This window comes from Bubalus bubalis, chromosome 2 (assembly GCF_019923935.1).
Source record: "Bubalus bubalis isolate 160015118507 breed Murrah chromosome 2, NDDB_SH_1, whole genome shotgun sequence".
Classification (NCBI taxonomy): domain Eukaryota; kingdom Metazoa; phylum Chordata; class Mammalia; order Artiodactyla; family Bovidae; genus Bubalus; species Bubalus bubalis.
Window position 1 is genome coordinate 157,840,688 of NC_059158.1, and position 72,089 is coordinate 157,912,776.

Here is a 72,089-nt window from a genome sequence, read left to right on the forward strand (position 1 = left end):
TCAATTTCCTTAAGGAGAGAATTATAGTGAAAATGAAGTGAGCTTAAAGGCTCTTATCTTTGCAATCATTCATCTCCACCTCTATGTATTTCCCTCTCTGGTTTTCATTAGCATGCTGACAACTGGAGCTCCAGGCATTTTCATCCACACTCCAACTACTGCCCTGATTTCAGTTCCAAGTTATGAAACCTAACCTGAACCTTAGAAGGGAAGTTACAAGCTATAACTTTAAATTTCAGTTTACAGAGTTCCCCAGGATGATTCCAGGAATTGAGCTGGGAGAGGTCCTGGGAATCAGAAACCAACTACTGCCTCCTTCTTCCCCTAAAAGGACCTGAGGACATTAGAAACAAAACTCATAAAATACCATTTTCACAACATCTCAACTAAGAAGAATTGCAAGAGAGCATCTCATCCATCCCCCTCCCAGTAACTGCTCCTAACTAATCCCAGACAAAAGGAGGTGTCTCTTATTCTTCAAAATCACTTGAAGGACATTTCACAATGCCCCCTGGTCACCTGTTTCAAAATATAAGAACTGGGTGCCAGGAAAATCTTCCTCATACTCAAACACTCATTTTTTTTTCTTCAATTCAGAACATTTGGATAATTAAAGTATAAAATTTCAGAACTGGAAGGTACTTTAAATACCATCGAGTCTAGAGGTTACAACTGGTGACCCGGGGATTGAGACATATTTTACTAGGGTCACAGAAAGTTGAATTTTTGAATTAGTTGACCATGCTTAGATATTGAGATATTCCTTTTTTTTAAACCCATAGAGCTATATCTCTGGAAAAAAGATCAGAAGGTCTGGAAGCACCATGATCCTCATTCCCATGGCAATACCCAGAATTGTGCACTCCTCTTTACACTGCAGTAGTAGCAAGAAAATTAATTCTAGTACATCAGAAATCCAACCAGGCCTGCTTGTCTCATTTTCTCTAAAATACTAGCCCCTATAGACATTTCAGTTTGTGATCCCTGCTTTTTGCTGACAAGAAAACTGAGAGTCAGAAACATGTGTCAACTGAGTTCATCAGCTGAGTTCTTCATGTAACAAGGACTAGAACCCAGGACTCATCCCTCTTGGTCCAATGCTCCTCTCCTGTAGGTCACTTCTTTCAGGATGTTGCCATGTTGATCTGAAGCAGTGGAATAAAAATAATTACAGAAAATGAGGAATGGACGTAATAAAAGACAAAAACTACAATTTTCATTTTTCTTGTCACTATAATCCTTGGATCACCTCAGGAGTATGCTGATAGAGATATGCCCTATGACCACTAAGGCAGATACCTGGCTGACACCCAGGGAATAGCAGAGGAATGATTCAATGGGAAAACTCAGAAGACCCAGGCTCATTTTTATGTTGAAGTGCGTGTGTGTGTGTGTGTGTGTGTGTGTGTGTGTCTAAGGGATGGTTCTCAGTGCTTTTAATGCAGGAGAAAAAAAAAAGAAAGAAAAGTAAAAGAATGGTGGTATGCACATTTCCAGCTCAAACATAGTCTGGAAAAGACAAAGAGGGGACTTACAGAGATTATAATATTGGGGAGAGGGTTGTCTATCAAGAATATAAAAAACAATGATTCCAATCTAAGTGTATGTTTATAAGAGGCTGTTAAACTTGGAGGTCAATTCAGCAAATGTAGAAGCTGAATAGTATATTGCTCAAGAGATTTCCTGAACTAGTTTTTCTGGTACTAGGTAGATACAACATAAAACAGTCTTTTAAGCCTTTGAAGAGGGAGTGATCACTGGGAAGAGTAAGAATTTTGTGTTAACACTCTCCTGCAACATGAAAGCAGAGAAGGCAATGGCACCCCACTCCAGTACTCTTGCCTGGAAAATCCCATGGACAGAAGAGCCTGGTAGGCTGCAGTCCATGGGGTCGCTAAGAGTCATACACAACTGAGCAACTTCCCTTTCACTTTTCACTTTCATGCATTGGAGAAGGAAATGGCAACCCACTCCAGTGTTCTTGCCTGGAGAATCCCAGGGACAGGGGAGCCTGGTGGGCTGCCATCTATGGGGTCGAACAGAGTTGGACATGACTGAAGCGACAGCAGCAGCAGCAGCAGCAACATGAAAGAAAAAACTAGGTTAAACATTAAGGCAACATAGAGAGCCCCAAAGTACCTGTTCATTACAGTCAGTTCAGGCTCTGAATAGGTTAGTTATCACCTAGTCAAAACAGCTGAAGAATTAAGTGCATCATAACAGTCACCAGCTGGTTTAGTCAAGTATCAATTTGTCCTTTGAAACAGTTTCTGGCTGTGAATGTGGCTCAACATGGAGAAACATGGCCAAAAGAGGCTTTCAGATTTTCTTGTCATAGCCCTTCAATCATAACCAAGAAGGACTGGAGCCCTTTATCCCAAGAGCAAAGACATATTTGAGTTTAGTTTAAGTTTGAAGACATCTTAATCCCCCTATTTCCACTGAAACATTCATCATTGGCATGCATGTAGACAATAGCTTTTGCTAGTTGGGGAAAGACTAGCCAAAAGCTCTCTCTCAAGGTGAACTGATTTTTAATAAGCTTGATGTTCTTTGTGGGTTATAAAACTGATTAACATCCATTGTCTTCCAGAGCTCACCAACTAAAAAGACTGTATTTACCAGTTGACCAGGTCCCCTCCCTCCCTTAACTTCTTTCTTAAGAAAATAGGAAATAAAAGAGCATTCTGGAATGCCAATTCATTGCCTGGTGGTCTTAATAAAATCATACACAGTTGACTTGTCCTGTCTTTTGGTATCAGTTGAATGCTACACATGCGTCTTGAATGGAAAATGTCTTTCCTCTGATGGTGAAGATTTCTCTAATGAAACAAGAGGAAAGTCATATTAAGAAATGCAATATAAAATCAGTGGATAAAAGGTGCTGAGATAATTTGTTATTAATATACAAAAAAAACTTTGAATCCATACAGCTCCCCTTAAACAAAATTGCTATTAATGTTGATTAAATATATAGAGAAGAAAAACAAAAATTAAAGCCTTTTACAAGAAGGTACAGCATATTTAATATCAGTAATAGGAAAGAATTTTTTGAATCCATGATATACATAAAAAATACTTTTAAGCAACTACTTTAAAGAGGCTTGGTAAATTTACCTATATTAAAATTAATATAAAACATATATTTTAAAAACACTAAAAGGTGAAAGAGTAGCAATAGACTGGAAGAAAATGTTTGCAAACATATAACTAGCAAAATATTAACATCCACATCATATAAAAAACTCCATAAATCAATAGGCAAAAGAAAAACAACCATCAAAAGGTCTAAAATCCATGCTATTAGACTCTCTAAAGGAAAGGAGATAGCGATCAGGGCAAAAGAAACATTTGAAGAAATAATGGCCAAAATATTCCCAAACTTGGTGAAAGAAAAAGAAACCAGCTCAGCAAATACCAATCATAAATTTGGCAAATTCAAATAAAGTTCTACCTACACACATTGTAATCAAACTGCTGAAAACTATGAATAAAGAACAAATCTTGAAAGTAGTTACAGATAAATGACACATCACATCCAGGAGAATAATGATTCAAATGACAAGGGATTTCTTATAAAGAACCATGGATGTGAGAACACAGTAGAATAACATCCTTTAAAGTGCTGAAAGGGGTTTAAAAAAAAAAAGCTACCAATCCAGAATTTTATATACAACCGAATATTCTTTAGAAGTGAAGGTAAAATAAATACATTTCCAAGTAAAGAAAATCTAAAAGAATCACTGCTAACAGTCCTGCACAACAAAAAATACTGAAGGAAGTTCCTCAGGCTGCAAGAACACGGTACTAGAGTAAAACTGCATCTTCAGGAAAGGACAGAGCATCACAAATGGTAAACGTAACTATCTGGTGTATAATTCATGGTTCAACCTGAAAAGTTTATAGACAGAGAGATAGGGATGGACATGAACATGGAGATAGAGATAGACAAGGAGAGAAAGAGAGAGGGGAGGGAGGAAAGAGAGAAAGCGTTATTGGAAAGGACTGGTTTATACAATTACAGGATCTGGCAAGGGCAGATGATCAAGAAGGAAAGATAGTGAGTAAGTTAGAACCTTGCAGATTTGGAGTCTCTACATTCAGGGAAAGCCTAAGCCCTGTTTTAAAGGTCTAACCCAGGATAATATTCCTTTTGATTAAAGTCAACTGGTAATAACTGAGGACTTTAGTTACATCTACAAATTTTCTTCATAGCAGTGGCTATATCCATATTTGACTAAATAGCTGGAACTGTAGTTCAGCCTACCCAAGTTGACACACCAAAAAGCCACCACATCTGGATAAATCAGTTCAGTTCAGTCGCTCAGTCATGTCCAACTCTTTGCGACCCCGTGGACTGCAGCACGATGCCAGGCTTCCCTGTGCATCACAAACTCCTGGAGCTTGCTCAAACTCATGTCCATCAAGTCAGTAATGCCATCCAACCATCACATTTTCTATCATCCCCTTCTCCTCCCACCTTCAATCTTTCCCAGCATCGGGGTCTTTTCCAATTAGTCAGTTCTTCCCATCAGGTGGCCAAAGTATTAGAGTTTCAGCTTCAGAATCAGTCCTTCTAGTGAATATTCAGGACTGATTTCCTTGAGGATTGACTGGTTTGATCTCCTAGATGTCCAAGAGACTCTCAAAGTCTTCTTCAATACCATAGTTCAAAAGCATCAATTCTTCGGCTCTCAGCTTTCTTCACAGTCCAACTCTCACATCCATATATGACCACTGGAAAAACCATAGCTTTGACTAGACGGACCATTGTCAGCAAAGTAATGTCTCTGCTTTTTAATATGCTGCCTAGGTTGGTCATAGCTTTTCTTCCAAGGAGCAAGTGTCTTTTAATTTCATGGCTGCAGTCACCATCTGCAGTGATTTTGGAGCCCCCCAAAATAAAGTCTCTCACTCTTTCCATTGTTTCCCCATCTATTTGCCATGAAGTGATGGAACCAGATGCCATGATCTGAATGGTGAGTTTTAAGCCAATTTTTTCACTCTCCTCCTTCACTTTCATCAAGAGGCTCTTTAGTTCTTCTTTGCTTTCTTCCGTAAGGGTGGTGTCATCTGTGTATCTGAGGTGAGCCACCAATATGTACTCTGTATCTTCAAGAATAAAGAATAAATAAAATTAATTTCTTTTCTCTTAAGCTCTTTAAAATATATATAATTGCTTAAACTACAAATTTTTATATTTGTGGAATTTTCAGTGTTTGTAAACATGTAACAACTTTTTCACAAAGCATAGAGGGCATGCAATAAAGGGAACCATAAGATTGTTCCTTTATCCTTACGGACACAGAGTACGTATTGGTGGCTACCAAACATAGAGGATGGTGTGGGAAAAAATGAGTAAAGGAAATAAAAAAGTACAAATTTTCAGTTATAAAATAAATAAGTCATGGATACATACATAAAGGAAAAACAAAGCAGGAAAGGATAACAGAACAGCAAAAAACAAACAGCAGTATAATGAAATAGTAGACCTAAATTCAACTGTATCACTAATTACATTGTGTGAACGGTCTAAGCATTAAAAGGGGGAGTGCCAGAATAGATTTTTAAAAAGATTCACATGTGCTGCCCCCAAGAGATGCACCTTAAATATAATGATACGTGTAGTCTGAAAGTAAATGGATGGAAAAGCTATAACCTGCAGAGTAAGCATAAGAAGATGGGAGTGACTATATTAGACTCAATTTAAAAAGTAGAGCTCAGGACAAAGAGTATGCTGCTGCTGCTGCTGCTAAGTGGCTTCAGTCGTGTCCAACTCTGTGTGACCCCATAGACGACAGCCCATCAGGCTCCCCAATCCCTGGGATTCTCCAGGCAAGAACACTGGAGTGGGTTGCCATTTCCTTCTCCAATGCATGAAAGTGAAAAGTGAAAGTGAAATCACTCAGTCGTGTCCGACTCTTTGCGACCCCATGGACTATAGCCCACCAGGCTCCTCCGTCCATGGGATTTTCCAGGCAAGAGTACTGGAGTCAGGTGCCATCGCCTTCTCTGGACAAAGAGTATAGACGGGGTAATTTTTAGAAGGCACAATTCACCAGGAGGACAATAATTACAAATGTGTTTGCACCTAATAAGAGAAGCACATAAATCAATACTTGACAGAAATAAAGAGGAGAAAAAAGGACAATTTCACAATCAGAGTAGGTTTTAACGCCTTTCTGTCATCCATGAAAGAACAGCCAGAATATCTAAACATTACTACTAACCTTCCTGATTTAATAGATATTTTCTGAATTCTATCCAAATACACATTCTTTTTAAGCACACATAGAACATTCACCAGGACAGACTACATCCTGTGCTATAAAACAAATGTCAATAAGTTCAGAGAACTGAAATCATGTAGAGTGTGACCTATGATCACAGGAGAATTCATATAATGTCTGTAGAAAAATCCAATTATTCAGAAATTAAATGACATACTCTAAATAATTTATGGGTCAAAGACAAAAATCATAAAGGAAATTAGAAAATATTTTGAACTAAATGAAAAAGAAAATACAGTATGAAAATTTGTAAGATAGGACTAAAGTGGGGCTTAGAGGGAAACATAGCTTTAAATGCAAAAGAATAAAGGTATAAAAACAATAGCCTAATTTACTTTAATAAGTTCTAAAAAGAAGAGTGAAGTAAGCCCATAGTTAGTAGAAAGAATGAAATAAATATGATAATAGAAATCAGTGAAATTGAAAATAGTTTATAGAGAAATCAACAAAGCTGAAAGCTGGTTCTTTAGGGAAAAAAATTACAAACTCCTAAACTCATCCCAAAAAATGGGAAGGGGAGGGAGTAGGGGAGAGAAGGAGAGAGAAGGAGAACACAATGTCCCCAATGTTGGGAATAGAAAATGATTTATCGCCACAAATCCTACAGACTTTGAAAGGATAAGTGAATTTTGGAACACTTTTGTATCATTATAGTTTACAACTTAGGCGAAATAAATTATTTCTTGAAAAATAGAACATTAAAGTTGGTACAGAAACAGAAATGACGAATTGCCATATTTGAAATAAATTGATGAATTATCAAAAACACTCCAGAAGAAAAGCAATCAAGTGGCAAAACACAGGAACAGACAATTCACAAAAGACAAAAATCTAAACTGTTCCTAATCCTATGAAAAGATGCTTGATCATAGGAAAATGTGAGTTAAAAGCACATGAGGAAACATTCCAAATTTATCAAATAGGCAAAAGTTAAAATCCTAATGACAACAAATACTGGTGAGAATACAAGAAAAACAAGAAATTTTGATAAACTTCTGATGGATACGCAAATTGGTACAAACACTTAGAGGCAATTTGACAGCATCTAGTAAAGCTGACAAAGCATATATCCAATAATTTGGCAACTCCACTCATAGGCATACCTTTAGGGAAATGCACATGTGTTCACAGGAAATGTGTATAAGGATGTTCATGCAAGTTTCATTTGTAACAGAAAACACTGGAAAAGCAAGCCAAATGTCCATCAATAAGAGAATAGATACAAAATACACTTTGATATAGTGATGTATGGAAATCTAAACAGCAGTTAATATGTAAGAACTAGAGATATATGTTTGATGCAAATACGTATCAAAAGTTACAGAAACCAAGCAGCAGAAGGATACACAAATGAGGCCTTTTATTCAACATGTAATATATGAAAACAATGCTACATAACTTGAAGGATACAAAGTGGATATAAAAAGGCAGAGACGGGAATGATAAAGACCAAAATCTAATTATCGTCTCAACTGAGAAAGGAGGATGGGATCAGAGATTCAAGCATATTTGTAACGCTTCCTTTTTAGGCTGATTGGTGCATATAAGGGTATTCACTCTAGTAGGAATTGCACCTTTTTGTATGTCTGAAATATAGGGTAATTTTAAAAATCAGAAAGGAACTGGAGCCCCAAATATGGCTGCTTGGCAAAAGATGGAGGTTTCAGTTGTAATGAGGGAACAGACGCCCTTGCTGAATGCCCTCAACTGTTTTGACTTCTGGAGGGGCGGGTCGTGATTACAGCTGTGATTTGGTGACTCACCATAATTATGTTTTGTTGAAATTGAATTTATTGAAGCATGAATCATTCTGTCCAAGTCCTACCTAATTGCTCCAACACTGTGGATGGGAAGGATGGCGGAGGAGTTTTCCGTGGAGGTCACCGCAGACGACTGTGCGCGCCTGTGCGTGTGCATACGGGGGCATGCCTGCACACACGCGTGCCATGCTTGCCCTGCACAGAGCCAGCTGCGTGGCTTCCTTCTCTGTGATGATGGGATGTTGGCAGGGAATGTTTGCAGGTTTAACTGTGGTTTATTCTGCCTTCCACCCCCTACTCAAATTTATGAGCAATTCACTACTTGGCTATTTGGTGCCCTGGGACACAGGGTTCTCTGAGCCTCGGACTGGCTTCCCTCTGGGTATTGTCTGGTTCCTCAAAGCTGCTGAGTGGCAGATTTTATCCATGTTCTCCCAGCTCAGACCCCTCACTGCTCAGTGGTATCTGAGGGACGCCCTGGGAGCTGTGCAATGGCTGCAGAGCTGTAATTTAAATCCACATGAGTGCTCTGAGGGGGTGAACAGCAAGCCCAGAGTGTGACAGAACCCCCAGAGCCTCTCTCTCTGCAGCACACTTACAGGGGACACTGGGGGATGGGGACTACTTGGGCTCTTACACACTGTGAGTCACCCACAGGCTCATGCCAGTGAAGAGCTGAGAGCCTGTCTCCTGACTCCTCCAACTGTGAAGTCGGGAGACCTCAAGTCATCTGGTGGTTGTTCATCTTTGTGTCATGCCCATGGAACAAATGAAATGGGATTTGCCTATAGCAGACTGAGTGTAGGCTAGACATGAGAGAGGACGATCTGATGAGCAGTTTTTCTGATTGCAGAGGCGATTGTGCATAACACGGACAGTCATGAGAGCAAACACTTGCAGACCACTCAGTAGGAACCAGGCACTGTCCTAACCACATTTTGACTCATTTATTTTTGACAACTCTGTGGCGTGGATGTCTTTACCAGCACCACTTTGCCAAGGAGGAAACTGAGGCATGGGAAAGTAAACTAACCTGCTCACATTCACTTAGTAGTAAATGAAGGAGCCCAGACTAACTTAAACTGTCTAGTCCCAGACTTCCTTCTCGTACCCACTCCTCTGCATGCCTTGAATGTAGTAGGCATTATGCTGGGTGCTTCACAAAGTCACCAGACTTACTCCTCAAAACAATTCCCATTTGACCAGTTTGAGGAAACTAAGGCTGAAAGACACAAATTTGCAAAGATTATACAAATTATAAGTTATATAATTAAGATCTGGAGCTTTTGGTTCCAATGACCTGCCCAGTGCTGAAGCAGAAGAGAAATGCACAAGACAAGATGCTCATGAGCAACAGTTCATGGGCCAGAAAGCTGGATTCTATCCACCTGCCCATTTGTAGGTGCTGCAGGCATGCTTCTGGGCTCCCTCCTCCTCCTGTGATTCAGTCTTGGATGTGATCATGGAAGTCTCTTTCCAATTACTGCATCTTCTCCTGCAACCATCTCCTCTGTGCCATTATTAAACACAGTAATAAAACTACTAGCATTTTAAAAATCCATTGGCTTATTTTTTTAATCTTTAGCTTCTACTTACTAGAATCACTTATTAAAGAGTAAGCACTCCAGGGAGAAAGTAATGTTTAAAACTCATGTTGACAAACTTTTGAGTGAATTGACTAAGTGGTCACTGGCAATCAGGAACCCTGGATTTAAGCTCACAGTGAGCATTTGGAGACTCAAAGAGGCAGTAATGTTAATTAATAGAGAAATGGAGAAATGTGAATCAAAACTACAATGAGTTCTCACTTTGCACTAGTCAGAATGGCCATCATCAAAAGATCTACAAATAATAAATGCTAGAGAGGGTATGCAGAATACATCATAAGAAACGCTGGGCTGGAAGAAGCACAAGCTGGAATTAAGATTGCCGGGAGAAATATCAATAACCTCAGATATGCAGATGACACCACCCTTATGGCAGAAAGTGAAGAGGAACTACAAAGTCTCTTGATGAAAGTGAAAGAGGAGAGTGAAAAGGTTGGCTTAAAGCTCAACATTCAGAAAACGAAGATAATGGAATCTGGTCCCATCACTTCATGGGAAATAGATGGGGAAACAATGGAAACAGTGTCAGACTTTATTTTTCTGGGCTCCAAAATCACTGCAGATGGTGACTGCAGCCATGAAATTAAAAGACGCTTACTCCTTGGAAGGAAAGTTATGACCAACCTAGATAGCATATTGAAAAGCAGAGACATTACTTTGTCAACAAAGGTCCATCTAGTCAAGGCTATGGTTTTTCCAGTGGTCATGTATGGATGTGAGAGTTGGACTGTGAAGAAAGCTGAGCACTGAAGAATTGATGCTTTTGAACTGTGGTGTTGGAGAAGACTCTTGAGAGTCCCTTGGACTGCAAGGAGATCCAACCAGTCCATTCTAAAGGAGATCAGCCCTGGGTGTTCTTTGGAAGGAATGATGCTAGAGCTGAAACTCCAGTACTTTGGCCACCTCATGTGAAGAATTGACTCATTGGAAAAGACTCTGATGCTGGGAGGATTGGGGGCAGGAGGAGAAGGGGACGACAGAGGATGAGATGGCTGGATGGCATCACCAACTCAATGGACATGCATTTGAGTGAACTCCGGGAGTTGGTGATGGACAGGGAGGCCTGGCATGCTGCAATTCACGGGGTCGCAAAGAGTGGGACATGACTGAGCGACTGAACTGAACTGAACTGAACTGAGAGAGGGTATGGAGAAAAGAGAACCCTCTTATATTGTTGGTAGGAATTTAAATTAGTATTGCTTCTATGGGGAGCAGTATGGAGGTTCCTTAAAAACCTAAAAATAGAGTTAAGATGTGATCCAGAAATCCCTTTCTTCAACATACATCTGGAAAAGATGAAAATTCTATTTGGGAGAAAATAATAGCAAATGAAGCAACTGACAAACAACTAATCTCAAAAATATACAAGCAACTCCTACAGCTCAATTCCAGAAATATAAATGACCCAATCAAAAAATGGGCCAAAGAACTAAATAGACATTTCTCCAAAGAAGACATCCAGATGGCTAACAAACACATGAAAAGATGCTCAACATCACTCATTATCAGAGAAATGCAAATCAAAACCACTATGAGGTACCATTTCACACCAGTCAGAATGGCTGCAATCCAAAAGTCTACAAGCAATAAATGCTGGAGAGGGTGTGGAGAAAAAGGAACCCTCTTACACTGTTGGTGGGAATGCAAACTAGTATAGCCACTATGGAGAACAGTGTGGAGATTCCTTAAAAAACTGGAAATAGAACTGCCTTATGACCCAGAAATCCCACTGCTGGGCATACACACTGAGGAAACCAGAAGGGAAAGAGACACGTGTACCCCAATGTTCATCGCAGCACTGTTTATAATAGCCAGGACATGGAAGCAACCTAGATGTCCATCAGCAGATGAATGGATAAGAAAGCTATGGTACATATACACAATGGAGTATTACTCAGCCATTAAAAAGAATACATTTGAATCAGTTCTAACGAGGTGGATGAAACTGGAGCCTATTATACAGAGTGAAGTAAGCCAGAAAGAAAAACACCTATATAGTATACTAACGCATATATATGGAATTTAGAAAGATGGCAACAATAATCCTGTATATAAGACAGCAAAAGAGACACAGATGTATAGAACAGTCTTTTGAATTCTGTGGGAGAGGGAGAGGGTGGGATGATTTGGGAGAATGGCATTGAAACATGTATAATATCATATATGAAACAAGTCGCCAGTCCAGGTTCAATGCACAATACTGGATGCTTGGGGCTGGTGCACTGGGACAACCCAGAAGGATGGTATGGGGAGGGAGGAGGGAGGCGGGAGGAGGGTTCAGGATGGGGAACACATGTATACCTGTGGCAGATTCATGTTGATATATGGCAAAACCAATAGAATATTGTAAAGTTAAAAAATAAAATTAAAAAAAAACAATAATCTCATAACCAAAAAAAAAATACATACACCTCAACGTCCATAGCAGCACTATATCCAACAGCCAAAACATGGAAGCAATCTAAATTTCCATTGGCAGACGAATGGATTAAGATGTGGTACATGTATACAATGGAATCTTTGGTTCAGTTCAGTTCAGTTCAGTCGCTCAGTTGTGTCTGACTCTTTGCAACCCCATGAATCGCAGCACGCCAGGCCTCCCTGTCCATCACCAACTCCCGGAGTTCACTCAAACTCACGTCCATCGAGTGATGCCATCCAGCCAGCCATAAAAGAAGAATGAATTAATACCATTTGTAGCAATATGGATGGAGATTATCATACTGAGTAAGTCAGAAAGAGACAAATATTATGTGGTATCACTTATATATGGAATCTTAAAAAATGATACAAATTAGCTTATTTACAGAACCAAAATAGACTCACAGATATAGAAAATAAACTTATGGTTACCAAAGGGGAAAAGGAGAAGGAATAAATTAGGAATTTGGGATTAATAGATACATACTACTATATATAAAATAGAGAAACAGCAAGGTTCTACTGTTTAGCATAAGGAACTATAATATATACAACATCTTGTAATAACCTATAATGAAAAAGAATCTGAAAAAGAAAATATTTATGCATATACATTTATATATAATAAAGATATATCTATATATAATCATATATAACCATATAGCCACTGTGGTGTGAGTTCTCCTGGTCTCAAAACTTAAAGAACTGAGTAGTATCTTGAGCCCTGGCCACTGTGACATTCATGTCTGCAAGAACCTTGTGAGTTGGTGCTCATCCACCAGCTTTGAGTCTGAGGCAACAAACGAGAATGGAAAGGACAAGAGCACAGACTTGTTCCCAGGATAACTAGGCAGTGAGTTGGGGAATCCCAACTCTGATCTCACCACCATTCCTTGCTGCCTCTTTGAATTTTTTAAAAAATTTTCTTTTCTTTCTTAAAGATTTTTTCATTTTTAAAAAAGAAGTATAATGGTTTTACAATGTTTCAGGTATACAGCAAAAATGATTTAATTGTGTATATATATATATGTATTTATATATATTCTTTTTCAGATTGTTTTTCATTACAGGTTATTATAAGGTGGTTCAGACAGTAAAGAATCTGCCTGTAATGCAGGAGAGCCGAGTTCAGTTCCAGGGTTGGGAAGGTCCCCTGCAGAAGGGAATGGCTACTCACTCCATTATTCTTGCCTGGAGAATTCTGTGGACAGAGGAGCCTGGCTGGCTATAGTCCATGGAGTTACAAAGAGTCAGACATGACTGAGCAACTAACACACACACACTGGACAGTATTAGAACAAGTAATAAAATTCAGAAATAAGGTCCCAAGAGAATCAATAGCCCTAAATAGCTAAGGAAGGGACAGACAACCTCTGACTTCTCTGTCCTTTAAAGGCCCATTCTTCTTCAGTAGCACCAGGGAAATGTCCTTCCCATGAAATAGTGGAAGAGACGTGTGGTAGAGAAACAGTAAATGTGCAGTCATAAACTCTACATTCCAGCTGTGATACTCACAACCTGTTTTACCTTGGACAAGGCACATCTATTCAAACCTCAACTTCCTCAACCGTCAACTGAAAAAAAAAAATCATCAAAACTTTTTCACTGACTTTCAAATGCTACCTTTGAAAGTATGGGGCATAGCCTCTGGTCCTAGCACATGTTCTCCAAGCTTTGTAGCCTCGTGAATGCTTTGTCATTGCACTTGACTGGAGGAGAACTTAGGGTCTGTAAGCAACTTAGTTTGCTTTTCCACCCAATGGATCATCAAGTCCTTGCCTTTTTTCTTAATTCACAACACTTTACAATTGTGTCTCTCTTCCTGCTACCTTTGCTTTTTTCTAACCTCTTAGTTTGGTATCATTCTCAGATGTAACAAATTTATTATCATGTTTACCATCCAGAATGCAGGGATGGTTTAACAATCACTTTCCATTTCTGAGTTTTATGGAAGCTCACTTATCACACGCCAGCTTTGACCTCTCCCAAGTAGACCCCTGTTCATTGTAAAGCAAGGTATGCGGTCAATTGTGCAGCCATTCATACACCTACCTAAGACCAGAGTTCTCACTTTCTCATACTATTTATTGGTCAAAATGCCTGCTGTCCTGGTGATCACTTTAAAGTTATTTCATTCTAATCTCCCTTATTACTCTTTCCTATTTTTCTTCTCCTTTCTTTGATAGTCTTCAATTTCTCCAGCTTCTCTTCTTAAATTAACTTCACCTATTAAGCACAGCATCACTCAGGTTCAGTACATTTCTATAATCATTTCCATAACCAGAACAGTGGTAACCTCACTCATTTTTCCTTATTTGGAGAGATATATGGAAATAAAGTGCCATCTCATCAAGGAACTCAATCAGGTCTTATTTGAGTCATCATTTTAAAGTGATTACTAAGTCTTAGGCCTGAATATGCATACAGAAGTATCATCACTCTGTATAAGTAGGAGATTTATACCAGATCACCTGACTTGCCTCCTGAGAAATCTGTATGCAGGTCAAGAAGAAACAGTTAGAACTGGACATGGAACAACAGACTGGCTCCAAATCGGGAAAGGAGTACGTCAAGACTGTATATTGTCACCCTGCTTATTTAACTTATATGCAAAGTACATCATGAGAAATGCTGGACTGGATGAAGCACAAGCTGGAATCAAGATTGCCGGGAGAAATAGCAATAACCTCAGATATGCAGATGACATGACACTTATGGCAGAAAGTGAAGAGGAACTAAAAAGCCTCTTGATAAAAGTGAAAGAGGAGGGTGAAAAAGTTGGCTTAAAATTAAACATTCAGAAAACTAAGATCATGGCATCTGGTCCCATCACTTCATGGCAAATAAATGGGAAAACAGTGGAAACAGTGACAGACTTATTTTGGGGGGCTCTTAAATCACTGCAGATGGCAACTGCAGCCATGAAATTAAAAGACGCTTGCTCCTTGGAGGAAAAGCTATGACCCAAACAGAGACGTTACCTTGCCAACAAAGGTCTGTCAAAGCTATGTTTTTCCAGTAGTCATGTATGGATATGAGAGTTGGACTATAAAGAAAGCTGAGCACCAAAGAATTGATGCTTTTGAACTGTGGTTTTGGAAAAGACTCTTGAGAGTCCCTTGGACAGCAAGGAGATCTAAACAGTCCATCCTATAGGAAATCAGTCCTGAATATTCACTGGAAGGACTGATGCTGAAGCTGAAACTCCAATACTTTGGCACCTTGATGGAAAAAACTGATTCATTGGAAAAGACCCTGATGCTGGGAAAGATTGAAGATGGGAGGAGAAGGAGACGACAGAGGATGAGATGGTTGGATGGCATCACTGACTCAATGGATATGAGTTTGAGTAAACTCCTGGAGTTGGTGATGGACAGGGAAGCCTGACATGCTGCAGTCCATGGCATCTCAAAGAGTTGGACACGACTGAGCAACTGAACTGAACTGAACTGATGGATTTGGTGCAGGGGAACAGTGAAGGCCTAAAATGAATATTTTATCATTGTTATTAAAATTAAAGAAAAAAGCAAAGTTCCATGTTTTGGTGAATGGACAAAAATATAGGATATCCCAAGGAACAGAGAGGAATAAGAATCCAGGGATGTAAGACGTTAGCAATGAAAGTGACCATAAAATTTTAACTTGCTAGGATTTTCTCTGTACTATCCTAGCCATAACAAGGAAGTTGCACTTTTCTTAGAAAGTAGAATAGGGATTTAGAACCGCATCATCTATTTATATGATTTAAATTCCAACAGTTTTTTAAACTAGCACCAGAGTGCAGACAACTCCAAAATAAATATTCACTGCTGATATTGTCTTCAAGGCACCATTTTTGTCTATCATCACCTCATCTCCTTTCTTCATCTCCAGCAATGACACCTCAATCCACCCAACAGCAGACTTATAACTTGGAAACATCTCTCTCCTTCACCTCCCACCCCATTTGCACTTTATATCTAAACTGTGGCAACACCACAGTGGGTGGCCAGGCATGACCACAGTAGATTCAGATGTGATTATTGTGATGTTGCAATATACCAAGTTTAACCGAGGAAAATCCAATCCACCTGTAAAAAGGAACAATAAATTCCCATCCTTATTTTTCATCATGTAAATTAGCCAAAACAAATTAGATTGGTGGAACCATTTGTTCCAATCTGATTGCCACAGGACATGTAGAGTTCGCATCATCCTCCCATTATCTTCTCTCTTCTCTCCATGTCTTTACCACCAGATGCCTTGATTAGCCTCCAACTTATATCCATGTATCTCCCTCTTGCTCTAACCACTATAATTAAACTGATTTAGATTTAGAGCCAGAGAAATTGAGCCATGTTTTCACCATTTGTTGGTCTTATCAGATCAACAAATAATTTTTAGTATGCTTACCACATGGAAACAGGAGACAAAGGAAGTGGTTTTGATCTAAATATTTGAGACATGATTTTTTGTAAATATGAACTCTCTTCACCTTATGACAGCATCCATTTGAAGAGACATTGAAATGCGGGAGATGGATTGGGGAAGTTTTGTATCATATTTTGGGGAAAGAGTGTCAAAACTCTACCAACTAGGCCATTTGGAAATTTAGAGTTCTCTGTACCAGAGACTAGAAGACCTATTAATAAAATTTGCATTCCAGAAGATGGGCAGTGCTTTCTGTGTACCTATCAGCATGTGTCTATATAGAGAATCACTGAGATAGAGGGGGGTTGGGCAGCTGGCTGGATTTACTGAGACATCTTGAACTATTTTTTGAATGTTTGGGGCTGGACAAATAAATGCATCACGCCCTCAAGCACCTTTTCCCTTCATTTAAAACCCATGTGTATTGAAGAGGAAATTTAATCCTTATGCTCCTGATTCACTTACACTTAACCCATTAAAATCCAGCTTGATGGGAACCATTGGATGCCTTCTGAAACTTGTGCAGTAAACTGCTTGGAGTTGCCTTTTTTTTGAATCTCAGAAACCACAATGAGGAACTATTTTTGGTGGCTTTAGTTGCAGGAGCAATATAGGATTTCGATTTTGCCCTCAGATTTCACTGCAGCCAACAAATTCTAACTTTGGTCAGACACATTGCCATGGCTTGCATTTATTTAATTTTTGCCAATAATCTGAGATCCAAGGACCACCATTTTTGAAAAGTCAACAAATATGGACTGAGAACCTATTCCAACTGTGTGCTGAGCACTGTGTGGGTCTCTGGGACTGGGTCCCAATGGTCTCCCCAGTGGCTACCCTCTCCCTACTCTGGGTCTGAGTGGCTCTCTTTCCCTCTGCTATAGTCCAAATGTACAGAATACACTGTTAATTTGTAAAGAGTAGTGGATAATGATGAAAAAGAGAATAATATCAGGAAATATAATCCTATAGAGGTAAACAGAACATAATAACCTATACACTAATGACAAAAATTATGGAGACATTTGCAAATATGACCAAATTTCATATAATCCATATGCTCACCCAGAGTTTTATCTTTAGACTACTTTAAGCTGAATGTGATCACTTTCAACCAGCTCAATTATCTACATCAGCCAGTAGTAGATGAAAGAAGGATCATAACTAGTATGCAAGCAGTTATCGAACTTTGGCTTTTGATTTCTCTGTAACAAACTCTGGTAAATACAAACACACAGTCCCTTCTTTGCCTGGGCCTGAATCTCACCAACATGTGAGACACAGAGAACCATTTATTTCTAGCCCACCTGCCCCTGTTTTCTTGCCAACTGGGTGCATGGTAGGAGAAGCAGCTAGGTGGTCTTGACCTGTTCATGGATACCCTGTTCACAAGTAGTCAGCAGTTAGCTGTCCTCACTGTACCACAAGCCAGGCATTAGTATTTCCTTCCTCATGCCTACCACATTCCCAACCTGGTGTTTCATTAAGATCAGAGTGCTCGTAAACATCATTCCTTGGAGCTCACGTTTCCCCCACATCCCTCAAGGCACACCGTATCTTTCCCTTGAGTCCCACAACTCACAACATATGGAGGAGAAAAGATGGGCAGGACGGTGTTTTTTCACCTTTCCACTGAGACCACTTTATTATTTATGTCCCTTCATTTCATCCAGAACCCTATTCTGGGCTACCTAGCTATTAAACCTCACTAATTTCAAGACTCATGAGAGTACAATTTCCAGTGGAACAGCACTTTTTATTGTTTCTCCTTGGTCTTCGAGTAACTTACACCATCAAAAGAGAATGGGCTGAGGTTTCTCTTGTTAATTCAGTCCCAAAATGGAAAAAATAATAATAATTTGAAATCTGGAAAGATAAATAAAAATTAAAGAAAGAAGTTCCTGAGTTGGAAGAGGCTACGCATTTGACTAGAATGAAAATGAGATGCAATGACTCTAGTACATGGATTCCCACCACATTGACACCACATGAGTTGTTCAATCTGAATTCATCCAGAGGAGCCATCATAGGAGGGGCAGTAAAGGGTTTGAAATCAGATTGATATGGGTCCAAATCACACCTCTGCCTTTTACTAACCATGTCATTCATCTTTATGAGCAACAATGTTTATCACCTACAAACTAGGGTTAATAATAACTTTCTCAGGATTATTGTGAAGATTGAATGTTCCATGTATTTAAAATGTCTAGTGTAGAGCTGGCACAGAGTGAAAGGTAGTAGAATGGTAGCTATAAAATGTATACCTCACACACCTTGCTGGTTTTCTGGGAATCTTTATTATTTGCTCTTTCAAGTTAAAAATTGAAAGTTATTGTTAAAAATCAAATAGGTTACCTAGAAGAAATAATGACAATTTCTTTTAGTGACCACCACCTTAACATATGTTAGTATGTCACCCAAGCTTTCAGATGCTATAGGGACATGAGATTGGTAGATTTTAATGCCTAGAAGAAAAGGGAAATTTTTCAGAACATGGTTATGCTAGTGGTAAAAGATAAACTGAAGTATGTTAGATTTTTACGAGTTTATTTGAGCAAAAACTGATTTGATTTGGGCAACCAAAATTTGATACAAGGTACTGTACTGAAGCCTGATCACTTGTAGGATGGGCTAATTTTTGACCACTTACCCCTGCTCCCTTCCATTTTCTGCCATCTATGCCCTGTCCTGCTTTCTGGCCATCTGATCCCCACAGATTACTTTATCTAGACTCCCTTGGCAGCTGACTTCAGATGTTTTGGGTTTGGCCAATGGAAGACACTGATTATTTAAAAGTAGGGGTGGGAGATGATGTCAGCAAAATGGTAGAGAGACACTGATGTATAGAACAGTCTTATGGACTCTGAGAGAGAGGGAGAGGGTGGGAAGATTTGGGAGAATGGCATTGAAACATATAAAATATCATGTATGAAACGAGTTGCCAGTCCAGGTTCGATGCACAATACTGGATGCTTGGGGCTGGTGCACTGGGACGACCCAGAGGGATGGAATGGGGAGGGAGGAGGGAGGAGGGTTCAGGATGGGGAACACATGTATATCTGTGGCAGATTCATTTTGATATTTGGCAAAACTAATACAATTATGTAAAGTTTAAAAATAAAATTAAATTAAAAAAAAAAAAAAGAATTTCAAAACATTTCCCTCACAAAGAAGCACCTCCCAGGACTGCTGCTGCCAGCGCCCCCATCCCCGCAGTGAACCACTGAGGACCCACGCCTCTGTGAGAGACCCTCCAACACTAGCAGCGAGTTGCAATTTTGGTGTTCTCGCAGAAGATGAGTGCACATCCTTCTACTCCTCCATCTTGAATCAATCGCTGCTCCATGGATTTTAAAAAGCAATTCTGTCCTAAAATTCTCCCTTGGAAACTAGAAACTACTAAGCCTGTGAAGCACAATTAGAGAGTCCGTACACTGCAATGAAACATACTGCATGACAACAAAGATCCTGAATGCCACAACTCAGACCTGAAACAGCCAAATAAATAGACAAATAAACATTATTTTAAAAATTCTTCCTAAAAAAAAATTTCCATTCCATAAAAGCAATCCATAAAAAGTCACCAAACCTGCCAAAATAAATTTTTTCAGAATTCTAGAAATTAATCAAAGACTTGTAGCAATCCAGTAGCTTCCACTCAAGAAAAAATAGCTGAATCTCAGTAAGAGCAGCATCTTTTACCCTGGTTTTATCCTCATTCACCTAGCTTAGAGATAGCCTTGAAAAATAACATCATGCATTCCTGGCATTTCGAGGAGCAAATGAAGCTGGAACACTTTCAAAGATTTATTCCCAAAGAGCAATAATCATATGACCTATCTTATACTTCTCTGGTAGAACCAGTCAAAAAGCTTCATTTCACTCAAAAGTCTTTATTTTAACTGTCTCAGAATTTGCATAGTACAGCAAGCTCTAGGGGGAAGGGGTGTTTGTTGAAATCTTGTATCTGGTAATATTTTAATATAGATTCTGCCTGAAGCAATGTAGGGAAAACAACAGACAACCAAAAACTTAAAAGCCAAACAATGAGTTGTCTACCAGGGCTTGGAAAGACTTCAGCTTACACCTAAAAATCCATAAAGCCAAGCCTAAGCCCAAGGTTATCTGCATGATCATGAAAGACCTGAGAAGGCCCTGGCTGACCTTGAGGCTCTGTTCTAGCAGGAAATCAGTGAAAATAATCCAAATACCCACCAGCTGATGAATTGATAAACAAATGTGATATATCCATACAATGGAATGTTATTCATTCTTAAAAAGGAATAAAGTAGTGATGAAAGTGAAAGTCTCTCAGTCATATCTGACTCTTTGTGACTCCATGGACTATACAGTCCATGGAATTCTTCAGGCCAGGATACTGGAGTGGGTAACCTTTCCCTTCTCCAGGGGATCTTCCCAACCCAGGGATTGAACCCAGGTCTCCTGGATTCTTTACCAGCTGAACCACCAGGGGAGCCCAACCTGAATGCCACAACTATTAGAGCAGTGATACATACTAGAATATGGATGAACTTAAAAACATTACGCTGAGTGAAAGAAGAAAGACACAAAAGGCCACATACTTCTATTTCTTTGAAGACGTGTCTAGCATAGACAAATCCATAGAGACAGAAAATAAATTAGTACCTGCCCAAGTTAGGAGAAAGAAGACATGGGCAGTGACTGCTTATTGATATGGGATTTCTTTGGGGGTGATGGGAATGTTCTGGAATTGGATAATTGTTACATTGCTCAACCTTGTGACTGAACTAAAGCCACTGAGTTGTATGCTATTAAACAGTGAGTTTTGTGTTATGTGAAATTTTATGTGAATTATATCACAATTTTTTTTTAGTGTGGAGGTAGGGGAGCTTGGGATATTTCTTCTCCCCTCTCTTGCTTTTCAGTTAGGCCTTTCTGGAAGCAGGCATGTTCTTCTACATTTCCCACTAAGCTGTCCCTTCTTCAGAGCTTCAACCCATACTAGACTCCAGGAACATTTTTTTTTCTTCTCTTTGCCCCTTGTTCTAGAAGTGGTAATGGTGTCCCACTCTTGCTGTTCTCTGGGCCCCTCAACTTCTTTGTTTCCTTAAGCTTTCTGACACCACTGGAAGCAGTCCTTCCATCAAAGGCACAGGCCATCCCACCAGACTTCTGCTTCCTAGTGGGAGCTGACTGATACACAGATGGCCCCAACTTACCATGAAGAAATGTTCTTTGAAGGTCTGATTCCCTGGAATAGGTTCCCATGGAGAATGGATAGGACAATATGATTCTCGAGGAATGCTGATGCTTTCCAGTATCCTGTTTCTCTATTGTTATCCCATTCGCTACTCCCTTAAGAAATTTCATTGCCCACAATGACTCCAGCTATCACCTCTGAACCAATAACTAATCAGTTTGGGATTTCTGTCTCTAACTAGATTCCTGACTTTTAAACAAAACGTTCTAATGGTACGATCAAAGTTTCCCCATGCATGTCTTATAGATATCTCAACTTAGTATGCACACTTGGCAATTTTAGTGAATGGCACCACTATCCATCCACTCACTCAAATTAGAACTTCAACTCTATCTTCAAATCTACTCTTTTTCTCACCGTCAAATTGGATCTCAAATCCCACTTATAGTTTAGAAATATTTCAGAGGAATAGGTCTTCAATTCCCCTGATTTCATCATTTTATGTTCCTACTTCTAAATAGCCTTTCTACTACCAGTTTCCTCTTTGAAACATTTTCCCACATATCTAAAGTACCATGATCAATCTCAAGAAGTTTAACACTGATGCCATATTATCTAAATACATTTAATAGTTTTCCAAATTATTCTAATAATATATTTAATGATTAATTTTTCCAACCATAGGTCATATCTAGAGTTATGGTTTGCAGTTGTTTGCCATGTCCATTTATTCTTCATTAAAAATTCCTTTGCTTTTTTTTTTTTTTTTTTTTGGTCTTTCATAACAGTGAGATATTTGCAACACCCTAGCAAGTTCGCCTGTAGCTAGTTCCATAAATATGGGTTTTTCTAATTTTTGACTCATGTTTAAATTCCAATTAGACATATTTGGCAAGAATATAACATAAATGGTTTTGGGTCTTTCTCAGTGCATCACATCAGGAAGCATATAATGTCAGATTATTCCATTATGGGTAATGATGTTCCATTACTGGTTAAGATAATGTCCAACAGATTTTTTCCAAAGTAGAAATAGCTTTTTCTCTTTTGCAATTAGTAAATAACTTGTAAGGCTAAACTTTAAGACTGTACAAATATCTTGTTACTCAAGAGTCTTTACCCAAATTTTTAGTTTCTATTGTTGGTACTTGTTTGAATCAGCCATTACATCAATGGTGACAAAGGGGTTATTTTCTAATTCTATTATTCCTTCTACACTCCACTAGCATTCTGCTATTAAAAAAAGAAGAAGAAGAAGAACTTTTCTTTACCCTTCTACCTCATTTTGCTTTGTTTGCTTGTTTTTGAATATCATTATTTTTAATTCAACTTAACAAAAGATATTATTATCGCTTTTCTTTTAATACTTAATTTTCCTCTAATCTGGCCAGTGGGGACATCTTTAAGCTATCTCTTGTGTTCATTTGATACGTTCCAATTTTCTTGCTTTCTGAGACAATAAAATACTCCAGATTCAATTTGAACTATTCTCTCCTCATACCTCATTGAACAGAACAAATAATTATGTGTTTAAATCATGAGTTCATTCAGGCACCTTCAAATCTAATACAGAGAGCTCACCATTTCATCTCACTCCTTATTTCTAACTCCTTTCTATCATGATCAAAAAAAAAAAAAATCCAATGTTGTCTGGTTTGCTCTGTCATACAATTTGCACAAAGAAGTATGGGAACTGGTACACCAACACCACAACTAACAACAAATACACCAAATAATGTATATATTTCATTGCACTTCTTTTTGCTCTTAGACTACATCTCACTGAACATATGCAATGGAATTCTGCATTCAGTTAGTTGGGTTAATTCTTTCTTTTTGCAGGACTATGTTATCAACTGGTTGTACAATAGGGTTCATTCATTTCTCTTTTTGTTCAAATTAGGAGTGTGCCCTTGCCTGTTTAATTTTATTTTAAAATATACATAACTTTGTAATGATTTAAAAGTCAAAACGATACTAAAAGGTGTCACTGCTTCCTCATCTCCTCCATCCTTTTCTCATTCCTGTCCTGTACCCAGGCAACTGCTGTACTAGCTTCTAGCGTATTCCTCCCAAGTTTCTTTTTGCAACTATAGGTGTGTGGGTGTGTATTCTTCTTTCTGATTTACTCTCTTTCTTATGTAAAAAATACCCTTCTATTTGTATACTTTTTCACTTTGTATTTTTTATTTGAAACAGATCCTAGAAGTGACCCTGAGTAATTAATAGAGATCTTCTCCATTCTCTTTATAGTTTAATAGTTACTCTGATGTGTGAATATACCATAGGTTATTTAACCAGTATTTTATATGTTGTCTTTAGGTTGTTTCAGTTACTTTACTCCTACAAATCATAGAGTGATGAGTAACCTTGTTCGTATGTTTTTTGTTTGCTTGTTTATTAAGGTTTCAGAGTCCAGTTCTACAGGTCATATTGCTGAGTCAAAGGGTAAATGTTGCACAGATAATTTTTAGGTATTTAGATTTATTTACCTCCTAATAGATTGCTGTTGCTCTTTAGATGCTAAATTGTGTCTGACTCTTTTGTAACCTCGTGGACTGTAGCCCTCCAGGCCCCTCTGTGCATGAGATTTCTCAGGCAAGAATACTTGAATGGGTTGCCATTTCCTTCTCCAAGGGATATTCCCAACCCAGGGATCAAACCTGTGTCTCCTGCATTGCAGGCAGATTCTTTACCACCTGAGCCACAAGAGATTATATCTCCAAATAGATTATATCATTTAAATATCTACTACCAACATATGGGCTTGTGTTATAGGCTGAATTATCTCCCCTCAAATTCTATATGGAACCCCTAACCACCAGTATCTCAGAATGCGATTATATTTGGAGATAGGGCCTTTAAAGAGTTATTAAGTTAAATAAGGTCATTAAGGTAAACCCTAATCCAATCTGACTGCTGTCACAAGAAGAGGAAATTGGACACACAATGAGATACCTTGGAAGTGCCTGTACAGAAGAAAGAGCTTGTGAGTATGCAGTGAGAAGGAAGCCCTCTGCAAGCCAAGGAGAAAGGTCTCAAAAGAAATACAAAGAACCAACAATTTGATCTTGGACTCTGGCCTCCAGAGTGTGAGAAAATAAATTTCTGTTGCGTAGGCCTCTAATCTGTGGAATTTTGTTATGGCAGCCTGAGCAAACTAATACAGCTCATTTTCTCCACAGCTGCACCAACATTTTTGAGCATTTCAATATGTTTAAGGATCATTTCCCTATACTTTTGTGGAGATAGGTGATTCGGGATTTGTTTTCTCAATTTTAAAAAATATTTTATATGTTAAGGAGACAGCCATTATCTCCACCACATCATGTTGCAAATATTTTCCCCTAGTGAGACATTTTTCTTTTGGTTTTGCTTATTTTTTGCCATGGAGTTCTTTCTTAACTTTATGTAGTAGAATTTATCAATCTTTTGCTGCTGTATATGAGTTTTTTTAATTGGAGCATAATTGCTTTACAATGTTGTGTTAGTTTCCACTGAACAACAAAGTGAACCAGCCGTTTCCCCTCCCTCTTGGACCTTCCTCTCAACTGCTTACCATCTCACTTTTCTAGCTTATCACAGAGCACCAAGCTGAGCTCCCTATGCAGTACCACAGGTTCCCACTAACTATTTCATACATGGTATTTATGTCAAAATTACTCTCCCAGTTCATCCCACACTACCCTTCCCGTCCTGTGTTCACACATCCATCCTCTTGTTGTTAAGTCACTCAGTCGTGTCTGACTCATTGTGACCCCATGGACTGCACACACCAGGCTTCCCTGTCCTTTGCCATCTCTGGAGCTTGCTCAAATTCATGTCCATTGAGTCGATGATGCCATCCAACCATCTCATCCTCTGTCGTCCCCTTCTCCTCCTGCCTTCAATCTTTCCCATCATCAGGGTCTTTTCTAATGAGTCAGCTCTTCGCATCAGGTGGCCAAAGTATTGGAGCTTCAGCTTAGCATCAGCCCTTCCAATGAATATTCAGGACTGATTTCCTTAAGGATGAACTGGTTGGATCTCCTTGCTATCCAAGGGACTCTCAAGAGTCTTCTCCAACACCACAGTTCAAAAGCATCAATTCTTCAGCATTCAGCCTTCTTTATAGTCCAACTCTCACATTCATACATAACTACTGGAAAAATCATAGCTTTGACTGTACAGACCTTTGTCGGCAAAGTAATGTCTCTGTTTTTTAATATGCTGTCTAGGTTTGTCATAGCTTTTCTTCTGAGGAGCAAGCATCTTTTAATTTCATGGCTGCAGTCACTCTCTGCAGTGATTTTGGAGCCCAGGAAAATAAAGTCTGTCACTCTTTCCATTGTTTCCATTCTCCATGCCTCTATTACTGCCCTGCAACTAGGCTCATTTGTACCCTTTCTCTCAATTCCGCATACATATACTATGGGGGAATGCATATGGATTTTTGAATTACATTGAGTAAACATTTTCCCACACTCAAGTTACAAAAACAGTCATCCATGTTTTCTTTAGTACTTCTATGGTTTGTTTAGTTTGTATTTTCACTTTTAAGTCTCTCATCCTTTTATAGTTTACGGTATATGGTATAAGGTAGGAATTAGTTTTATCTTTTTCCAAATGGCTATTCAGCTGTCCCAACTCCATTTATTTAAAAAGCCCACCTTTTCTTCAGTGATTTGAAATGCCAGTTTTATCTAATGATACATTTTTGTACATACTTGAACCCATTTCTGCCTTTATTTGGTTTCTCCAGTCTCTGCATCCACGTGCCAGTACCACACCGTATTTATCACTCAGCAGTTAGACTGTGTTCATGTCAGGTAATATCATTCTCTCTCTTTGCTTCCCCCTCCCTCTGCCCAAGTTTTCCTAGCTTTTTGACATGTTTACTTTTTGACATGACTTTAGAATCAACTTATTTATCTTATGGAGAGGTGAGAGTGCTTGTTGGCATTTTTCTTACAGTTGGATAAAATTTATACACTAACTTAAGAAGAACTGACATCTGAATGATGTTGAGCAGTTCTCTACACAAACAGATGCCTTTTTACTTTCTCTAACTTGTGCTCAAGTCTCTGGGGAAGATTTCTAAATTTTCCTCATTTAAATTTTGCGTGTTTCTTTTTGGCTTCCCAGGTGGCCACAGCAGTAAAGAATCCGCCTGCCAATGCAGGAAACACAGATCCAATCTCTGGGTGGAGAAGATCCCCCTAGGAGGGAGTGGCAACCCACTCCAGTATTATTTCTTGGAAAACTTCATCGACAGAGGAGCCTGGCAGGCTACAGTCCATGGGGTCGCAAAGAGTCAGGCACTACTGAGCATGTTTCTTTTTAAGTTTTATCTTTTTTGTTACAAGTGCAAATGACTTTTTCCCCTTATGTTATAAATTATAATTGGTTATTTTCTGTATATATGAAGACTATTGATTTTTATGTCAATTTTTTATCCTAATATCTGAGTTCCTTACTAATTTCCACTAGTTTAATCACTAATTATTGGGTTTTCAAGCTTCGTTGTAATTTCATCTTCACAAAGAGGTGGTTTTTCTTCTCCTCAAATGGTATTGATTAACAGCTTCAATACAATGTTACACAGAATGAAGATAAAGGGTATCTTTGCCTTATTTCTAGTCTTGGAAGGAGTGTCTTCCATGCTTCTGAATTAAATAGGACTCAACATTTAGAATATATATACATGCATACATAAATCACAAGTATATATAAGGACATATATGTTAATTGTGTAAAGAAATTATCCATGAATTCTTAGTTATTGAGTGCATTTTTCAGAAATAGGTGTTAAATATTATTAAAGGTCTTCCAGATCCATTTAGATAATCATATGACTTTTCTCCTTAAATTTCACCATAAGGTGAATTATATTAGTGGATTTCTTCATACTGAAACTCCTTGCATTCCTGAAATTTGATCTTGATGTTTTATTTCATTAAGATGGTTTTGGATTCCTTTTGCTCGAGTTTCATTTAATTTTTGCAACTATAATTATAAAGAAAATTGGTCTGTAAGTGGGCTACAGTTCATGGGGTTACAAAGAGTCAGACACAACTGAGTGACTAACATGTTTCCACACTTCTTTTTCACTTCCCTATAAACTATATTGTTGTTATCATTTTTACTAATAATCTTTATTAGATTTAATTATCAACATTGCACTTACTTCTTAAAAAAATTTAGACGTTTTCCTTCATTTTCTACACTCTGAAGCAATTTATGAAGTGTTGTTCTTTAGTCACTAAATCAAGTCCCACTCTCTTGTGACCCCATGAACTGTAGCCTGCCAGGCTCCTCTGTCCATGGGATTTCCCAGGCAAGATTACTGGAGTGGGGTGCCATTTCCTTCTTCAGGGCATCTTCCTGAACCACAGGGACCTAACACAGGTCTCCCGCACTGGCAGGAGGACTCTTTACCAGAGAGTCACCAGGGAAGCCCTTACGAAGCGTTGAGATTATCTAGTCTTTGAAGGTTGATAGTTTTCCCTGGGCAACAATCTGTGTCTGGTGTTTCTACATGGAATAATTTGCTGCTTACTTTCTCTACCTTTTTTCCACCCTGAAGAGTGGTCTGTTTGAGCTTTCTATATAAAATGGGATCTGTTTTCGTAAATTACATTTTCACAGAGAATTGTATAGAGTTTTGCAAAGTAGTCTATTTATGATTGATTTTATCTTTATAATAGTTATTTCCCCCTAGTCTTTCCTTATTTTGTGAGTCTGTGTTTTGTCTCTTTTTTCTTGATTAGGTTAGCTATTGGTGTGTATATTTTAACCGTTTTTTCCCAAAACAACCAGCATTTTGATTCATTTATTAGTTCTACTCTTTTTACTGTTTTCTATCACATTAAATTCTTCTCTTACTTTTATTATTTCCTTCCTTGTGCTTCTTTTCTTTTTGTTATTTTTCTATATTTTTTCACTTAGGAATTAGACTTGTTTAATTCGTTTCATCAGATCATTGCTTTAATTATATCACAAATTCTGATGGACATATTTTTCATTGTAATTATGGTTTTTAAAAATTCTGCAATATCAGTTTACATCTACTTTCACCCAATACTAGTTTAATGGAAAATTGTTGTTGCTGTTTAATTTCCAAATGGAAGGACCTTTTAAATTTTTCTTATTAATTTCTACTTTATGGCACTTACTAGGACTTTCTTTATGACCCAAAATGTGGTCAATTTTTGTGAACGTTCTATTTGTGTTTTAAAAAGGAAGTATATACCCTATTGGAGAAGGCAATGGCACCCCACTCCAGTACTCTTGCTTGGAAAATCCCATGGATGGAGGAGCCTGGTGGGCTGCAGTCCATGGGGTCGCTAAGAGTCGGACATGACTGAGTCACTTCACTTTCATTTTTTCACTTTCATGAGTTGGAGAAGGAAATGGCAACCCACTCCAGTGTTCTTGCCTGGAGAACCCCAGGGATGGGGGAGCCTGGTGGGCTGACATCTATGGGGTCACACAGAGTCGGACACGACTGAAGTGACTTAGCAGCAGCAGCAGCAATATACTCTATATTTGCAAGGTTTGAGATTTGATATAAACCCACCTTATTGATTATGTTGATTTTGCCTTTACACTCTTATTTTATTGTTTTCATTCTTCTGAACTATCTTTGTTAATCTTTTTATTTTTAGCCTTTCTGAACCACTTTGGGATAGGTGGCTTTCGTTGTAGGTATATCTTTCCTTTATTTCATGGGTTTGAGCCTTGCTGTGAGTCAATGTCAACATATTTTTAATGAAGGGGTAAAGAAATAAATATTTAAATTAATTATAACAATATGATAAATATAAGTTATTAATATGACTACTTGGTCTCAACTGATTTATTTTTTGTAAAATTGACTGTGTATATTGTTCTATTCTCTATGTGGTTGGTTTTCTGTGTCCATTTCATATTTCTTTTGGTATTCAGGAAGTTCAGTGTGTTCATTGTAGTGATTGCCTTTTCACTAATAATAGCCGTCTTAATGCCCTTAGTCCACTTTTCTCTCATTTGCCCTTCTACATTCTGGTCTGTCTGCTTTAAATGATATCCTTCACTCTGCCCTATTTTCTATGCAACAAGCCATTATTTCAGTTTTGTCAGAACGCACAGCAGTCACACTGTGCTTCCACTATTGTCCCCGTCCTTGCTATAGGTACAGATGTACACTGAAATATACTTGACCCTCACTCTCAACCCATCTATCTGAGCACCCTAATCCTGGTCCTGTGTTGGCTGAATCATGTTCACCCTCTGGCAGATGACTTACAGAGCAACAGCCAGTGGTCTGAGTTTTTGCTCGGAAAAAACTGCCTCTTACAGTCTTAGCTCTCAGTGATGAGCTCATCTAGAAAGAGAGTATTCCTGTTACACTTCCTTTTGTTACTGGAAGTGAGACTCCATGGTTCTCTTATTTTACATGAAAAGTCTGATGTTTACTTGATTTTCTTTTCTATGTGAGTCATTTGGTCCTTTTGTCTAAAGACCTGGTGAATGTGTTCTTTATCTTTAAAGTGTAATATTTTCTTGGAATAAGTCTTAGACTTCATCATTTCAGGTTTATTTTCCCAGGAACATAATGGGTTCTTTAAAGATGCAGATTCAAGTCTTCTTTTAATTTTAAAAATTTGTCTTAATTTATAGTTTGAAATACTAGTTATTCTGCATTGAAATATTTTCCTTTTTCAGACTCTTCTGAACCTATCTTCTATCAGTTGTTTTTGTTCTGATCTTTTTTCCTTCATTGTTTATTTATTTCATCCTCTTCCTATTATGTTCCCAACATCTCATCAGCTATTGTCCCACGAATACCTTATTCAATTTAGCCTTCTGTTTTTAGATGATCTTGTCTTTTATTTCTATTTCTTTCCTGAGTTTATTCAACTTCTACTTCCATTTTCTTTCTTTTTTTGTCTATTTTTGTTCTAAACTTTAGAACTTCTGACAAGATTTCGGTGTCATATTTTCAAATGCCTGTTTTAGGATATTCAATTGGGGTGTTATGTTAAAGTTTTCTTCTGCTTCATGTTTGATTTAGATAGGAACATTTACATCTGCTTAGATGTTTGGATTCTCATATTTTGTTTCCTTAGTGGCCTTGTACATATGTTGTCTGACATTTTTTGTTTATTTTTAAGTGCTTACATAAACGGTTGTATGTAGGCACAATTATGGCAGTCGGGTGACTGACAGTGTTTCTTAGTTCAAGAGCACCCTCTTCTGTTGGTATAGAAAAGTGTAGTTTTTTCCATTGATGGCACTTTAGGGAGGAGGGATTTGTATCTCTTCTAATTTTTGAGATTCATTTTTGTTTGGCAGAATAACATCACTTCCTTATTTCCTTTCTCTAAAAAGCTTCAAAAAGTACCCCTGCCAAGAGTCCCCTCCCCTTCTACCCACACCACCAGTCCCATGCACAACCGAGCCCTTCCATTCCATTCCCAGGTAACCTGTATTTCAGTGACCTGGTCTCAAAGCTGTGCTCATTATTTTTCACTCAAATGTGAACTCCTCTTTCTGAGGGTTATTTTATCAGTGATCAAGGCCCCCAGACTCATCTTCTCTTTTCCCTGTGTCTTCAACCTGGCTCTTTGTTCCAACATGATGGAATCTGGAATTTATCTTGTTGAACTTAGAAGCTTACTCTTCTACTGTAGTGTAACATGAAATTTAGAGTATTCTCTCTCTCCCAGTTATGTTATATGTGGTGGCTCAGTAGTAAAGAATCCGCCTGTCAATGCAGGACATGTGAATTCGGTCCCTGGGTCAGGAAGATCCCCTGGAGAAGGAAATGGCAACTCACTCCAGTATTCTTGCCTTGGAAATCCCATGGACAGGGGCACTTGGCAGGCTTCAGTTCATCAGTGACCAAAAAAAAAAAAAGTGTGTATATATATATATATAATTCATATATAATTAAACATGCATGATTTACATTTACATAAACATATAATTATAAATATATACACGTTAGAGAGACAGACAAAGAGAGAGACTCTGAAAGTCTTTATTGACTCAGGGTATTCTTAAAACTGTTTTGACCATAAGAAATTTAATTTTTAGGATTACTTATGAAGCCTTATTAGAATCAGGTCCCTTGACTTGCAGTCCAGTTTTACCACTAACACCCCATGTGGCCTTGGACAAGTCATTTAACTTTCCTGGATGCAAGTTTTCTCTTAGTGGAAGAATATCTGTAAATGTCATGCCACTGATATTCAATAAGCTTTAGACTCCTCCATCCCTCTTACCATCCTTGGCTCCTTCCCTTTTTGATGCACACACATGAAATTAACTTGCATCACACAACTCGGGTGTCAGCATCACAAAGAAAACTAGTCCCGTGTTAACTGAGTCTTGGCAAAATGTAAATATCAACTTGCTTCCCCTGCTGGTTTAAACAGAATTGAGGTCTCTGCTAATTCAATTTGTAGCCCTCCCAGGGAGGAGAGCTCAGTTAGGAGCTGCCACGTGTCTGTGTTGGGTTTCTTTTACAAGGTCAGGACGTTCCCTTCTCAAACACAAACAGTCCCTAGCAAGTCCAGGCAGAAGTCTCTGCCACACGTGCCTTCCTTCCCCCTTCTCCACACTCCTTTGGGCTCAGGGTCCTGCCCTTTAACCAATTCCTACTCTATGAAATATCTCCATTCCAAGAGGAGACTATAATTTTAAATAAACCAAAATCAAGAAGAACAGGGGAACTGCAAGGGTAAATGTGAAAACCTACAAGGTCACCATAACCACTCTTTCTCAATAATGAGAATTTATGTAGTGTTCTCAGTTTTCATGTGGCTAAAATAATGATACATATTCCCCACTCATAGTGGCTGAAGAGACAATATCACAGATGATTCATCCCAGAAAGGCCCTCCAGAAGTCATCTTGCCAATGCCCTTGCTTCACACTGAAATAGCCCTCACCCGTTATGAACAGATGCAAGCACTGGGCGGATAGAGAGATCCTCCTATTCTTAAAGCTGTCAAGGTCAGGAGCTGAAGCTGCCCCCTCAGTCACCTGCTCATGGGTTCCCACCACTTTGACATTCAGGAAGCCAAGCAGAAATAGACTTCCTTTATCAGCATCTAATACCCAGCCCTATTCATTCCAAAACTATGTCCAACTGTCACTCGTAGGCTTTCTATCTCTTTGCATCTGCATCCGGAACACTGGCTGCAATGGTGACAAAAACAGTGGGTCAGCACCAACACACACAGGTCTTGCCTGATAGCTCAGTTGGTAAAGAATCTGCCTGCAATGCAGAAGACCCCAGTTCGATTCCTGGGTTGGGAAGATCTGCTGGAGAAGGGATAGGCTACCCACTCCAGTAATCTTGGGCTTCCCTTGTGGCTCAGCTGGTGAAGAATCCGCCTGCAATGCGGGAGACCTGGGTTCAATCCTTGGGTTGGGAAGATCCCCTGGATTAGGAAAAGTCTACCCACTCCAGTATTCTGGCCTGGAGAATTCCATGGACTTGTATAGCACATGGGATCACAAAGAGTTGGACACGACTGAGCACTTTCACGTTCACCAACACACATTCACACTTGTGCACACACACATGTGCACACTCACATACACACATGTACCACACACAGTCACAAGTCCACCCTTGTGTGCCCATGTAGTTAGGTTTAATGTCAGAGAAAAGAGGAAAATGTGTCAAAAGGGAACATATCCTTGGAAAAAGGATTAGGAAACCAGAGGGAGAAAGAACAGACTCGCACAGTCCCCTGAGGCCCCAAGTAGCTGATGTACTTTTGTTGTCTCCACCAAACCGGCTTCATTCCAGAGGTCAAGAAGGCTCTTTCCAATCTCACTTTCTGGCCAGCCTCTTTGCAAAGGAAACCAGAACAACATTCAAACATGAATCCTACTTTAATTCTACTGTGTAGAATCCTTCATTGGCAGGAAAACACTTGAGGCTGCATGAGGCTATCAGAATGGCTCTCTGAGATTAGAGGAGACACATTAACCATACTATTGCCAAAAATGAAATATTTTTTATTTTTATCTTCTTCTAATTCAAAAAAAGCATATTTTATTCTAAAAGCTATGAATCAAACATTAACAGGCTTGTGGTATATGACGACTACCCAGTTACCAAACCTGGACACATCAAGGAAAAATCAAGCCCCCCAAAAGTAGTTCAAGGTCAAAAGAGGTTTGACCTTCCAGACCCTCCCAGACATGGCCCCAGCCCACCTCTCAGACAGCAAATATTTTCTGCTTTCTCCCTATATGCCATTCTGTTACAGACCAATTTAATCACTCACTTTCTCCAGACGTGTCTCTTAGAATATTGTTCCCAAAGGTCTTTATATCTCTGTCTCCTTCAGAGCTTGGTAAAATATCACCTTCTCTGTGAAACTGTCCCTGGATCTCTAGTTGGAAGAAATTTCCCATTTTACTGAGTTCTTTTTCTAACTTCTTATCACACTTGGCACATTTTGCTTGGTAAAGTAGCTATTTACCAACATGTCTTAGCTTCTCTGAGCTTAGAAATGAGAAGCCAATGGAGTGCTCTAAGCAGGAAAATGAGGGTTACATTCATATTTGAATGACTGGCTTAGTTGAAGATGGGCACGCTAATTTTTGTTTGATATTGGAATAGCAGAAAGGTCCCTATGCAGAGGAACAATACAGGCAATGTAAACCACTGTAAGCCAGTCTGCAAATGGCCACCTGGCAGACGCACTTATGTCCATTCTGACCTTAGTGCTATTTTGAACTAGAGCTACAGCTAGTTTGAATAAGTAGGTGATCTAATAACACAGTGGTCAATATCGTCAACTCAAGGCAAAATTGAGACTAAAATTCCAGTCTTGCTGTGCGAGCTTGGGCAGTTTGCTGTGCAAACATGTCCAAGTCTCTGTGTCCTTGTCTGTATGTTACTTAGAGGACTAGATACAGTAACATAAACAGAGCTCTTAGCATTATCCCTGGCTTATAAGTATGAACTGATTGTTGTTGAGAAAATAAACTCTTAATAAATGTCAGTAAATAAAAAGTGAAAGTGAAAGTGAAGTCGCTCAGTCATGTCCCACTCTTTGCGACCCCATGGACTGTAGCCCACCACGCTTCTCTGTCCATTGGATTTTCCAGGCAAGAGTACTGGAGTGGGTTGCCATTTCCTTCTCCAGAGGATCTTCCCGACCCAGGGATGAAACCCAGGTCTCCCACATTATAAGCAAGATGCTTTACCATCTGAGCCACCAGGGAAGTAACCTCCTTAAATATTATAGTCAACTGATTTTGACATTGGACCAAAGATAATACAATGGAGCAAAGATATTCTCTTCAACAAATGGTGCTATAACAAATAGACATCTGTGCCCCCCAAATAAATCTCAACACAAATCTTTATACCTTTCACAAAAATTAACTCAAAATGGGTAATAAATCTATATATGAAATACAAAGCCATAAGACTCCTAGAAGATAACATGGGAGAGAACCTAGATGACCTTGGGTTAGTGGTGCTTTTTAAGATACAACACCAAGGACACAATCCATGAAAGAAACAAGTGATAAGCAGCTGCTCCTAAGTCGCTTCAGTCATGTCCGACTCTGTGCGACCCCATAGATGGCAGCCCACCAGGCTCCGCCGTCCCTGGGATTCTCCAGGCAAGAACACTGGAGTGAGTTGCCATTTCCTTCTCCAATGAATGAAAGTGAAAAGTGAAAGTGAAGTCGCTCAGTCATTTCTGACTCTTCGCAACCCCATGGACTGCAGCCCACCAGGCTCCTCCGCCCATGGGATTTTCCAGGCAAGAATACTAGAGTGGGTTGCCATTTCCTTCTCCAAGTGATAAGCTAGACTTCATTAAAATTAAAAACCTCTGCTCTGCAAAAGACGATTATCAATAGAATTAGAAGACAAGCCATAGACTTGGAAAAGGCATTTGCAATAAACACATCTACTAAAGGATTATTATCCAAAATATGCAAAGAACTTTTACAACTCAACAATAAGAAAACAACTTGATTTTTTTTAAGTCAGCCAAAGACTTTAACAGACACCCCATCAAAGAAGATATACAGATGATAAATAAGCATATGAAGAGACTCCACATCACATGTCATCAGGGAAATGCAAATTAAAACTACAATGAGATACCACTACACACCTATTAGAATGGACAAAATCCAGAACACCAACAACATCAAATGTGGATCAGGATGTGGGGCAACAGAAACTCTCATGCATTGCTGGGAATGCAAAATGGTACAGCCACTTTGGAAGGCAATTTGGCAATGTCTTACAAAAGTTAACATACTCATCATTTCCAATAATCATACCCCCTTGGTATTTGCCCAAGGAATTAAAATTTTATGTCCACACAAAAATTTGTACCCAGATGTTTTTAACAACTTTATTCATAATTACCAAAACTTGGAAGCAATCAAGATATTCTTTAGTAGGTGAATGATTAAATGAACTATGGTCATCCAGACAATGAAATATTATTCGCACTAAAAAGGAAATGAGCTTCCCTGGTACCTCAGCAGTAAAGAATCTGCCTGCAATGCAAGAGACACAAGAGACGTGGACTCGATCCCTGGGTCAGAACGATCCCCTGGAGCAAAGCATGGCAACCCCCTCCAGTATTCTTGCCTGAACTTTTTCATGGACAGAGAAGCCTGGTGGGTTATAGTCCAGGGGTGACAAAGACTCATTTGCATGACTGAAGCAACTGAGCACAGCAAAGCATCAACTCATGAAAAGATATGATGGAAACTTAAATGCATATTACTACATGAAAGAAGCCAATTTGAAAAGGCTACATACTGTATGCATGAATGTTCAACATAATTGACATATTTTGAAAACAAAAATGTCAGTGGTTGCCGGGAGTGACAGGGAGAGTAGAATAGGAAATACACAGAGTTTCTAGGACAATGAAAATACTCTGCGTAAAATTATAACAACTAATATATGCCATTATGCTTTCATCCAAACCCATACTCCTAAGGTAAACTATGAACTTTGAGTGATTATTATGTATCAATATAGGTTCATCTAGTGTGGAAAAAAACAAATGTACCCTTCTGATGAGTGATGTTGGTGATGGGAGAGGCTACGCTTGCATGGGGGATTTCCCAGGTTACACTAGTTATAAAGAAGCTGCCTGCCAACACTGAAGGCAACAATCCCTGGATCTGGAAAATCCCCTCGAGGAAGGCATGGCAACCTCACTGCAGTATTCATGCCTGGAGAATCCCATGGACAGAAAAGCCTGGCAGGCTACACATCCATAGGTTGGCCAAGAGTTGGACAAAATTGAAGCGACTGTGCACACACGCTAGCACACGCTTGTGCAGTGCTAAGTTTGCGTGGGACAGGAAGCATATGAAAAATCTCTGTATGATCTTGTTGTAAACCTAAAACTGCTCTAGCAAAATTAAGTCTTAGTTAAAAAAATTAAAAAGTAACATACCCACAAAAAAAGAAAAAGAAGAGATCTTAACATATAGATGGTACTATTCTGTGTGGCCCATTCCCATCAAGGCTGAGGACAGCTGTTCAGAAGAGAGAAGAAAAAAAAAAAGTGAAACCCACAGAAACAATCAAACATCCCTCAACAAACACAGATTTGGTGGAACTGGAGAACTTGGTGAGATGCTACTGCAGGGGCTCAGGATGGAGGGGAAAGGCTTCTGTGTCGTAGTCCAGACACTAAGTGATATGCAGATTTAGGCAAATCACATTTGTCCAATCCTCAGATTTTTCTAACATTAGAACTACCGTGTGAAACTGACTAGCCTCCAAATTCCTTTAGCTCTCTGGCTTTCTATGAGGTTATGAGATGAAAGATGATGATATCTAAAGACTCTTGAAACCCACTGGGCATGGCTTTTGAGAAAAAGTTTGAGTACAGTCTTACAGTTGAGGCAGGGGACTGAACTAGAGAATCCAGATGGACAGTTTTTCCAGCCAAAGACAATGCTTCTGGAAGGACTGAGGTCACATTTGTTTCAAGAGGGTTCAGTACCATGAAGGCCTTTAATAGAGAGAAGAGACTACTCCTGAGTATCTCCAACAGGTGTGGCTGTTTCTCACTCTTCCCCGTTCTTCATAGCAACAAAGTCAGATGACAGCAAAGAAGATATCTTAAAAATACTTCTCTCCTCCTCCTTGCAGTTCCGAAGCCTTCCAGAGATACCCAAAAAACAGTTTAATGTATTTTCATGGTCTTAGAAAATGCAGTCCTTCTCTTCTTCCTTGGGACCAGAAAAGCCTCCCATTCAGAGTTCTTATCTTCGAAAATTTCAAGGGATGGGAGCTGGTGATTTGCAATAGTGCTCGATGTGATTTAAACTCATAAATCGAGAGATTGTCTACAAGTAAATTGCACAGAGCCTTAGGCCAGACTCAGCAGCCTGGTGTTTAAACAATCTGGTCTAATCCCCTTGGCTAACAGGCTCTCCTGCTCCAAGGAATGGCAGGCAGGACTGCCTCCTGTGCAAGTCCCAACATTATCCATAATTTCAGTCTATTTCTAGTGGGGCTTTGGGAGACCATCCTCTCAAGCCAGAGTCACTTCAAACTAATTTATCTTCACCCGTCCAAGGAGAAATAAAAGCCAGCACTGGCATTTAAGAAAATGTTCTCAAATATATCAAAATTGACTGAAGCAAACGCCCAAGTCCTCTGCTACCTCCAGGGCCTGCCCATCACTGGCTGGGGGAGATTTCTGGCACCAGCAAGATGGATTCCCCAGTGCTTTGATCCAGAATTTTTCCCCCAACACAAGGGATCAACCTTGGGCCTGTATTTTCCAGGCATAAATTGAAAGAGAAATCGAGCTGTATTAAGTCCAGGTTACATGTGGGAGCTCATGAGTTGAGCCCGATCTGTGGCTTCCCCAAGGACGATGCATTTACAAGTCCCCTAGGAGGGCTATGTGGTTGCTCTCTGACATGAGAGCTCTTTTTAAAACTGCTCAGCAAATGCCAGCTGTTCCAAGGAGTCATGTGACTTCTCAGATCTCCAAGCTGGAGGGTTTGAGTCTTATTGCAAATTTTCTGCAATTTTCAAAAGCTCAGATTGGTAGAGAAAGAGAGATGTCAAGGGCAATGTGACCTTGGTCTCCTAGCCTGGGCCCTCATGGGGTTCCCAGCACTAGGGTGTCATTGCAGAAATGCATGCTTGTGGGATTTGGCTTCTATTCAGGTGGTTCACCTGCCAGCTCTTCCACACACTGGCTGAGGGAGTGTCCAGCCTTTCTGCAGTGACTGTTGCAGCCTGTGGAGGATAAAACTTTCCAGGCAGTCTTTTAAGAGCTCACTCTCTCTATCATGGTGCCAGCCCTAAGTCTCCTTTCTGTCCAGCTTCACACTGACTTAACAATTAACTTCCTCTTGAAATGTGCTGTCATCTCTGAACTGTTTGAGAAGGAACCAAGATTCATGAAGCTTGCTCTGCTAAGAAGGAATAAGCATGGGATGACAGCTATCAATGGCTGGATTCACAAGGTCCAAAGGTCTGAGAGTCTGCATAGCACTGGGGTACCGGAGAATGACCAAGGAGGGTGTCTTAGTCCATCTGGTTACTATAACAAAACATCACAGATGGGATGGCTTATAAGCAACAGCCATTTATTTTTCACAGATATGGAGACTGGAGGTTGAAGATCAGGGTGCCAGCTTGCCCGGTTCTTGTGGAAGTCCTTTATCAGGTTGCAGACTGCCGACTTCTCATTGTGGCCTCAGATGGTAGGAGGAACAAGGGAGTTCTCTCTGGAACCTTTTTATAAAAGCATTAGTCTCATTCATAAGGGCTCTGCCCTCATGATTTAATCACCCAAAGGCCCACCTAATACCATCATGTTGTCATTGTTCAGTTGCTCAGATGTGTCCAACTCTTTGTGACCCCAAGGACTGCAGCATACCGTGCTTCCCTGACCATCACTATCATCTCCTTAGTTTGCTCAAACTCATGTCCATTGAGTTGGTGATGCCATCGAACTATCTCATCCTCTTTCACCCCCTTCTCCTCCTGCCTTCAATCTTTCCCAGCATCAGGGTCTTTTCCAGTGAGTCGGCTCTTCACATCCGGTGGCCAAAGTATTGAAGCTTCAGCTTTAGCATCACTTCTTCCAATGAATATACAGGGTCGATTTCCTTTAGGGTTGACTGGTTTGATCTCCTTGCTATCCAAGGGACTCTCAAGAGTCTTCTGCAACTAGGACTTCAACATATGAATTTTGGGCAGACACAAACATTCACAGTAGCAAGGGAGAAATTAAAGAAGGGGTATTTGGGCCCAGTATGTGGAATATAGTTACCAAGCACACCAAAGGGCCAGACATTTTATATACATAGCTAGTTAGTTCATGCAATAAATCTATGAAGCAGGGATCAGGACACATCAGGAAAGAGGTTGAAATGGGTTAAGAGGATTGCTCAAGGCCATATCTAATGAGTAACAAGACAGAAGTTGACCCCAAGGTAGTGTGTCCAGAGTCCATGATCTCATGAAGCTGTCTCCAAAGAAAACCAGAGTGAAAAGATGAGTTTCCAGGCCCCTACAGCATTCAGTGTGCATATGGCATAAAATATAAAGGGAAGTCCTAGATTAGATGAGTAGATCAAAGATTCTCAGCCAACAATGACTTTATTCAGCCTATGCTCTACCCCAGGACACTTAGCAATGTCTGGAGACATTATGGATTGTCACAACTTAGGGCAAGCTACTTTCTGTAGGTAGAGGCCAGAGGTTCAGCTGATCATCATACAATGCCCAGGAAAGTCCCCAGTAAAGAATCATCTGGCCCAAAATGCCAATAGTGCTGAGGTTAAGAAACTCTGGACTAGATGATCTTGAAGTAATTCCCAACTTCAGAACTACATTAAAGGCCTTAATTTTTCTCTTCAGCTGCTTACTTAGATGAGATTCAGTTCTGTAATCCCATATTTCTCAAGGCAGAGCCAGGGAGGGGATATGAGGATACAATACTCATTTCACTCAGTTAGTCAGTTCAGTCGCTCAGTCGTGTCCAACTCTTTGTGACCCCATGAGTCGCAGCACGCCAGGCCTCCCTGTCCATCACCAACTCCCAGAGTTCACCCAGACTCACGTCCATCGAGTCAGTGATGCCATCCAGCCATCTCATCCTCTGTCGTCCCCTTCTCCTCTTGCCCCCAATCCCTCCCAGCATCAGAGTCTTTTCCAATGAGTCAACTCTTCACATGAGGTGGCCAAAGTACTGGAGTTTCAGCTTTAACATCATTCTTTCCAAAGAAATCCCAGGCCTGATCTCCTTCAGAATGGACTGGTTGGATCTCCTTGCAGTCCGAGGAACTCTCAAGAGTCTTCTCCAACACCACAGTTCAAAAGCATCAATTCTTTGGCACTCAGCCTTCTTCACAGTCCAACTCTCACATCCATACATGACCACAGGTAAAACCATAGCCTTGACTAGATGAACCTTTGTTGGCAAAGTAATGTCTCCGCTTTTGAATATGCTATCTAGGTTGGGCATAACTTTCCTTCCAAGGAGTAAGTGTCTTTTAATTTCATGGCTGCAGTCACCATCTGCAGTGATTTTGGAGCCCAGAAAAATAAAGTCTGACACTGTTTCCACTGTTTCCCCATCTATTTCTCATGAAGTGATGGGACCGGATGCCATGATCTTCGTTTTCTGAATGTTGAGCTTGAAGCCAACTTTTTCACTCTCCGCTTTCACTTTCTGCCATCAGGGTGGTGTCATATGCATATCTTCACTTTCTGCCATAAGGGTGGTGTCATCTGCATATCTGAGGTTATTGATATTTCTCTCAGCAATCTTGATTCCAGCTTGTGCTTCTTCCAGTCCAGCGTTTCTCATGATGTACTCTGCATATAAGTTAAATAAGCAGGGTGACAATATACAGCCTTGACGTACTCCTTTTCCTATTTGGAACCAGTCTGTTGTTCCATGTCCAGTTCTAACTGTTGCTTCCTGACCTGCATACAAATTTCTCAAGAGGCAGATCAGGTTGTCTGGTATTCCCATCTCTTTCAGAATTTTCCAGTTTATTGTGATCCACATACAGTCGAAGTGAGAAATAGATTTAAGGGCCTAGATCTGATAGATACAGTGCCTGATGAACTATGGAATGAGGTCCGTGACATTGTACAGGAGACAGGGATCAAGACCATCCCCATGGAAAAGAAATGCAAAAAAGCAAAATGGCTGTCTGCAGAGGCCTTACAAATAGCCGTGAAAAGAAGAGAAGCGAAAAGCAAAGGAGAAAAGGAAAGATATATGCATCTGAATGCAGAGTTCCAAAGAATAGCAAGAAGAGATAAGAAAGCCTTCTTCAGTGATCAATGCAAAGAAATAGAGGAAAACAACAGAATGGGAAAGACTAGAGATCTCTTCAAGAAAATTAGAGATACCAAGGGAACATTTCATGCAAAGATGGGCTCGATAAAGGACAGAAATGGTACGGACCTAACAGAAGCAGAAGATATTAAGAAGAGGTGGCAAGAATACACAGAAGAACTGCACAAAAAAGATCTTCATGACAGATAATCACGATGGTGTGATCACTGACCTAGAGCCAGACATCCTGGAATGTGAAGTCAAGTGGGCCTTAGAAAGCATCACTACAAACAAAGCTAGTGGAGGTGATGGAATTCCAGTTGAGCTATTTCAAATCCTGAAAGATGATGCTGTGAAAGTGCTGCACTCAATATGCTAGCAAATTTGGAAAACTCAGCAGTGGCCACAGGACTGGAAAAGGTCAGTTTTCATTCCAATCGCAAAGAAAGGCAATGCCAAAGAATGCTCAAACTACCGCATAACTGCACTCATCTCACACGCTAGTAAAGTAATGCTCAAAATTCTCCAAGCCAGGCTTCAGCAATATGTGAACCATGAACTTCCTGATGTTGAAGCTGGTTTTAGAAAAGGCAGAGGAACCAGAGCTCAAATTGCCAACATCTGATGGATCATGGAAAAAGCAAGAGAGTTCCAGAAAAACTCATTTCACTAGACCTTTGTAAAACCCTGATTTTCTGGCATGCCACAGGCCCCAGAGAAATTCCATATAGTACAGGGAGCTCAGCCTGGTGCTCTGTGATGACCTAGATGGGCGGGATGGAGTGGGGGCGGGGGAATGGCGGGAAAGTCAAGAGGGAGGGAATATATGTATACTTAGAGCTGATCCATGTTGTTGTACAGCAGAAACTAATACAACATTGTAAAGCAATTATACTCCAGTTAAAAAATAAAATAAATAAATAAACCCCTAATTTTCTAGCATGCCACAGGCTCCAAAACACTTACATAAATAGTGTCAATACCTCCTAAAGACATGGTGATGAAGTGTTCTCAGGATGAATCTTGCACCCCTGAGAAACCCAGCTTGTTAAGAGGCACAAAAGCTTGCTAGAGGATAGAGAGTGGATAGGGGATTCTAGAAAACTCAAGATGGGAGGGTGGCAAGTGGAAGATATCACCAGTTCCAAGAAAATCATTCCAATGAATGCCCATGTGGTAAAAGCTAATTCTATGAAAGGCCAATTTGCTGAAAGCTAATTCCCAGGAAGTCAGTTCTTAGGTCAACTTGCCAAATGACCAATTCACCAAATTTACCAAATTCATATGTTGTGATGTTTAACTGAAATATTTATCTACTGAATTTCTGTAAATTATAAGGAAATCTCTTTAGCGTATTATAATTTTAACTGGGAATTTTTTTATTTTCTTGTGATGAAAACTCTTAGGATTTATAACTTTTATATTCACCTACATCAGTGTTCATTATACTTACCATGTTGTATATCACATCCCCAGTACTTCTCTGTCTTATAACTGGAAGTCTGTACTTGTTGTCTGCCTTCATTCAGTTCCCCCTCTCCAACCCCTCACCTCTGCTGCTGCTGCTAAGTCGCTTCAGTCGTGTCCGACTCTGTGCGACCCCACAGACAGCAGCCCACCAGGCTCCCCCATCCCTGGGATTCTCCAGGCAAGAACTCTGGAGTGGGTTGCCATTTCCTTCTCCAATGCATGAAAGTGAAAAGTGAAAGGGAAGTTGCTCAGTTGTGTATGACTCTTAGCGACCCCATGGACTGCAGCCTACCAGGCTCTTCTGTCCATGGGATTTTCCAGGCAAGAGTACTGGAGTGGGGTGCCATTGCCTTCTCTGCCCCTCACCTCTAGTAACCACAAATATGATCACTCTTTCTATGTTTGTGTCTGAAGCATAGCTAACACTATGTTAGTTCCTGTTACAAACATGGCTTAATAAGATATTTCTATACATTTCAAAATAAGCACCAGGATAAGTCTAGTTGTGATTTGTCACCATATAAGCATATCACGCAGTTATTGACTATATTTTCCACACAGTACATTTCACACCTTCTGACTCATTTATTTTGCAACTGGAAGGTTGTACCTCTTAATCTCCCTCACTAATTTCCATCCTACTCCCCTCTGGCAAATACCTGTTTATTCTCTGTATCTCTGTATCTGATTCTGCTTCTGTTTTGAAATGTTTGTTCATTTGTTTTGTTTTTTAGACTCCACATATAAATTAAACCATGCAGTATCTGCCTTTATCTGTCTTGACTTATTTCCCTTAACATAATACCCTCCAGAGACAGCCATGTGGTTGCAAATGGGTAATTGCATTATTTTTTACTAATATTTCATTGTATATATTTACACATCATCTTTATCCATTCATCTATTGCTGGATACTTGTAGTGCTTCCATATGTAAATAATACTGAAATGAACATAGGGGCGCATATATTTTTTCTGATTAGTGTTTTCCTTTTCTTCAGATAAATACCCAGGAATGGAATTGCTGTACCATATAAAGCTGTACCAAATTCAGTTCTAAAAGTAGTATTACTTTTATGAGGAGTCTTTATACTGTTTTCCAATTCCCACCAAAAATTCATGAAGCTTCCTCATTCTCCACATCCTTGCCAACACTTATTTGTTGTCTTTTTGATAATAGCCATTCTGACAGGTATGAGGTGATATCTCACTGTGGTTTTGATTTGCATTTCTTGAATGATTAGTGATGCTGAGCATATTTTCATGTGTCTGTTAGCCATCTGTGTGTCTTCTTTGGAAAAATGTCTATTCAGTTCCTCTTTCCATTTTTTAATTATGTTACTTGGTGTCTTGATATTGAGTTGTGAGTTATTTATGTATTTTGGATATTAGCCCCTTATCAGATACATTGTTTACAAATATCTTCTCCCACTTGGTAGGCAGCCTTTGGGCTTTTTTTTTTTTTTTTTTTTTTGATAGCTTCCTTCACCATGCAAAAGCTTTTTTTAGTTTAATATAGTACAATTTGTTTATTTTTGCTTGTTTCCCTTGACTGAAGAGACACATCCAAAAAAAAATATTACTAAGACCAGTATCAAAGAGTATACCATGTTTATTTATAAAAGTTTTATGGTTTCAGGTCTTATTTTTAAGTCTTTATCTGTTTGTAATTTATTTTTCTGCATGGTATGAGAAAGGAGTCCAGTTTGATTTTTTTGCATGTAATTGTCCAGTTTTCCCAACACCATTTGTTGGAAAAACTATCTTTTCACCTTTATGTATTCTTGCCTCCTTTGTCATTGATTAATTGCCCATATAAGTGTGTGTTCATTTCTGGGCTTTCTATTCTGTTCCGTTCATTTATGTGTCTGTTTTTGTGCCAGTTCACCATACTGTTTTGATTATTGTTCATTGGCAATATAGTTTAAAATCAGGATGCATGATACCTCCAGCTTTGTTCTTCTTTCTTAAGATTGTTTTGGCTATTCAGGGTCTTTTGTGTTGCCACACTTTTTAAAATTATTTACTTTAGTTATTTAAAAAGTGCCATTGATATTTTGATAGAAATTGCATTGAATCTGTGGATTGTCTTGGGTAGTATGCTTGTTTTAACAATATGAATTCTTTTCCATGAATGTGGTATATTTTTCCATCTGTTTGTGTCATCTTATATGTCTTTCATCAGTGTCTTATAGTTTTCCAGGTACAGGTCTTTAATCTCCTTGGTTAGATTTATTCCTAGGTATTTTATTCTTTTTGATGTGAATGTAAATGGGATTGTTTCTCTTAATTTCTCTTTTTGGCAATTTACTGTTCAGTTCAGTTCAGTCGCTCAGTCGTGTCCGACTCTTTGTGACCCCATGAATTGCAGCACGCCAGTCCTCCCTGTCCATCACCAACTTCCGGAGTTGACCCAGACTCACTTCCATAGAGTCAGTGATGCCATCCAGCCATCTCATCCTCTGTCGTCCCCTTCTCCTCCTGCCCCTAATCCCTCCCAGCATCAGAGTCTTTTCCAATGAGTCAACTTCACATCAGGTGGCCAAAGTACTGGAGTTTCAGCTTTAGCATCATTCCTTCCAAAGAACTCCCAGGGCTGATCTCCTTCAGAATGGACTGGTTGGATCTCCTTGCAGTCCAAGGGACTCTCAAGAGTCTTCTCCAACACCACAGTTCAAAAGCATCAATTCTTTGGCACTCAGCCTTCTTCACAGTCCAACTCTCACATCCATACATGACCACTGGAAAAACCATAGCCTTGACTAGACAGACCTTTGTTGGCAAAGTAATGTCTCTGCTTTTCAATATGCTATCTAGGTTGGTCATAACTTTCCTTCCAAGGAGTAAGTGTCTTTTAATTTCATGGCTGCAGTCACCACCTGCAGTGATTTTGGAGCCCCCAAAAATAAAGTCTGACACTGTTTCCACTGTTTCCCCATCTATTTCCCATGAAGTGATGGGACTGGATGCCATGATCTTCGTTTTCTGAATGTTGAACTTTAAGCCAACTTTTTCACTCTCCACTTTCACCTTCATCAAGAGGCTTTTTAGTTCCTCTTCACTTTCTGCCATAAGAGTGGTGTCATCTGCATATCTGAGGTTATTGAGATTTCTCCCAGCAATCTTTATTCCAGCTTGTGCTTCATCCAGCCCAGCGTTTCTCATGATGTACTCTGCATAGAAGTTAAATAAGCAGGGTGACAATATACAGCCTTGACGTACTCCTTTTCCTATTTGGAACCAGTCTGTTGTTCTATGTCCAGTTCTAACTGTTGCTTCCTGACCTGCATACAGATTTCTCAAGAGGCAGATCAGGTGGTCTGGTATTCCCAACTCTTTCAGAATTTTCCACAGTTTATTGTGATCCACACAGTCAAAGGCTTTGGCATAGTCAATAAAGCAGAAATAGATGCTTTTCTGGAACTCTCTTGCTTTTTCCATGATCCAGCGAATGTTGGCAATTTGAGCTCTGGTTCCTCTGCCTTTTCTAAAACCAGCTTCAACATCTGGAAGTTCACGGTTCACATATTGCTGAAGCCTGGCTTGGAGAATTTTGAGCATTACTTTACTAGCATGTGAGATGAGTGCAGTTGTGCGGTAGTTTGAGCATTCTTTGGCATTGCCTTTCTTTGGGATTGGAATGAAAACTGACCTTTTCCAGTCCTGTGGCCACTGCTGAGTTTTCCAAAGTGTATAGAAATGCAATAGATTAATTTGCTACCCTGCAACTTTACTGAAATCGCTGATGAGTTCTAATAGTTCTTTTGGGGGGCTGTCTATACCGGTGGCGGATTCGTTTTGATGTTTGGCAAAACTAATACAGTGTTTGAGGTTTAAAAATAAAATAAAATTTTAAAAAAAAAGGAATTTCTATGTATAGTATTATGTCATCTGAAAGCAATTTTACTTCTTTCCTTCAATTTTGGATTCCTTTCATTTCTTCTTTCTTTTTTTTTTCTGATCACTGTGGCTAAGACTTTCAATATTATGTTGAATAAAAGTGTCAAGAATTGACATCCTTGTCTTGTTCTTGATATTAGAAGAAATGCTTTCAGTTTTTCACCAAGAATTTTCTTCCAACTAATTCTGATTCCTTTAGGATAGTTCTGAATCAGTAATTAAATTTTAAATTACAAATTAACATTATAAAATTGTGCTTTGAGTACTGTTTAAAGTTAACATTCATATATGAATTTAAAATGTACATTCACTTGGCAACAGTTTGCAGAAATACCCAAGGGAAAAGGGTACAACCAAAGCAGTGAAAGGGATTTGAGGATGACCAGAAGAGATTTCCCACACTAGTCATGTGCCAAGTATCAGGCATGTAGTCAAGGAAGAATCAATTTGAAAGCAGCAGGATTAATCATCTTCTATTTTGAAATGTGGCTACTAATAACTGGAAATAATAAACCAAGGTAGGTTAACTACCTAAAAGATGCTAAAAATGAAAGAAGATTGGCAAAAACCAAAATTGACATCTAAAAATATATTTCTAGTTGATTAGCTGGTTTACCAAAAAGGGACAATGTCACTTTTGTCACAAGATATGCATTACTTATCATAAGAATCACAAGATCAATAGATCTCAGTTTCTCCTTATTGAATGCTACAATTGACACTGTATAGGTAAAAAAGGGATTTTTTTAGACACTTGTGATTTCTATTGTACTATGACGTCATTTTCCATTTTTCTAAATATCAAGCACCTTTCAGTAGCATTCACCAATTCTTCAAACTGCATATCTGACTTAATTTTATATTTCTGGCAATTCAATATTTAATGTTATATTATGTTTGAAAACACTAGAAATATACAAGAATTTTGAATTAAATTTGAATTTAAACTAAATCTTCAATATGGAGTAAATCAAAAGTGTGATTTTAAATTTGAAACATACAAAGTAAATCCATTTAAGATAGATTAAATTAAAATCTTCCAAAGCATACAAAGAAAATCAAAAGTAGCTCTTAGTTTAAAACAGTTCCACATAAATATTAGCATAATTGAAAAATCCCCATGTGAAATTCTGATATAGCATTACTAATGATAAAATATGTTTCTTTATGTAACACCATTAGTAGCAAAAATGAGATATTATAAGTGTAATATATTAAATTCTTGTTAAATTAGCTGAACACTCTAGTCATATATTAAAAAGTATCCAATTTGGTAAATTTGGCACACTAAGCAATAGGTGAATTGATTATTTGGCAAATTTGCTTTCTAGTAATTGCTTTTCGGGAACTGCTCAGTCCCAACAATATTTGAAAGTGGGAAAGGGACTGTCCAGGTTCGACGCACGATACTGGATGCTTGGGGCTAGTGCACTGGGACGACCCAGAGGGATGGTATGGGGAGGGAGGAGGGAGGAGGGTTCAGGATGGGGAACACATGTATACCTGTGGCGGATTCATTTTGATATTTGGCAAAAATAATACAATTTTGTAAAGTTTAAAAATAAAATAAAATTTAAAAAAAAAAAAAAAACAGCTCCAAACCTCAAAAAAAAAAAAAAAAGTGGGAAAGGGAGTAAGTTTCAGTATGAAGGCTTTAGGACAGCTGGACAAGCTGTTGTTTTTCTACTTGGAGGCTGTAATTTGCCCTGGGGCAGGGGTGAGGTTACTGAGTCACCTAGATAGCCAGTACTCCAAGTGGACCACAGTGCTGATGGATATGCAGAGATACAGAGGTTCGAGGCATACACCCATCTCTCAAGACAAGCCTCTTCCTTTTTAAGAAAAACATATACTTTAATTCATCAAAATTACTTTCACCAGTGTAAGCTATCCTTGGGCTTCCCTGGAAGCTCAGATGGTAAAGAAGCCGCCTGTAATGCAGGAGACCTGGGTTCGATCCCTAGGTTGGGAAGATCCTCTGAAGAAGGGAATGGCAACCCACTCCAGAATTCTTGCCTGAAGAAATCCCATGGACTGTAGCCTGCCAGGCTCCTGCTACAGTCCATGGCATCACAAAGAGTCAGACACAACTGAGCAATTAAGAACACAAGCTACCATTTCATTTTTATAGACTACAAATTTCAACCAAAGCTCAGAGGGGGTTGCATATAGGGACAGTAACTATATAGTTGGGCCAGGTCATTGGATCTCCTGGGAAAAGAAAACAAAGTGAAAAGTGAAAGTGTTAATTGTTCAGTCATGTCCAATTCTTTGCAATTCCCCAGGCAAAAATACAGGAGTGGGTAACCATTTCCTAAAAGGAAAAGAGAATCAATTCAAATCTCATTTGCCATCTAGATTGAATTTAGGGATGTTTGTTCACCTGGGAATTAGTTAAATGTACACCAATTGGTAAATTTATGATGGTAATTTATTTGGTGCATCCTGATTTGTTGATGAATTATTTCAAATAAAGAAGGGAATTGTTTCAGATTCAGAAAGACCTGAGTTGCAACAATGACGGGAGTTTCCAGTACAGAGGCTGGGCTTACCTCAGCTCCACCAGTGTGCGGTGTGCTCCCAAGTTCCGCAGAGGGAAGAAGACAGGGGACGGCAACACACTGAGCTACTCAGATGTATATTCTGCTTGAAAAAAGCAAAAGAGAAAATGTTAGTTACTCAGTCATGTCCAACTCTTTGCAACCCTATGGACTGTAGCCCACCAGCTCCTCTGGCCATGAAAGTGTCCAGGCAAGAACACTAGAGTGAGTAGCCATTCCCTTCTCTGGGGGATCTTCTCAACCCAGAGACTGAACCCAGTTTCCTGCACTGCAGGCAGATTCTTTACCAGCTGAGCCACCATACTCTGCTTGACCCTTTACAAATCTTGTCCCCTTTGCTCTCCAATGCTCTGTGAGCAGATAACTAATGAATTCAAATTCCCCGTCCAGCCTCTCCTCCAAACTCCAAACCCATATTGCCCACCTCCAGTTGGCATATACGTGTTCCAAACTCTTCCCCAGAGTAGATGTTACAGACACCTGCAGCATCAGGTGTTTCTGCTTCACAGGACTCTATACTTTATGTGATGGTTGATTTAGCTCATAGTACATTGCATGGACAGTTTCTGTTTTCACTTGGCACTATATTTCAAGCACCTGGCACAGAGTCTGATATGTAAAGAGAGGGCTCAATTAATGTTTGTCTAATGCAAAATGAACAAATAATTGAATCTTTTTTGATAAGTATTATGATCTTCACTTGAAAGATGATAAAATGGAAACAGAGAAATCAAATAACTGATCAAATTTGCATACCTGCTGAGTTGATGAGGGCTAAATCCAAGATTTGAACCTAGGTCCACTGACCCAGAGTGGCTCCACTGTGACAGTTTAACATGAACTGAGCCAACTACTGTGTCCAGACACTGTAGCAGACACTTCTTGACTCTTGAGCCATTTAGTTCTCTCAATAGTCCTGTGAAAAAGTTACTATTATTTGCTATTTAGAGATGAGAAAACAGGCTCCTAAGGGCCAAAGATAGGGTTAGAAAGTGTTAGAAATGGAGTTTGAACCCAGGTTGTCTGACCCCAGTGCCCTTTTACTTCCCATCATTCCATTTTAATAATTATAATAATGTCATTACTATATATCCCACACCTACACAGTCTATAATTATTCTATAACTTACCACCACCTCACCAATAGCCCTATTGAGAAGAAAGAGTTATCTTCCCCTTTTCTTTACTAGTGGGGCTTCCCTGGTGGCTCAGATGGTAAAGAATCTACCTGTAATGCAGGAGACCTGAATTTGATCCCTGGGTTGGGAAGATCCCCTAGAAGAGGGTGTGGCAATCCACTCCAGTATTCTTGCCTGGAGAATCCCCATGGACAGAGGAGCCTAGTGGGCTACAGTCCATGGGATCTTTCCTAGTAGGAAAGCTCATGTTCTGAGAGATTAAATGACCTATCCAAATTCACATGGCTGATGAGTGGCAGATCGTGGAGATTATTTATCCATGCTGCCCAAGATAGTAGCCACTTGTCGCACACTTAAGTTTAAATGAATGAAAATTAATAAAAGTAAATAAAATTTGTAAATCACTCACTTGTGGACTCATTAGTTACATTTCAAGTGCAAACTAGCCATTATAACTAAAGGCTACCACACTGGAGAGCTCAGATACAGGACTTTTCTACCACTGCAGAAAGCTCACAGAACAATGCTGAATCCTTAACACTGCAGAGCAGCAGTTGAAGCATCACTTGGGAGCTTGTTAGAAATGCAGAATCCTAGGCCCCACCCCAGACCTACAGAATCAGAATCTGCATTTTAACAATATTTCCCAGGAGATCTGTGTTAAGTTTGAAAAGCACTGACCCAAACTATGCCACCTTCATTTTGCTGTTGAGACACTGAAGTCTGTGGAGGTGAACTGACTTCGCCAAGGTCTCATACTGGGTTGGGAGTGGAGCGGAGCCAAGACCCTGCCATGCAACCTTCAAGTGGACACAGGGCCATAGGGGCCTCATTGGTACCTGGCAGTGGAATAGGGGGAGTGCTGACAGCTCTCTCTTTGCTGCAACAGCTGAAAGGGCAGCAGTGTGGGCCTAAAGGGGACAGCAGGGTGCTGGTGTCTTCAGATTTACGAGGCCTATGAAGGGAGGGGATTTGGCTTTGGTACCCTGTACAAGATGGGGGGTGACACCTTAGAGCTACCAGGCTGAAGAGTAGGGGTGGAGGCCTCCTGACAGGCCAAGACTGTAGCCAAAGGAGTGCTGGTTACAATTGTCCCTACTTCAGTGAGCAGGGGGAGGCGGTCTCTCCCCACTCTGAAGCTTGACCCCCACGGTGCTGCTAACTAAGTTTATCTCTTGGTCCTCCCTATCCCCAGCATGTACCCCAGGGCCTGCCATTCCTCCTTCCTTCAACCCAAGCCCTTCACACACCTGGAGGTGTCAGAGAGTCAAGCAGACTAAAACCCACAGGCAAAAGGAAGAGGAAAGCTCTCAGCTTTCAGATGTGCTTCGAGCCTCTAGCGTTAACTAAGGCCTCTCTGCAGAAAATTTCAGGGCCTAATCAAAAGAGGAGGGGGATCCAGACTAGAACTCAGCTCTCAACTAGACTAGACTGGTTGTATGACTCTAACAATACCATTTAAGAGGACTTTCTGCAATGATAGAAACGCTCTGTATCTGCACTGTCCAATACAATAGCCACCAGCTACATGTATTAATAGCTGTAGAGTACCTGAAATATAACCAAAAAAAAATCATATATTAACACATACACATGGAGTCTAGAAAAAATGGTACAGATGAACCTATCTGCAGTACAGGAATAGAGATGCAGACAGAAAGAATATACATGGAGACAGAGGTGGGTAAGGGGAGAGCGGGATGAACTGGGAGAGTAACACTGACATATATACACTATCATGCATAAAATAGATAGCTAATGGGAAGTTGCTATATAATAAAGGGAGCTCAACTTGGTGCTCTGTGATAACCTAGAGGGGTGATGGGGGTTAGGTGTGGGAGGGAGGTTCAAGAGGGGGACATATTTGTAGCTGATTCACTTTGTTGTACAGGAGAAACTAATACAACTTCATAAACCAACTATACCCCAATTAAAAAAAAACAAACATTTTAAAGCCAAAAAAAAAAAGACCATAATACCCAAAGCAATCTACAGATTCAATGCAATCCCTATCAAACTACCAACAGCATTTTTCACAAAACTAGGACAATTTCTCTTTAAAACTTGTATGGAACATAAAAGACCCCAAATAGCCAAAACAATCTTGAGAAAGAAGAATCATGGTCCCTGGCCTCTGACTATACTCCAAAGCAACAGTAATCAAAACAATATGGTACTGGCACAAAAACAGACATATAGATCAATGAAACAGGATACAAAGCCCAGAAATAAACCCACACACTTATGGTCAATTAGTCTACAACAAAAGAGGCAAAAATGTACAATGGAAAAAAGACAGTCTCTTTAATAAGCAGTGTTAGGAAAACAAGACAGCTACGCATAAAAGAATGAAATTATAACAGTCTCTAACACCATATACAAAACTAAACACAAGACGGATTACAGACCTAAATGTAAGACTGGATACTGTAAAACTCCCAAAGGAAAACATAAACAAAACACTCTTTGACATAAATTGCAGAGATGTTATTTTTGGATCTGTCTCCTAGAGCAGTGGAAATAAAAACAAAAATAAACAAATGAGACCTACTTAAACTCAAAAGCTTTTTCACAGCAAAGGAAACCATAGACAGAATGAAAAGACAACCTACAGCCCAGGAGAAAATATTTGCAAATGATGCCACTGACAAGGGATTAATTTCTAAAGTATAAAAACAACTCATACAGTTTAATGTAAAAAAAGATGAACAACTCAACCAAAAAATGGTCAGAAGATTAAATAGACATTTTTCCAAAGAAGATATGCAAATAGCCAACAGGCACATGAAAAGATGCCCCATGTTGCTAATGAGTAGAGAAATGTAAACCAGAACTACAGTGAGGTATCACCTTGCACCAGTCAGAATTGTTGTTCAGTTTCTAAGTCATGTCTGACTCTTTGGGATCCCACGAACTGCAGCATGCCAGGCTTCTCCATCCTTCACTGTCTCCTGGAGTTTGCTCAGACTCATGTCCATTGAGTTGGTGATGTCATCTAACCATCTCATCTTCTGTTACTTCCTTCTACTCCTTCCCTCAATCTTTCCCAACTTCTGGGTCTTTTCCAATAAGTCAGCTCTTTGCATCAGGTGTGCAAAGCATTGGAACTGCAGCTTCAGCATCAGTCCTTCCAGCGAATATTCAGGGTTGATTTCCTTTAGGATTGACTGGTTTGATCTTCTTGCTGTCCAATGAACTCTCAACAGTCTTCTCCAGCAACACAGTTCAAAAGCATCAGTTATTTGGCACTTAGACTTCTTTATGGTCCAACTCTCACATCCATACATGACCACTGGAAAAAACAGTCAGAATGGCCATCATTAAATAGTCTATAAATAATAAATGCTAGAGAGGATGCAGAGAAAAGGGAACCCTCTAATACTGTTGGTGGGAATGCATAGTGGTGCAGTATGGAGAATAGTATGGAAGTTACTCAAAAAACTAAAAATAGAGTTATCATTTGATCTTGCAACCCCACTCCTGGGCATATATCCAGAGAAAACTGTAATTCAAAAAGGTTCAGTTCAGTTCAGTCTCTTCATCACATCCAACTCTTTGGGACCCCATGGACTGCAGCATGCCAGGCCTCCCTGTCCATCACCAACTCCAGGAGTTTACTCAAACTCACATCCATTGAGTCAGTGATGCCATTCAACCATCTCATCCTCTGTTGTCCTCTTCTCCTCCCACCTTCAATCTTTCCCAGCATCAGGGTCTTTTCAAATGAGTCAGTTCTTCCCATCAGGTGGCCAAAGTATTGGAATTTCAGCTTCAGCATCAGTCCTTCCAGTGAATATTCAGGACTGATTTCCTTTAGGATGGACTAGTTGGATCTCCTTGCTGTCCAAGGGACTCAAGAGTCTTCTCAAACACCACAGTTCAAAAGCATCAATTCTTCGGTGCTCAGCTTTCTTTATAGTTCAACTCTCACATCCATACATGACTACTGGAGAAACCATAGCTTTGACTAGAAAAACCTTTGTTGGCAAAGTAATGTCTCTGTTTTTTAATATGCAAAAAGGTACATGCACCTCAATGTTCATAGCAGCACTATTCACAATAGCCAAGACATGAAAGCAAACTAAAGGTTCATTGACAGATAAATGGATTGAGAAGCAGGATTCCCTGGTGGCTCAGCTGGTAAGAATCTGCCTGCCTGCAATGTAGGCAGACATGAGTTTGCTGGAAACGTGAGTTTGACCCCTGGTTTGGGAAGATCCTCTGGAGAAGGGAACGGCTACCCACTCCAGTACTCTGGCAGGGAGAATTCCATGGACTTTATAGTCCATAGGATTGCAAAGAGTCAGATACAACAGAGCAACTTTCACTTCACACATATACACATATACACATGAAAGAATATTATTCAGCCATAAAAAGGAGTAAAATAACGCCACTAGCAGCAACATGGCTGGATCTAGAGATTATCATATTGAGTGAAGTAAGTCATACAAAGACAAATATCATATGATATCACTTATATGTAGAATCTAGAAAATGAAGCAAACGAATTTATTTACAAAACAGAAATAGACTGACAGACTTCGAAAACAAATGTATGGTTGCCAAAGGGGATACTGGGATGGGGGAGGGAGTAAATTAGAAGTTTGGAATTAAGATATATATATACTGCTGCTGCTGCTGCTAAATCGCTTCAGTCGTGCCCAACTCTGTGCGACCCCATAGATGGCAACCCAACAGGCTCCCCCGTCCCTGGGATCCTCCAGGCAAGAACACTGGAGTGGGTTGCCATTTCCTTCTCCAACGCATGAAAGTGAAAAGTGAAAGTGACGTTGCTCAGTCGTGTCCGACTCTTAGCAACCCCATGGACTGCTGCCCGCCAGGCTCCTCCATCCATGGGATTCTCCAGGCAAGAGTACTGGAGTGGGGTGCCATTGCCTTCTCCGATATATATACTACTCTATATAAAATAAATAGCACAGGAAACTCTACCCAATATTCTGTAATAACCTATATGTGAAAAGAATCTGAAAAAGAATGCCTACATATGTATATATAACTGTACACTGCTATTCATCTAAAGGTAACACAACATTGTAAATTACCTATACTTTAATTGTTTTAATGGTTGAAAAAAAGAAATGACTTTCTACTTTTCTTCCATCACTGGGGGTAGCAGCTGTCACATCTCTCAAGTTGGAAATTCTCAGTGAACTCTCTCTCTCTGTCTCTTACACACACACACACACTTCCCACATGTCTCATCTCAGTTTAATACTCATAAAAGCTGGAACAAGATCATCAATTTCTTAGAATCAAAACACTTTCTGTTCAGTCCTGGCTCTTTAGCTACTGTTTCTCTTATCAGATTGTAGGTGGGAAAATGGTATGAGTGGCAGAAGCCGAGGGAAGACAGAGTAAGAGGAGTTCCCAGACTGAGCATTGTGAGCGTGGCACCTGGGCTGCTGTGTGGAGAAGGAGCTCATAGTATCCACATCACTGCCCTCCTGAAGATCTCTCGCCACCCTGTTCCAAAGACTAAATAATCAGCAGGGAACAGTCAATGGTTGGGAGAGGGAGAGAACATTATCTCTGGAATTCCATCTTCTTGGTGGTTCAGAAATCTCCGAAAAAGTTCAGGGCATTCCACTTATCTTCCCAGATGAGTCTCGGGTATCTGACACTGCCTGGCAGCCCAAGTTCCTCCTCTGATTTCTCTGTCGCCAGAAGCTTGGCAACTCTGAGAGCCAGGGAGATGCTCTGGGTGGAGCAGCAGCAGAGAGAGGGGAGGCGTGTGCTCTGGCCCTGGAGTAGGAAGGTGAGCAGACATCTCTCCTACAAACAACTGGAGGTACAGAGTGAGGAAACAGGGATGTTGTGATCAGGAATGCAAGATGGGATGAGATAAGGTCAGCCCTACCGTTTTGCCTTTTCTGATTCCTCAGAATGGACATAGTTTAACAGTTAGAATAAAAGAGTGGCGTAAGACAGGAAAGTGCATGAATCATGAGTCTAGCTTCACTATCTTCCTGACTTTGGCATGATTGCCCTTATTTTCCTACCTAAGAGAAGGCCTTGCAGAATGAAAGGAGTCCAGCCTCTGTGCCCCAACGACACCAGGTTTTGGCTCTGTTATCTTGAGCATGTCACTTAACTTCTCTGAACCCCACTTTCTCCATCTGTAAAATGAGTGGTACAAAGAGTTATGGTGAGGACTAAATAAGAAAACACAAATACCTTAGGAAAGTATTTGTCTAGCTCAGATGATGTCTAAATGCTACCTCTTCTCCCCCTTCTTCCTCCTCACCACCCACCTTCACAAGAGAGAACAACCTCTCAGCCAAAAAGTAACCAGAGAGAAAGCCATGGGCAGAGATGCAGGTTGCTGCAACGCTGGTTCAAGGCATGTAATCATCGTGAAGTCAACCGTCACAGCTTATATTTATTTTGCACCTGTTCTTGAAGAGCTCCATCCCTTTCAGCTGCCCGATGAGCTCAGTCATCTTCATGAACAGCTGAGTGAGGTCAAGAGGAAAAGCATAGGCCTGGCTCAGGTTGGAGAGCTCACTTAGGAAGTTAAATGATTTGCCCCACACCATTCGGATAGAACAGAGACAGAACTGAGGTTGGCACAAGAGTGACTGTCCAGGGAATTCTCTGGCAGTCCAGTGGTTAGGATTGCACTTTTACTGCCGAGGGCCTGGAGTTCAATCCCTCACTGGGGAACTAAGTTTCTGCAAACTGCATGGGGCGACTAAAAAATAAAATTTTAAAAATAAAAGGGCAATTGTCCAATAATAACCAGAGTTTGCCCACTGTTCTGCTTCCCAAGCAAGAACTGGGTTGTGTCTACTCTTTTTTACCCCCTTAGGTCATCCTTCATGTGTGGATCCAGGATTCTACAGGTCGTGCAGAGAATGTCTAGGTTTCAAAGTTCCATATAGGTGGTGAGTCACAGAGTCATGGGGAGAATGTGCCCCAAGGGAGAAGCTCTCCAGGGATGCAATTTTCATCCACCCAAGAATCACTTCCCTCCAGCCTAGATATTAGACAACGGCATGCATGTGGAATGTGCAAATGCCTGTAAAAAGATTATTACTAAGTAAGAGTGGATGATGATAACTAATTACCCCCCATTAAAGAGTAAGTCCCTAGAGCAAAAGCATCAAAGGCAATATTTTACTGAGTTGGCAGTTTCTTTGGCTCTGGCACAAGATGACTCCTTAGTTTGCATCTTGAGTCTGTTCCTTTCTCTCCTCCTGACTTGAAGAATATGCATTTTGACTTTGGACAGCTTCTTCTAATTCCTGCCTTTCTCCCCACCTTTGATCTAGTAATCATTATTTTTAAAACCTCACACCAGGGCAGTAGATATATTTTACAGTGATCATTTGATGGATTAATTTGTGGTTACTCTCCTTCTGCACTGAAGTCTAAATCAAAGGAAATGAACTTAGAAATGAAAACAAAACCTCCGCACCAGCCCAAAGGAGGAAGACCCTGGAAAATAGACATCCAAAGAGATGTATCTATCTCCTCCTCAACAAATACACTAACAGGGGGAATGTGCAGAGCAAGAAGACGTGGTACAGTCCCAGAAAAAGTTGAGGGTCTGGGCCAGGTTGACTCCTATATCAGAGACTCTACAAGGTGCATATCCATGTCTCTTAGAAATAAGTACACACTTTTAGATTCTCGGAAAACACCTCTTCTCTTGTAGATCTGAATCAACAGACCAGTTACCAGTAGTAAACGTCTCTGCTTACTGAGCAAAGTTGACCATGGAAAGAATATCCTTACATTTTCCTGTGACTAACTGGAAAGATATGGAAATGTCTATGTGTAGTAAAAGGAATACAGAGACTGCAGAATTGGAACTGAGAAGGCTCTATGCTTCCTGGCCTTCTGACCTGGGAGTCAGGCTCCTTTATCTGTAAGAAAAAGCAGAAGAATTTTTACCTAGTGAGGTTCTTGAGAAGTTGGGAGAAGATCATTGCTACGATCAGCTCCTGGGCACTTTCCATCATGTTACATAACCAAGCATCATAGGAGGATGGGGTCAAGGCCATGGAGCAGCCCAAAGTCATTGCATCCCAAATCCCAAAAGACTCTCTGGACCTTTGTAGGAACCCAATAAATATATGGCAAATAAATTAATGCAACCAAATCCATTCATTATGGCTGGTGCAGCTGTTGGTAGACTGGCAGGAGTAAGAGGTCTCTGGACACCCAGGAAATTTTTCCCAATCATCAAGCCCCAGGGATTTCAACAATCCAAAGATGTCCTTTGGGGATTAATACTCAAGGACCCCACAAAAAGAACCTTGCAAAAAATAGTGGACTTTTTGTAGGACTACACAGAAATGAGCCTCCATCAGCCAATTCTGGAGAAGCACTTGCATGCCAGAAGACTTTCCCTGGAAACAACCAGCTCAACACCATCCTATTAGGATAATTATTGTTAGTAATTAGCACAGGCAAACTCTTAACACAGCATCTTTGCACAATAGAAGCGTAATTCTCACTCACTGCAAGTCCGATATGGCTTGGTAGGATTCTTCCTGCAACCAGTGACACGGGGGTCTAAGGGTCTAGTTGGATTTCATCTCTGCAGATTTCTTTCAAGGCTGCCCCGTCAGAGGAAGGAGAGATGAGGTGGCACCATGGCTCTTCACTGCATTAGCCCAGACGTGGCATGGATCATTTCTGATCACAGCCACTGGCCAGAACTGCTGACAGGGCTCCAATCCAATTGCAAAGGGAACATGAGCACTGAAGTTCTCCACCACCCCCAGGGACTCAATGATGGGAATTCTGGGGTCTTACCACACTGACAGCCAGGAAGCTCTGGATCCCCTTTCTCTATATTCTAAGGCTTAACTGGAGGTCCTAAGGGAGGCATTGAGACAAGATACTTAAGCACAGAGGCCCAATAGTGCTGGCCCTGAGAACAATCCTCTCCTTGGCTTACCACCCACCCTTTTCCCTCCCTCTCCAGTGAGTGGTTTTCAGATGGGGTGACTGAGGGCACCATTATGGTGTCTTTGTGGCTGATTCCCTCTCACTAATTCAGTCGAGAGGCAAAAATCACAGAAAATCTGGCAACCCCTCTCATCTCACTATCTCCTGGAGAACGTAGGCCCTCCCTGGCTGGAATGTATGAAGCCCGCCAGTTACAACATGACTTCTGCTGCCAGCTTCAGTGCTGTCTGCCAGGAGTGGGGGATGCTCCCAAGAGGCTGACAGCTTAAGACGCCTCATAGCTGTTGAGAGGGGCCCTAGTCTACAGGTGAAATTTCAGTTCCTCTCACCAGCCTGTGACTTTCTGAACGAGAGATTAAAGCTGCCTGAGGCTTTCAGGGGAAATAAACATAGGCACTTGGAGGCCCTTGGAGCTAACAAGCTAGGCCTATATTTTAAACTATAGCTCACCAACTTTTTTCCCTGAGCTTGAGGCTGCGAAAATTCTGAACTATCCCATCACTGGCTCTGGCCCAAGTCACTTTTCTTTTTACCTTCCAGGTATACACCTATCACCCCAATTCCCTGACTGACTATGGGAATGCCAGCATTTTCCTGCAGCAAACACATTGCGAGTAAAAATTGAATCCAAGAAGAAGAAAAGAAGAGACCAGGCTTGTTAAACTCCCCTCTGCTGGCTGTGAGGATTCTTTCAAGTCCTCTATTGGACTTCTTCGAAGTCTCTGTACGTGCGGATGTGCATGGCTGGTCTAGCAGACGGAGATGGGAGGTAAGACAAGCTTTGCACTGGATAAATAAAAACCTCTTTGTTAATTAAGGAGCCACTGACAAAGCCATGGCCTATGTCAGGCCACCGACACAGAAGGTCTGATTCTTCTGGAACTGAAAACAAGGAAATAGAGAAACTCCACCCCACCCCCGGCAACCACCACCACACTGCATAACTTTGTTCAAAGGCTGCTAAATTATTCCCTGCTACTACATCAGCTGTGAGAGTCCCATGAGACAGGCTGTGGTTAAAATAAAACTCAAGCCCCCAAACATTGAAAAAAAAAAAGAATGTGTTATCTCAAAGAGTTGATCTCCCATTTTCTCTCTGAAAAAGAATCTAAATCATTAATTTTCAATTCAGCTTTTTTACGCTCTCCTGAGCTGTCCAAGCAGCCTAATCTGAATGCAAGATATGAACACTTTACCTAAGCAGGCTTGAGAATGTTGATTGGAAAAAGTAGTTAGGGGGTTCATCCAAAGCCCTGGTCCCCACCAGACCTTCAAAGTGGCTAGCCTTTTGTAAGGGTGATTTCTAGCCCTGCTTTGCAAAAGATCTTTGCAGGCCAAAGGGTATACCGATGACCTAAGCACCCAGCCACACAGCCTCCCCCTTGCTGTACCATCCTTACCTGGGCTTCTGAATCAGATAGTCTAGAGTCAGATTTCCAAGTCTACTTCCCTCACGGACAGGTCACATCAGTTAGGTCGCTCAGTTGTGTCCGACTCTTTGTGATCCCATGAATCGCAGCACGCCAGGCCTCCCTGTCCATCACCAACTCCCGGAGTTCACTCAAACTCACGTCCATCAAGTCGGTGATGCCATCCAACCATCTCATCCTTTGTTGTCCCCTTCTCCTCCTGCCCCCAATCCCTCCCAGCATCAGTCTTTCCCAGTGAGTCAACTCTTCCCATGAAGTGGCCAAAGTATTGGAGTTTCAGCCTCAGCATCAGTCCTTCCAAAGAACACCCAGGGCTGATCTCCTTTAGAATGGACTGATTGGATCTCCTTGCAGTTCAAGGGACTCTCAAGCGTCTTCTCCAACACCACAGTTCAAAAGCATCAATTCTTCACCGCTCAGCTTTCTTCACAGTCCAACTCTCACATCCATACATGACTACTAGAAAAACCACAGCCTTGACTAGACGGACCTTTGTTGGCAAAGTAATGTCTCTGCTTTTCAATATGCTATCTAGTTTGGTCATAATTTTCCTTCCAAGGAGTAAGGGTCTTTTAATTTCATGGCTGCTGTCACCATCTGCAGTGATTTTGGAGCCCAAAAAAATAAAGTCTGACACTGTTTCCACTGTTTCCCCATCTATTTGCCATGAAGTGATGGGACCACATGCCATGATCTTCGTTTTCTGAATGTTGAGCTTGAAGCCAACTTTTTCACTCTCCTCTTTCACTTTCATCAAGAGGCTTTTTAGTTCCTCTTCACTTTCTGCCATAAGGGTGGTGTCATCTGCATATCTGAGGCTATTGATATTTCTCCCAGAAATCTTGATTCCAGCTTGTGCTTCTTCCAGTCCAGCGTTTCTCATGATGTACTCTGCATATAAGTTAAATAAGAAGGGTGACAATATACAGCCTTGACGAACTCCTTTTCCTATTTCAAACCAGTCTGTTGTTCCATGTCCAGTTCCAACTGTTCTTTCCTGACCTACATATAGGTTTCTCAAGAGGTAGGTCATGTGGTCTGGTATTCCCATCTCGTTCAGAATTTTCCACAGTTTATTGTGATCCACACAGTCAAAGGCTTTGGCATAGCCAATAAAGCAGAAATAGATGTTTTTCTGGAACTCTCTTGCTTTTTCCATGATCCAGCGGATGTTGGCAATTTGATCTCTGGTTCCTCTGCCTTTTCTAAAACCAGCTTGAACATCTGGAATTTCATGGTTCATGTATTGCTGAAGGCTGGCTTGGAGAATTTTGAGCATTACTTTACTAGCATGTGAGATGAGTGCACTTTTGTGGTAGTTTGAGCATTCTTTGGCATTGCCTTTCTTTGGGATTGGAATGAAAACTGACCTGTTCCAGTCCTGTGGCCACTGCTGAGTTTTCCAAATTTGCTGGCATATTGAGTGCAGCACTTTCACAGCATCATCTTTCAGGATTTGAAAGAGCTCAACTGGAATTCCATCACCTCCACTAGCTTTGTTCATAGTGATGGTTCCTAAGGTCCACTTGACTTCACATTCCAGGATGTCTGGCTCTAGGTCAGTGATCACACCATCGTGATTATCTTGGTCATGAAGATCTTTTTTGTACAGTTCTTCTGTGTATTCTTGCCACCTCTTCTTAATATCTTCTGCTTCTGTTAGGTCCATACCATTTCTGTCCTTTATCGAGCCCATCTTTGCATGAAATGTTCCCTTGGTATCTCTAATTTTCTTGAAGAGATCTCTAGTCTTTCCCATTCTGTTGTTTTCCTCTGTTTCTTTGCATTGATCTCCAAGGAAGGCTTTCTTATCTCTCCTTGCTATTCTTTGGAACTTTGAATTCAGATGCTTATATCTTTCCTTTCTCCTTTGCTTTTCACTTCTCTTCTTTTCACAGCTATTTGTAAGGCCTCCCCAGACAGCCATTTTGCTTTTTTGCATTTCTTTTCCATGGGGATGGTCTTGATCCCTGTCTCCTGTACAATGTCACAAACCTCCATCCATAGTTCAACAGGCACTCTATCTATCAGACTAGTCCCTTTAATCTATTTCTCACTTCCACTGTATAATCATAAGGGATTTGATTTAGGTCACACCTGAATGGTCTAGTGGTTTTCCCCACTTTCTTCAATTTAAGTCTGAATTTGGCAATAAGGAGTTCATGATCTGAGCCACAGTCAGCTCCCAGTCTTGTTTTTGCTGACTGTATAGAGCTTCTCAGTGTTTAATGCAAGGGAACTGAGTTAAATGTGATCATACATAATGTGCCTAATCATATGTAATATGCATCATAAGATTACATAGTTGTTATAATTAATACCTCCTCTCACTCTTTCTTCATTCCTTTGAATAGAGCAAGTCTATCCCAAAAAGACCCAGACATCTCCAGGAATAAAATAAAGTTTATTCTAAGGAATAAACTGGGCTAATTAAATTTTTTCTGAGATAACAGCCTGAGGTCACTGCAAGGTCAAACTGATGCTCCGACTTTCTACGATTTACTGAGCAGTTATATATGCCCAGCCCTGTGCTAACTCCATTTCCAGGGTCTCATCTGAGCATCCCTGTTTATAGGATTCCCATCACCCTAGCTGCCACATGGCTTACAGCCTCTTCTCTCAGACTTGGCCACCATCCTGCTGTTAAAAAAAACCTCTCCTAGCACCCCCAACACCAAAACAGACCACAGAATCTCAACTTGGGGCAGACTCCATGCTTGCCTTTTTAGAGTATTACAGAAGCTGAGCCCACAGATTTCTGGGAAATAGAGATACCCGTTATGTAATCCTCCTTGAGTCCCCTTCTAGGGGACTCTACTGGACTCAGTCCCACGATTTCTCCCCCGGGGAATCCTAGAGAGAGCCTGGCATAAATGCAAAACTGTTTTCTCAAAAACTATAGATTATTGCTTCCCCTTTCCTCTATCTTGTAACTCACCAGTGGCCCACCTGACGTTAATCTCTCAGTCCTCCACTCACCATATCTCACTGATAGGAGAATGAGAGATAGACATAGACACATAGCAATCAGTTGGCGATTGGGAGGCTGAGAACAGCCAACTTAAAGTCCCCGGATTCCAATCAAGCCCTTGCCAGGAAAATGGTAGTGCTTATGTCTGCTCTTTCTAGTTCAATAAACCATTCATTTTCCACGAACCACAGAATGGCATGCTGAGAAGCAACATGCATACATACCCAGTCTCCTGCTTTGAGCATGTGAACATTTAAAGCAATCAGAACCTATTGTCCTATGTCTTCTCATTGGGTATCCTGCAAGGTGTCTCCTCTCCACCCTGACACTTCCTTCTTACACTGGCCCCGGGGAAGCATGGTCATTGTATAAGCCCAATGCCAGTGAGAGATTCAAGTCTGCAATTTTTGTTTCCATTCTCAGTGGTGCACCTCTACTAAATTGCTTTTAGGGTTGAGATCTACCAGCCCCTGAAAACTTCAGTTAGGATAATGAGAGCAAAAAGGCATGGCTTAAGAGTGTGACAAGCCTGGATGAATGACAAACCCACTTCAACCATGTACTAGTAATTACTTAACTACACAGCTTCCATGGCTAGGAAAGGGAATAACAATGTCTTCTGCACAAGGCTGTTGTGAGTGTTAAAAGTCTCTCTAAACAATGCCCAACAGCAGAGAGAAGTCATGACAGCATTTATTCAGGACCTGCTGTGTGTTACACTACTAACCAATTCTCTTCTTTGCCTTTTTATAGTCAAAATAACACTCTGAAGCTTACTGTTCCAAGCTCACTGATGTTATGTTTCAGAGAGATTATTTAACTTGCCCAATCACAGTTAAGTGGCGGATCTTGGATTTAAATGTAAACAAACCTGACTTCAAAGTCTGCTCTTTCTCCAGCTGTTGTCTTTCCTAGTGTGTCCTGCTGCTCCAGTCTACCCACCAAATGCTCTTCTTACCATAACTTAGTCCCAAGAAAACACCTTGAATCTTTTGCTTTGAAGATGACATGGCCTCTCACTCACATTCTAAAGACCAGTTATGTTCTGCCTTCCCCAGAAAGTGAGGAATAAAACCAAGAGGATGAAATTTAATGGCAATAAATATAAAGTTCTACATTTTGGTTCACACCAAAAATTATATAGAAAGGTTTTAGAGAAGCTTGGCTCAGGCTGGTCACAGGAAAGGGCTGTAATGGGGAGATGAGCGGCCCCTAAGTCTTCATCTTTGGCTCATCATAGGGAGTCTAGCATTTGATTTTACTATGCTAAGATTAGCAGCAAGGTGAAGCTCCTTGAAGAACAAATGCCTTAGGGCCATAGGGATAGATGTAAAATGTACTTTGAAGGAAGCACTAGTCTTGTCTAATGACCTGAGAGCACTAGACAGGTGTATAGAACAGTCTTATGGACTCTGAGAGAGAGGGAGAGGGTGGGAAGATTTGGGAGAATGGCATTGAAACATGTAAAATATCATGTATGAAACGAGTTGCCAGTCCAGGTTCGATGCACGATACTGGATGCTTGGGGCTGGTGCACTGGGACGACCCAGAGGGATGGTGTGGGGAGGGAGGAGGGAGGAGGGTTCAGGATGGGGAACATATGTATACCTGTGGAGGATTCATTTTGATATTTGGCAAAACTAATACAATTATGTAAAGTTTAAAAAATAAAATAAAATTTAAAAAAAAAAAAAAAAAAGAAAGCTACTGACAAAGAAGAGGGCATCTGAGAGGGTGTGGTCAGGATGAAGGGAGCAAATCTATTCATCTATTTAAGAAACACTTATTGATCTATTTCCACATGAGATATTGTTCTGTAAGCTGAGGATATAGCCAAATCTCTGCCATCTCAGAGACTCTAAATATCCTTGCTTATCATTCAGGCTTCCAACAGCTTCCCAAGTTTGTATCTTGGTCTACAAGGCCCTTTGACTCTTTCTTTGACATTGTCTCGTACCATTTCTCTCTCTCTTTCTCTGTCTCTGCAAGTGTTCCTAGAACATTGGCCTTGCTTTTCCTTGATTGCACCAAGACCTCAGGGCCTTTGCTCATATGAAGGTGCCTAGATACCCTACAATTTTAAGAGTGTGTTATTGCAATACATTCTAAGATTCTTAAATATTTTGCTGCCTACAATTCCTCTATATTTTTTAAAATTTTCTTCCACCTTCTTTGAATCAATTTTTATTAGTGTTTCTATCTTGGTTTAAAAATTCCTAAATGGCAAGGATTGTGATTAACAAGAATTGTTTGAGTGAATCTGATATTTACTTTAAGGGAATAATAATTATCATGACTTCTTTCTTGTCATCACTGTAGCCATGGTGATAGTGCCTGGGACATCATGCTGCTGCCAAGTCGCTTCAGTCGTGTCCAACTCTGTGCGACCCCATAGACGGCAGCCTACCAGGCTCCTCCGTCCACGGGATTTGCCAGGCAAGAGTACTGGAGTGGGATGCCATCGCCTTCTCCCACTAGGACATCATGGGACTCAATAAATCATTATGAGATGATGATGCAATTTTGGAAGTTACAAGAACAAAAATGTAAAAGATGATGACTCCTACATTTTGACATTTTCTTTTGCTTTTTTTTTGGTGCTGATTTCTTCACATAATAACTTATCTCCCTTTAATCTTAATTAATTATTTGAGAGTAAACAAATGGTGCCAATTTCTTTTCATTGGCTAATAGCTCTAACCACACTGATTAGAATAAAATACTGCCTTGTTGTTTTATTCAAGCAAATAAAACAATGGCTGTCCCAGCAGCATACACTCCTCCATATGGGTTCTGCCTTTGAATTTTATGGTCCCAATGATGCTCTGGTTCCAAGAGAGGTCATCTCCTATCTTGTGGCTTTATTCCAGCTTATGGATATTTTATTAAAAGCTGCATCCGGTAGGCCTTCCAAAATATCCAGCAAAAATTTCTTCCGCTAAAGGTAAGGAAATGAATAACAGGATTCAAGTCTCAGAGGGGTTATTACATGCAGAGTAGAGGCCAGCTGTTCTCCATCTTTTCAGAAGACATTTCAAGAAAAAAAAAAAAAAACACTGAAATCACAGTGGGCAAGATATAAGCAGCACAGGTAGAAAAGCATGCTTAAGATAAAGGATTGTAAAGTCATGGAAAAAGGAAAGTTGAAGGTTTTCTTCCTCTGGGGAATTTGAAATTGAAGGAGGATGTCCACTGGTCTGGGTTGATTTGGCCATAGGTCACTGGGGAACAGAATGTATACTAGAATGTGTGATCTAAATCTCCCAAAGTGACTTTGGACGCTGGAGGATTTTCATCAAAATTTAAGAATCACTTTGCACATGAAGATGAACTTCATCTTTTTTATAATAAATTATACATTTTGCTTCATGAAGAGGAGTCAAGGATAGATAGAGGCTGACACTCAATGGTTATGGCAATTTAGAATATTACACTTAAAAGCTGATTTTCTCATACTAATTATACCTATAAGCAGATGATGAAAGACTTGAAAGAAAAGCCTTAGACTTCTGCTGAAACTTTATTTTCCAAATATTAAATATATTTTATAGCTGTCATTATAAATAGTCAAATAGCTTAGCAACCTAAATGCACAAAGAAAGAAATGGAGCTTTTAAGGAATAATCCTTTTAGTGAAATTTGTAGCAACAGCAGACAGATCCACATGATGTGGGAAAACAAATATTGGTCTTAGACTCAAAAGATCCATGTTGACTCTCAGCACTGGCAAGTCACTTCACTTTTCTGAGCCTAAATTTTTTTTGTATCAAATGCATCTCTTACCCTCTCTGTCTCTGTTTCTTCCCCTATAACTGCAAAATCTTGAGGCTGCTATTAATATCTCCCCCTACATGTGTTACAAGGATTAGATAGAATAACATAGTCAATGTCCTGACACATAGTAAGTTTTCAATATCAATATCATTTTCCAAAGGAAACAGTCAAAAAAATCCATTTTTCTTCCTTCCTAGCTGTGTAAAACTACCCAGTTTCTTAGTATTTCTTCCATTACTGACTTATACAAAAGATAAAATAAACTGACTCTTGGTTTCACCTCTAAACCAAGCTTAAACTAAATAGATTGTGCAAGCTCCCACTGTGAATAAGGCCCATGCCCCACTTCTTGATAGCATCATTTGGAGAGACAGTGCAAAATCTCAGAAAGGAGAGCTTTGAGTGCACCAAAAGGACTTAGTGCATGTTCTCCAAGCATCCAGCCTCCACAAACATCCCCATGTTCTCCGTGTGACACATATAAGCAGACCCACTGGACTTGAAGGAACACAATGAAGGGACAATCAGCAGCCCTAACCAGAGTGGATCATCATCCATAACCAAAAGGGCCTTCTTAGACTTCTACTGCTTATAAGACCCTGGAACCCTGGGGTCCGAGAAGATCCAAGATGTCGTATTTGGTTTCCCAACAACCTGAAGAGTTGTATTTACAATGATTTAAAGAAAATAAATGCAGTGGTTCTTGCACACCTGAGTTAGAGGGCTAAGAGTCATGCATGTACATCAATAACATACCCAGGAGCACGTTGGTCAGCCCTACAGACAAAAGGCCTATGAATTTCCTGAGATGATGTGAAGAGGTAAAGTTATGTCTGTAAGTCTGAGAAGGCTACAGGGAGACAGAATTCTGAGGCTTCTCTGACCAAAGAGGGAAGAATCCAGAAAAGAACAGAGGGAATGGTGCATAAAAGAAGTTTCAGGCAGAAGAAACTTGTCAAGGGAAACTGAGCTAGTCTCCATATACTTGACCTCTTTGGATGAAGCAATGAAACAGTGACTTGTAAGAAGATCTTAACCAAAGCCTCACACTTTATCTCTCAACTAGCCCTGGAAATGGAGTCTTTGCCTTTCCCCACTATTCACAGCCTTCACTTGGTGTGTTATACTGCCTTCATTCCTCCTGTCAAGGATCAGTGCACTTGATAATGTAATTCACATTAAAGTGTTAAATGTCAGTGATATTGGAAAAATCAAGAAATGGAAAAAGAAATCCACCTTGTAATGACATTAGAATATCAGTAAGAAATAAATGTGGCCACACTGGACCCCAGACAGAACCATCTATTCAACATAGGAGTCTTACCTCCTCCTAGACCACTGTTCATCAACCCAATTAGTTTCTCTCCTTTAGAATAGCTTAGAATATTTGTTAAAATGCAGATCCCTGTTTCCCACCCTAGATATACTGAATAAGAATCTCTAAGGTGGAAGTCCAGAAATCAAAATCTTGAACAAGCTTTCCAAGTAATCCTTATGCACAATAAACTCTGAGGTTCTCTACCTGCCTCTCTTTTATCACCCTTAGCATCTTGACCATATCTCGATACAGCACGTTTCACTGCATGATATTTGATTCCCCACCTGTGTCATCCATGTGACACATGTGAACATCATTATGGAATAGATAGCAAGAAAAGGATGAAGTGGAAGGATTAGAGGGTCTTGAGATGGTGATATAAAAGAATCAGTATGAGGAAATCAAAACTGAAAAAGATACACGTACTCCAATGTTCATTGCATCACTGTTTGTTACAGCTAGGACATGGAAGCAACCTAAATGCCCATCAACAGATGAATGGATAAAGAAGCTCTGGTATCAATAAACAACATGCTGCTGCTGCTGCTGCTAAGTCGTTTCAGTCGTGTCCGACTCTGTGCGACCCCAGAGACGGAAGCCCACCAGGCTCCCCCGTCCTTGGGATTCTCCAGGCAAGAACACTGGAGTGGGTTGCCATTTTATGACCCATTAAAAGAAATGCATTTGGCATCACCAACTCAATGGACATGAGTTTGAGTAAACTCTGGGAATCAACGATGGACAGGGACTCCATCATGGAGGAGTGCTGCAGTCCATGAGGGAGCAAAGAGTGAGACAAAACCGAGCAACTCACCTGAACTAAACTAAGTCAGTTTTAATGAGGTGGGTGAGCCTACAGCCTATCATACAGAGTGAAGTAAGTCAGAAAGAGAAAAACAAATATCGTATATTAATGCATATATAAGGAATCTAAAAAGATGGCATTGGTGACCTTATTTGCAGGGCAGCAAAGGGGACACAGACACAGAAAACAGACATGGGGGAGTGGTGGAGGAAGGAGAGGGGTGGGACAAATGGAACACTATCCATAATGTACACTATTATCAATGTTGAAAAGGAAAAAAGATAGAACACTGAAAGATGAACTCCCCAGGTCGGTAGGTGCCCAATATGCTACTGGAGATCAGTGGAGAAATAACTCCAGAAAGAACGAAGTGATGTAGCCAGTTGTGGATGGGACTGGTGATAGAAGCAAGGTCCGATGCTGTAAAGAGCAATATTGCATAGGAACCTGTAATGTTAGGTCCATGAATCAAGGCAAATTGGAAGTGGTCAAACAGGAGATGGCAAGAGTGAACGTCAACATTCTAGAAATCAGCAAACTCAAATGGACTGGAATGGGTGAATTTAACTCAGATGACCATTATATCTACTACTGTGGGCAGGAATCCCTTAGAAGAAATGGAGTAGCCATCACAGTCAACAAGAGTCCAAAATGAAGTACTTGGATGCAATCTCAAAACGACAGAATGATCTCTGTTTGTTTCCAAGTCAAACCATTCAATATCACAGTAATCCAAGTCTATGCCCCAACCAGTAATGCTGAAAGAGCTGATGTCGAACAATTCTATGAAGACCTACAAGACCTTGTAGAACTAACGCCCCAAAAAGATGTCCTTTTCATTATAGGAGACTGGAATCCAAAAGTAGGAAGTCAAGAAACACCTGGAGTAACAGGCAAATTTGGCCTTGGAGGACAGAATTAAGCAGGGCAAAGGCTAATAGAGTTCTGCCAAGAGAACGCACTGGTCATAGCAAACACCCTCTTCCAACAACACAAGAGAAGACTCTACACATGGACATCACCAGATGGTCAACACTGAAATCAGATTGATTCTATTCTTTGCAGCCAAAGATGGAGAAGCTCTATACAGTCAGCAAAAACAAGACCGGGAGCTGCTGACTGTGGCTACCATCATGAGCTCCTTATTGCCAAATTCAGACTGAAATTGAAGAAAGTGGGGAAAACTACTAGATCATTCAGGTATAACCTAAATCAAATCCCTTATGATTATACAGTGGAAGTGAGAAATAGATTTAAGGAGCTAAATCTGATAGACAAAGTGCCTGATGAACTATGGACGGAGGTTCATGACATTGTACAGGAGACAGGGATCAAGGCCATCCCCAAGAAAAAGAAACGCAAAAAGGTAAAATGGCTGTCTGAGGAGGCCTTACAAATAGCTGTGAAAAGAAGGGAAGCAAAAAGCAAAGAAGAAAAGGAAAGATATACTCATTTGATTGCAGAGTTCCAAAGAATAGCAAGGAGAGATAAGAAAGCCTTCCTCAGCGATCAATGCAAAGAAATAAAGGAAAACAATAGAACAAGAAAGACTAGAGATCTCTTCAAGAAAATTAGAGATACCAAGGGAACATTTCATGCAAAGATGGGCTCAATAAAGGACAGATGGTATGGACCTAACAGAAGCAGAAGATATTAAGAAGAGGTGGGAAGAATACACAGAAGAACTATACAAAAAAGAACTTCACAACCCAGATAATCATGATGCTGTGATCACTCACCTAGAGCCAGACATCCTGGAATGTGAAGTCAAGTGGGCCTTAGGAAATAGCACTAAGAACAAAG